The sequence below is a fragment of the Ovis canadensis genome, chromosome 3 (assembly GCF_042477335.2).
Source record: "Ovis canadensis isolate MfBH-ARS-UI-01 breed Bighorn chromosome 3, ARS-UI_OviCan_v2, whole genome shotgun sequence".
Classification (NCBI taxonomy): Eukaryota; Metazoa; Chordata; class Mammalia; order Artiodactyla; family Bovidae; genus Ovis; species Ovis canadensis.
Genome location: NC_091247.1, coordinates 213347251 through 213418741, shown reverse-complemented (window position 1 = coordinate 213418741; position 71491 = coordinate 213347251). Strand labels below are relative to the sequence as shown.

At 43.5% G+C, this 71491-nt stretch overlaps 3 protein-coding genes, 1 long non-coding RNA gene and 1 pseudogene across 4 annotated transcripts in view; 2 read left to right on the top strand and 3 right to left on the bottom strand.

The window, feature by feature from the left end:
- Positions 1 to 9307, bottom strand: part of NECAP1 (NECAP endocytosis associated 1) — a 12247-nt gene extending 2940 nt beyond the window's left edge. Inside the window, exons 1-6 of the mRNA XM_069585802.1 lie at positions 9111 to 9307; positions 3385 to 3485; positions 3131 to 3235; positions 2389 to 2470; positions 1491 to 1599; positions 1218 to 1401 (exon numbers count right to left, since the gene is read on the bottom strand). Coding sequence (XP_069441903.1) covers positions 1218 to 1401; positions 1491 to 1599; positions 2389 to 2470; positions 3131 to 3235; positions 3385 to 3485; positions 9111 to 9205 — 676 coding nt within the window. The 5' untranslated portion in view covers positions 9206 to 9307. The remainder of the gene's footprint in view (positions 1 to 1217; positions 1402 to 1490; positions 1600 to 2388; positions 2471 to 3130; positions 3236 to 3384; positions 3486 to 9110) is intronic.
- Positions 9308 to 28521: 19214 nt separating this feature from the next.
- Positions 28522 to 38036, top strand: C3AR1 (complement C3a receptor 1). Its single transcript, XM_069581338.1, has 2 exons — positions 28522 to 28846; positions 34659 to 38036. Exon 2 carries the CDS (start codon positions 34670 to 34672, stop codon positions 36101 to 36103), a length of 1434 nt encoding a protein of 477 aa, XP_069437439.1. The 5' UTR covers positions 28522 to 28846; positions 34659 to 34669; the 3' UTR covers positions 36104 to 38036.
- Positions 38037 to 38771: 735 nt separating this feature from the next.
- Positions 38772 to 60313, bottom strand: FOXJ2 (forkhead box J2). The gene is made up of 11 exons (XM_069581337.1): positions 59202 to 60313; positions 52037 to 52383; positions 49837 to 49911; positions 48801 to 48869; positions 48489 to 48629; positions 47813 to 48008; positions 46351 to 46719; positions 45699 to 45800; positions 43699 to 43908; positions 42763 to 42864; positions 38772 to 41749 (listed from the first exon to the last, which is right to left on the bottom strand). Exons 2-11 carry the CDS (start codon positions 52367 to 52369, stop codon positions 41661 to 41663), a joined length of 1686 nt encoding a protein of 561 aa, XP_069437438.1. The 5' UTR covers positions 52370 to 52383; positions 59202 to 60313; the 3' UTR covers positions 38772 to 41660.
- Positions 60314 to 62545: 2232 nt separating this feature from the next.
- LOC138435983 (uncharacterized) lies at positions 62546 to 64733 on the bottom strand. The gene is made up of 2 exons (XR_011255309.1): positions 64601 to 64733; positions 62546 to 63936 (listed from the first exon to the last, which is right to left on the bottom strand). It is a non-coding gene; the product is annotated as an uncharacterized lncRNA (long non-coding RNA).
- A 2229-nt stretch (positions 64734 to 66962) lies between these two features.
- LOC138435982 (acylphosphatase-1 pseudogene) lies at positions 66963 to 67358 on the top strand (annotated as a pseudogene).
- The last annotated feature ends 4133 nt before the right edge of the window (positions 67359 to 71491 follow it).

The following is a 71491-nucleotide window of genomic DNA, read 5'->3' as shown; positions in this document are numbered from 1 at the left end:
TTCAATAAACACTCAGTACAGTACTATATGATCCATAGTTAATTTAATCTACAGATGTGGAACCACAGATATGGAGAGTTGACTGTGAAATTATACACAGATTTTCTACTGCATGGGACAGGGATAGGCAAGAGGTCAGTGCACAAAAGCTGTGCATTGTCCAAGGATCAACTGCACACACAAATTAGAATAACTAACCAAGAAGAAATCTAAGGAAGATCGGTAAACAGTCTCACTGTCAATTCTGCAAAATGTTACCACTGAGGTTAACTGGATAAAGAGTACATGGGATTTCTTATTTTTTACAGTTGCATGTGAAACTAGAATTATCTCAAAACAAAAGGTTTAGTTTTAAAAAATAAAAATAAATAAATCTCAGATATTATCCTCAGTGCCTTCTGGCAACACTTAGCAAAAGAAGTAGCCTAGAACCACTTTTACCTCAAAAATTTCAGAAAGAGAAGGTCTGTTCCTATAAGCAATCACTTATAATTGATTAATGATATAATTTTAAACAAATAATATTAAGCTATAACTAATGATATAAGTTATAACTCTCAGATTCTAACACTAGGTTCTCTAATCTGAGGAAAATTCCTTTTCAAATTCCAATATCTCATCTTTTAAACGGAAATGACTTTATTTCTTTTTGTTTCCCACCAGACAGTAAGGAAGAACAAAAATGTACTCATAAATCCAGATGTTGTCTAATTTCCTCTCAACTGCCCTGTGAAGAAATGCAAAGGACTGAGAAATAACATTCACTGAATGATAACTACATGCCAAGTACTGAGCTAGGTGCCATCACATCCTTTTATTCTCAGTCTTGGGCTAAGTTCTACATCGCCATCTTACAGGTAAAGATACTGAGACTCACAGAACCTAAATGTTACCAAACACAGCCAGATAAAAACTAACACAGCTATGACTAAAATCTTGGTCCATCTGACTCTTGGGCCTACTAGCATTTCACCAAGGTCCAATGAAGGAAACAGTCTTTTTAATATCTACCCAATTTTAGCCAAAAAATCAACCAGATACCATGACTCTCAGCTCACTGGAAAAGCTTTAATCCCTTGCTGGAGGCTGCCAGAGTCAACTTGTCAGTGCCAAGTGCCTATAATAGCAAAACCACTGACACTCTCTTTGGCAAACAGGTCATTACCAATAAAACCTCAAGCTATGATTTCTTCGTTGAAAGTATTAGAGAGATTTACCTGCATCACTACCTCCATGACTGGATTTTGGTATGGGTGGTGGAGTGACATGATTGCTGATGGCAACTGAGGAGGATGGAGGGGGAATTGTGACTTTGCCTCCAGGTGGGGGTGGGAGTAAGCTGAGGCCCCCAGTCCCTGCAGTCTTGGGCTTAGAAGCGCCTCCTTTCTTGGTTGTAATGTTCTACAAAAGAAAAAAAGGAGGGTGAGAAAAAGAAAGAGAAGTCATAGGCTTATGGAAATATAAGGAGAGGTGAGGGGAACCATACTCACCCCAATACTCAACTTGATGGTCTGTCCTTCCTTGAAGCCCAGATCCAACTTGGGACGACTATCCATTTCCTGAGATTCTTTGGAAATCTCAGATTCCTGTTTAACCCACCTTCAATAAAAGGGCACATTATTTTAACTGCGATTCCCTGAGAGCAGAGTTTGACACACCAATCTGTGGCTAACTTATGTGCAACATGATTCCAGAAAGCAGAGTAAGGGAACATCAGACGTAGAACGGAAAGGAAGAAAAGCCAAGGAAGAGGGCAACTGGAGTTCAATACCACTGGGGAACTATACACAATGGCAGATTAAACATGTCCCTCCACAAGGGGGCACCTGGCCACCAATCCCCATCCCCGTGATTGAGGGCCACCCCTGACGGGGCAGGCTGGGTTGCCCCCCTCACTGACTGGGTGGCTTTCCACAACTTCAGAAAGTTCTGAGGCAGAAAAACCTGCCCTTTCCTACCAGTGTGCATGGTGCTATTCACCACAGCTAAGCCAAAAGCAAATGGGCTGAAGAAATACCGCAAAAGGCACAAAACCTGTCAGTTACATGGAATGACAGCTCTGGCACGTAACTCCCCACTCTCTCACAGAAAGCCCTGCTGCTTCTGTTATGCCCCTCCTCAGCCCCCTAAGAGCTACGGGCAACTTCCCCAGAGGCATAAACAGCAGCATCTTCCCAAACCAGTGTAAAGTGGATTAAAAACATACTCTAGCTCTAAGTATAGAACAGATACAAAGATAATGGGAGAAAACAGCAAACAGGACGATCACAGTCACAAGACCTAGTCAACCAAGTAAAGAAAGCAGGAGGTAAGAGACCGTGCCCACTCAATGGAGGGGCAGCATTCCCCATACACTCAACCTGGTAACTCAGGACACGCTTCACTCACTTGAAGTGATCTTGCAGAGAGACATTGAAGTCAAAGGCATCACCCCGATCTGAGAAGCCAATGCCAATGAAAGCGCTTCGCCCTGTGAAAAGGATAAGAATCCTCCCAATAGGAAGCATGCCTGGGGCAAATGCTACCCAATGAAAATATAATAGTTACCATAACTAGACAACCTGTGTGAATGTGAAAGATTCTCTCAGGATTGGCAAACTGCATACAGCCCACGGGCCAAATACTGCCAGAGCTTGTTTTTTTAAATAAAATTTCACTAGAACAAAGCCATGCCAGTTTGTCTACACATTATCCACAGCAGCTTTCACACCATGGTGACAGAACTGAGTAGCTGCGAGAGACCATGTGGCCCAAAGATGTTTATTATCTTGTGTCTTTAAAAGAAAGTCTGCCAGCCTCTGACTGGAGAAAAGATGCCTGCCATAAACACAGATGATGTAAACTAGTCCCACAAAAAACCTTGCAACAATGAACAGGCAGTATTTGCCAGTTCTTTGATTAGACATATATTCTGATTTATTTACGTCTACTTTTAATCACCTCTTGAATCTGTGTTTATAACTATTACAAATAACATGTAATCCTTTTCCTCTAGCAACTGGAAACTTTGGACAAAGAGAAGAAAAATTTTAGTAAACTGAAGTAAGATAAATGCACTGGGACACACTTCCGTTGATGTGCATTAACGATTTGCTGAATCTCGATTCATTCAAAATCCCCAACCCCTTACCAGTTCCATCCTGGATCCGGATTACAAAGTAGCGGCTGGAATCAGTCACTGTCTCCACGGCAATACCAGGATATTGTTCTACCGGTGCCTGAGCAAAGAGTTCCCCTGACACGTAAGAAAAAAGACTTCTTTAAGCAAAGGAAGCAAAAAGTCTAAAATTCAATTAGCAAGCATTTCCACTCCAATCTGAAGATATTTATAAAAGAACACCAAACCAATATCCTTAATATGGTAGAGGGTCACCAGTGGATCACCTGAAACTTTATCCTCAAGTTTGATATAAGCAACCTTCCCTTTTGAAGTGATTCGGAGGCGACCAGTCCAATCGGGTTGATCTAATTTCCAGTCAGATGCCCTAGGATAGAAAAATGGAAAGTCTCAGGCCTTGGGTCTATGTCTTTAATTTACCAAAAACCTACACACAATCATTTGCCATATTTCTATTTCCCTGTTCTGAATTACTTACTCTTTCTGCCTATTAAATAGTCAAAAGACTAATTCATGATTCTCTCTACAAAGATGCCTCAGGTTACACACAGTCCAAAGTAAATAGAAGAAATGTTACTACTGAAGTCCAATAAGTATGAATAAAAATATGTAAACTTACCCAAAAAAGCAATTTAAAAATTTATCACAATGACACTATTTTCATACTGAGGATAGTACTTTATATAATAGTATTTTGCTGATCAGGGAACAACAAACCTACTAAATGAAATATACTGGGTAACAGAAGCCTCCCAAATCCCTAAATGTATTATATTTCACTGAATTCAATCAATATTTACAGAGTGTGTATTAAGTCACAGGCACTATTCTAAGTATTTGGGATACAAGAGGGAGCAAAGTTTAAAGCTGTCAGGAAGCTTACAGTCTAACAGGAGATAGATAATAAAAAAGAAACAATAAATATGTAAAATCATTAATAGCTCAGAAGGTGCTAAATGCACCTTCTGAGGGTAAAAAGAAAATGCTAGGGCAGAAAAAGGAGCTCAGGAAGATAGTGGGAGAATGAATAGGTTGCAGCTTCCAAAAGGGTGGTCAGGGCAAGCTTGACTAACAAGGTGAAATGTGAGCAAAATGTGAAGGAAGTGAGTTACCCATGCAGATTATCTGGAGGAAAAGCATTCCAGGTATAGGAAACAGCTGGTGCAAAGATGCTAAGATGGGAGCAGGCCTGCTATACTGCCCTCAAGGAAGGAAGTCGCTGTAATTAGAATACAGAAAGAGATGAGGTGAGAGAACTAACTGAGGGACAGATCACGGAGGGTCTCGCAGGCCACTGTAAGAACTCTAGCTTTTAGTCTGAGTGAAGGAGAAGCCATTAAAGCAGAGATCTGACATGATCTCCCTTTTATTTCAAAAGGATTACTTTGCTGCACAGAGCAGAGATGCAGCAATATGAACGCTAAAGCTGGGGATTAGCTAAGAGACTACTGTAGTAATCTGGGGGAGTCACCATGGTGACTAGGAAGAGAAAGAAGCAGAAGTGACTAGACGATGGATATATTTAAAGCAAAGGCAGCAGGATTTTCTAATGAATGGATGCAAGGTAGAAGAGAAAGAGAGACAACAAAGACGAAGTCAAGGATGACGCCAAGGTTTTTAGCCTAAACAGAGGAGTTGCCAATAATTGAGATGAGAAAGACTACAGGTAGAACATCTCTGAAAAGAAAGATTAGTAGTTCAGCATTGGCTCTGTTAAGTCGGAGATGTCTAACAGATTTTCAAGAGGAGATACAGAGTATACACGTGCATAGATGAAGCTGGACTTCAGGAAGACAGGAGGTTAGAGATACAAATGGGAACATTACAAAACACTGAATACTTATAATCTGTGTTCTAGATGAATGTGAATGAAATCTAAGACATTTAAACATGAACCAATTTTACAAAACACTGCATTTGTGATTCTGTTTTGCAAGCAGTGTGGAAAAGGGAGGGCAAGGTAAAAGTTAATAACTCATCCCTTGGGAACCTAGAGACTAACACCTGCAGTTAAGAAGGTAACAATAAAGTATACCTGGGTAAACATATGTTAAACAAGATGGTAAGCAACCTAGACAGCATATTGAAAAGCAGAGACATTACTTTGCCAACAAAGGTCCATCTAGTCAAGGCTATGGTTTTTCCAGTAGTCATGTATGGATGTGAGAGTTGGACTGTGAAGAAAGCTGAGCGCCAAAGAATTGATGCTTTTGAACTGTGGTGTTGGAGAAGACTCTTGAGAGTCCCTTGGACTGCAAGGAAATCCAACCAGTCCATTCTAAAGGAGATCAGCCCTGGGTGGTCTTTGGAAGGAATGATGCTGAAGAGCTGACTCACTGGAAAAGACTCTGATGCTGGGAAGGACTGGGGGCAGGAGGAAGAGGGGATGACAGAGGATGAGATGGCTGGATGGCATCACTGACTCGATGGACGTGAGTCTGAGTGAACTCCAGGAGATGGTGATGGACAGGGAGGCCTGGCGTGCTGCGATTCATGGGGTCGCAAAGAGTCAGACACGACTGAGTGACTGAACTGAACTGAACTGAAGCAAACGGTAGACAGGAAGACATGAAAATTTAAATTAGGACAAATTCTGAACACGATTTTACAACATACACCTTTGTCATGCCCTTCTCTCTTGATGTCCTGTCTCAAAGACCCCCAAGTACCTGAATCTGATCCAGTTCAGAGCATGCTCTAGAAGTCCTTGTCTATTAAAATTTTTTAGTAAGTCGTTACTTACTCCACTCTTCTATCATGAGGTAGACATAGTGTGAATGGGCTACTGAAAATACTAGGAACAAGTTTACCAGATGCACTTCTTTGGACAGGTTCCTTGGTTTATTTGTATGTCTGGTGGCCAATATTTAACAAATTCTCAGTAAGTGAATGGATATTCACACAACAGCTTCCCTCAGCCCTGAGCCTTAACTCCTCTCCAACTCCCCAGACTTAGCCAGGGGTACTCTTGGTTTTTACTGGTCTTCGAAACAGACTTCACATATTTTCATCTACCTTGGCAATAAATCTTACAGCAGCTATATGGAATAGGCAAGAAAGCCTACTGTGTTGTTGCTGTTCATTCACTCAGTCGTGTCTGACTCTTTCGGGACCCCACAGCCTGTAGCCCAACAGGCTTCTCTGTCCATGGGACTTTCCAAGCAAGAATACTGCAGTGGGTTGCCATTTCCTTCTCCAGGGGATCTTTCCAACCCAGGGATCGAACTCGCATCTCCTGTACTGGCAGGGGGATTCTTTACCACTGAGACACCAGGGAAGCTCACTGAGATGGCTGGAGGTTGAAGCAACTACTCTCTCTCTCTAAAGAAGAAAAGGACAATAACACAGTAACAATCCTTAACCTTACAGTCCAGTATTGTTTTCATTACACTGAAACACAGTGTAGGGTTAGTACTGATTTAGTTGAGGAAAAAGGTGATGATAAATAAAAAAAGGTTTTATAGGTTAAGAACCATTTTCTAATCATTTGTAAGTTTCCCATCAACCCAAATTCTCCTTCTATAAGTCTGGTCAGTGAAAGTCCAAGAAGTGACAGCTTTACAGGTGAATCAACAGTTTATACAGGTGAATCAAAGTCAATTATTCCCTCTCATCTCAAAGAAAGCATTTCTCCTGACTCCTATAAAGTCCAGTTTTTCCCTTACCAGCAGCCTAGAGAATAAATCATGCTCATAATATAAAATGAGTTCTGGTAAACAAAAAAGATTACACAAAGACAGAAAAGCACTATTTTTATCAAGCACCTGTTCCAGGAGTTATTATGCCCATTCTTGTGAAAACTGACAGAATCTCACAAAGTAAATAATATTACACCCATCTTTATAGATGAGAAAACTAAAGTTCAAAGATTTAAGTGACTTGCCAGAGATAACCCAGCAAATAAATGAGACTCAAGATTCAAATTTATTCTGCTCTCTTCACTAACAGTGGTTGATATAAAAAGCCTCTTGTAGGATAAAAATGTCAGTAATAAGCATGGGAAACATAGAATGACAAGGAAAAGGGTAAAAGAGGAAAATTAAGAAATTGCTTTGATGGGTCAGTGCAGTTAACTGACATAAGGATAAAGTAAAAGTGAAGACAGAGAATGCAGATGGGTAAAAGGTGTTTTTAAAAGCGTGAAGCAAAAGAAAAAGGCTTCCCTGGTGGCTCAGTTAGTAAAGAATCTGCCTGCAATGCAGGAGACCTGAGTTCAGTCCAGGGGTAGGGAAGATCCACTGGAGAAGGGAATTGCAACCCACTCCAGTATTCTTGCCTAGAGAATTCCATGAGCCTGGCAGGTTCAGAGAGCTGCAAAAAGTCAGACTGAAAAAGAACTGAAACCCACTTCAATGTGTATCATATCTTTTAGGAAGTCTTAATACCTAAAGTTAGAGATTATCAGCTATTTTACCTTATTTAACAGATTAATCAATGCTAATTTAAGTGTAACCTATTAATTCTTTTCAGTCAACATTTACAGAGTCTCCACTATGTGCAGGAAACTGTGCTAGATCCTAGAAAATGTTTAAAAGATCTAAGTTTAAGAAGACCTCAAGTTGTTCATGGTCTAGTCTGGTGAACTGGGAGAACAACCAACCAATTAGAACGTAGAAGGCAGGCAAGTGATAGAGTCAAGAACAAGCACTATGGAGGGACGCAGAGCACACCTAATCCAGAACAAAAAGGTCAAGGAAGGCTGGCCAAAGGAAAAGAGGTCTCAGCTGACTCACAGGTATTAGTCCCCGTGACTATCATCAAAAAGCATGTAGAGTCTTATTCAGTCAGCTGGGGTCTGATTGAAAGCCTGAAATTAGGATTACCTTTTAGGTAATCACAGGATCTAGTGCACAGGTCAGCAAGCACAGAGATACTGATTCAGGATGAACAAACCTCTGATAAGGAAGTACAACATAAGACACAGGGAGAGGGTAATTTTTAAGCCGAGGTAACAAATGACAAGAGGAAAATCATGCTGGTGATGTGAGTCAGAGAGAGAAATCAAAATACTGTATTTATCGACTGCTTTACTGTTTACTGAATTCTTTTTAGGAAATTCATTTTTAATTATTTTTACATTTATTATGATTTCATTTAACTCTCCAAAAACTTCTAAAGGTACATAGCTAGAGTAGGTTTTATTATCACCCCCTCCCCCATCCTTTTTTTTTTTTTCTATTTTACAGATGAGAAAACTTAGGCTTGGAGAGGCTAAAAGATTTGTATCAAATCACATAGCTGTTAAATTGCCAGGGCTCACACTCATATTTTTTAACAGGTAACCCAGTGAGTTGCAAGTTAATTCTTTGGACTGCATGTCCATAACTTTAGACAGCATCCTCAAGCCCTCATAGTCATTGGGTTACAAAATGGTTAGTTAGCCCTCCAGATAAAACGCTGTGTGAACTCTGAAAGTAAAAACTATATGAGAAGTTAAGAGGGAAGGAAGGCTTGAAAATACTATAATATCACCTATACTATAGTATATGGTGGATGGTGGTATTTGGTGGCAAGACTGAACGGCACAAAAGATAAACTGTCTCATCCAGAGAGGGGCCTAAGACACAATAATCACCAACAAATGCGCACCAGGTATTGGAAATAGGGGGTGCGGGGGGTGGGAAGTAGGGATGGGACGATAAGGGTGACAACTTGAAGGACGCAGGCATGAGCGAAGGAAAGGTGACTGGCCAAGCCGCAGACACGACAGGAGGAGAATAATGGGGAGCAGATGGGTAACCCAGAGGGGTCCGGGGGGAGAGCGGTGGGAGGGTAGAGGATGGTAATTTTTTTTTTAAGAGCCGGAAACAAGGATGTCGGCAGTCCAGAGTGGGGAAACAGCAGGGGGAAAGGTGACAAAAACCCAGGTGGTCAGGCTAGCAAGGTAACAATCCAGAGGCGGCAATGGCACGGACGGGCGGCCTGCTACCTGGGAAACAAAGTGTCAAGCCCGACCGGGTGAGCGCGTGCCGCAGTGACTCGAAGTTAGTACCTGTAACCGCGGTTGGAGGCCCGAGGAGGAATCCGGTAGACGCTGACGTCAGGCTTCACACACAGTACAGACTCGTACTCCAACTCGGACGCCATCTTGGCTCTACTCGCAGGGCCGCGGGGGGCGGGGCGGCAGCGCGGGGGCGGGACGTAGAGCCGGGGACTTAACTTCTAAAACAACTTCCGTTTACGCACTTCCGCTGACGCCACTTCCTCGAGAGTTCGGCAGGCGTCCTGAGATTAACCGCCGTTGGCGCTGGTTGCGGAAGCCATGTTGAAACCTGGAAACGGTGAGGTTGCGGGAATCACCATTTTGGGTAATGGCAAGGATGCCTTCCAAGTGCGTGATTCACGTTAAGGATATCTCCATCCCCGAAAGGCGAGAAGGGAAAGCGCCATCTTGCTCTCGGCCCGTGCCAGCAGTGCTCTGGGAGAACGAGGACCATCTCGAAGCCTGGCGAATTTTTTTTCTTCCAAGAGTCACTTCTTAACCGTAGTTTCCAAGAGAAAAGAGGTATCCGCGGGTCCGTAATCCCAAATTGGATACCTGTGAAAAAGTTGGCTTAAAGCTCAACATTCAGAAAACTAATATCATGGCATCTGGTCTCATCACTTCATGGGAAATAGATGGGGAAACAGTGGAAACAGTGTCAGACTTCATTTTGGGGGGGGGCTCCAAAATCACTGCAGATGACGACTGTAGCCATGAAATTAAAAGTCGCTTACTCCTTGGAAGGAAAGTTATGACCAACTAGATAGCATATTCAAAAATAGAGACATTACTTTGCCAACAAAGGTCCATCTAGTCAAGGCTACGGAGAAGGCAATGGCACCCTACTCCAGTACTCGCCTGGAAAATCCTATGGACGGAGGAGCCTGGTAGGCTGCAGTCCATGGGATCACGAAGAGTCGGATAGGACTGAGCGACTGCACTTTCGTGCATTGGAGAAGCAAATGGCAACCCACTCCAGTGTTCTTGCCTGGAGAATCCCAGGGACCGGGGAGCCTGGTGGGCTGCCGTCTGTGGGGTCGCACAGAGTCGGACACGACTGAAGCGGCTTAGCAGCAGCAGCAGCAGCAGCAGCAGCAGCAGCAGCAGCAGTCAAGGCTATGGTTTTTCCAGTAGTCATGCATGGATGTGAGGACTGTGAAAGCTGAGCACCAAAGAACTGATGCTTTTGAACTGTGGTGTTGGAGAAGACTCTTGAGAGTCCCTTGGACTGCAAGGAGATCCAACCAGTCCATTCTAAAGATCAGTCCTGGGTGTTCTTTGGAAGGAATGATGCTACAGCTAAAACTCCAATACTTTGGGCACCTCATGCAAAGAGTTGACTCACTGGAAAAGACTCTGATGCTGGGAGGGATTTGAGGCAGGAGGAGAAGGGGACGACAGAGGATGAAATGGCTGAGCCCACTCGCTCGATGGGCATGAGTTTGAGTGAAGTCCACGAGTTAGTGATGCACAGGGGTGCCTGGCGTGCTGCAGTTCATGGGGTCGCAAAGAGTCGGACACGACTGAGCGACTGAACTGAACTGAACTGAACTTAAAGACAGTGTATAATCCAGGCCTAGACATGGTAGATTTTAATCTTCCAGAGTCCAAACTTTAAAAATGCCAGGCCTGATCCATTGCCTTATAATAATTCCTTTTTATCTCAGAGTTTCGAGAATGGCACCTGTTGAAATAGTCTGCTACACTTTCAGCGTGTACTTTTGATTATCTTGTTTGGAAATTTTGCCCATGTTAAACCGTAAATGGGCTTCCTTGGTGGCTCAGATGGTAAAGAATCTGCCTTTAATGCAGAAGACCTGAGCCCTATCCCTGGGTCTGGAAGATCCCTTGGAGAAGGAAATGGCAACCCATTTCTGTATTCTTGCCTGGAAAATCCCATGAACAGAGTTGCCTGGCAGGATACAGTACATGGGGTCACAAAGTCAGACACAACAGAGTGACTAACACACTAAGCTATAAATGGGATCAATTCAATTCCTGACCAGTTGGGACGAGCATTATGAATTATTTAATAGCCAATGTTTGCTCTCAGTTTTATTATAGTGGTAAATTCTACTGTAGTGTCTCCATAAACACCTGCTTTGTACACTCCAAATTTAAACTTGCCACAACAGTCACCTAATTGATTTAATTAGCACAGAGGGCAAGTGGAAAACCAATATACCAACTCAAGTCTGTCTGACTACAACAGTGGTCTAGTCACCACTTCATCATGTTGACTGGTTGAAAACCTGTCTAATTTGTCTGCTCTGCATAACAAAGTGATATCTTAAAACTCAAAAATGACTCATAATAGTTAGCCATTATAAGGATGTGGGGGATCAACTACTCAGTGTTTGCTGAAAGGTAGTGGTACAGCATTTCTGAAGGTAAATTTTGAATTAATACCCTGTATGTAACATTCAATGTAGCAAATCCACTAATAGCTATTTTAGGGCAATAATTTTATGTGTGCAAAATAATATATACAAAGATTGTTTATTACAGCATTGTTTGTAAGAGTGAAAAATGGAAACTAGGTAAATGAATATCAACAGAAAATGGTTAATGGCATATCTATTACTATAGAATGCTTTGGGATTTTGTGTGTGTGTGTGTGTGTGTGTGTGTGTGTATGTATGCTGTGCTCAGTCATGTCTGACTCTTTGCTACCCCGTGAGCTGTAGCCAGTCAGCCTCATTGGTCCATGGATTTTCCAGGCAGGGAAATTGGAGTGGGGTGCCTCCTATTCCAGGGAATCTTCCCGACTCAGGGATCAAACTCAAGTCTTCTGGATTACAGGCAGATTCTTTACCATCTAAGCCACCAAGGAAGTCCTTGTGAGTGTATAATACAGGCTTCCCTCATAGCTCAGTTGGTAAAGAATCTGTTCAGAATGGACTGGTTGGATCTCCTTGCAGTCCAAGGGACTCTCAAGAGTCTTCTCCAACACCACAGTTCAAAAGCATCAATTCTTCGGCGCTCAGCCTTCTTCACAGTCCAACTCTCACATCCATACATGACCACAGGAAAAACCACGCAGGCCATGCAGAAGCCTGGCATGCTGCAATTCATGGGGTCGCAAAGAGTCGGACACAACTGAGCGACTGAACTGAACTGAACTTCTACTTAAGTACAGTCATTTAGCTTATTTAACTTGGCCATTTCTCCCAAATCCCTCAATTTCAGGGTCCTATGTATACTTTGCAAAAAATTCAAAGACTATGAAAGAGGCTTTTGGGGGGAAGGGAATGATGGAGATACACTGTATCTTGATTGTGGTGTTAGTTGCACAAAATGTATATGTTAGTCAAGACTAAAGAAAATGTGCACTTAAAATGTGTGCATTATGTTATATGTAAACTATAACTAAAACGTATTTTAAAAACTTTAAAGTCCGTCTCCGTGCTTCTCAAGATCCACCCTTCTGTCATTCTCCATTGAGCTGACTACTATAAACAATTTTTTGTATGTTCTTTCTGGTATTTTCTGTGCATTATGCATCTATAAGTATATGTGAGTCTATGAATTTTCACAAATGGAATCATACATACTATCCACATTTTGATTTTTATCTGACAATACATCAAGATACCGTTTTTTATCAGTACATATAGGTAGACCTCAAACTTTTTAACATTTCATACACTCCATTGAAAGACTACCTATAGAGTCTTTTCAAACTACCTGTGAATTTGATTAATGAGATTTACTTTCAAAGAATCAGCCTATTATTAGAAGGTAGAAGTACATGCCTGCATGCATGCTAAGTCACTTCAGTCATGTCTGACTCTTTGCAACCCTATGGATTGTAGCCTGCCAGGCTTCTCTGTCTATGGGATTCTCCAGGCAAGAATACTGAACTGGGTTACCATGCCCTCCTCCAGGGGATCTTCCCGACACAAGGGTCGAACCATAGTCTCTTGTGTCTCCTGCACTGGTAGGCGGGTTCTTTACTACTAGAGCCACCTGGGAAGCCCAATACTCTTTGCTACCCCAGGGACTGTAGCCTGCCAGGCTCCTCTAACCATGAAATTCTCCAGGTAAGAACACTTGAGCGGGTAGCCATTCCCTTCTCCAGGGGATCTTCCCAACCCAGTGATTGAACCCAGGCCTCCTGCATTGCAGGTGATTCTTTACTCTCTGAGCCACCAGGGAAGCCCCAGTAAAAGTGTAGGAACTTTAAATTAGGAGAGACCTTTAGACATACTGCCCTCAGTCGGGAAGATCCCCTAGAGGAGGGACTGGCTACCCACTCCAGTATTCTTGCCAGGAGAATTCCATGGACAGAGGTTACAGTCCATTGGGACACAAAGAGTCAGACACAACTGACTAACACTTTTAGACATATTTGATAGTCTTTTCCAAATGATTTTTTTAAAATATGAGACCCCAATGCACCCATACAAACTCAAATATATATGCCTGAAACAAAGGTTTCCCAAAATGCTACTCTTACTAAACTTTTGCCAACAAAGGTCCGTCTAGTCAAAGCTATGGTTTTTCCAGTAGTCATGTATGGATGTGAGAGTTGGACTGTAAAGAAAACTGAGCACCAAAGAACTGATGCTTTTGAACTGTAGTGTTGGAGACGACTCTTGAGAGTCCCTTGGACAGCAAGGAGATCCAACCAATCCATCCTAAAGAAAATCAGTCCTGAATAGTCATTGGAAGGACTGATGCTGAAGCTGAAACTCCAATACTTTGGCCACCTGATGCAAAGAACTGACTCATTTGAAAAGACCCTGATGCTGGCAGAGATTGAAACTGAGAGGAAAAGGAGGCAACAGAGGCTGAGATGATTGGATGGCATCACCGACTCGATGGACATGAGTTTGAGTAAACTCCGGGAGTTGGTGATGGAGAGGGAGGCCTGGCATGCTGCAGTCCATGGAGTTGCAAAGAGTCGGACACAACTGAGTGACTGAACGGAACTGAACTAAACCTAATGGCAGTTTATAGTTTCTATTGTATTTTATTCTATTTTCTGTTGTTCTCAACCCACAAAACTGATTTCAATACCCATTACTACATTTGAACTTAGAGTTAAAAGGTAAAAAGGGGTCTAACATTGCTCACTATTCAACAGGTTGAAAAAAAACCTACTAAAGAAAGACCAAGAGTATATCTAATGATTGGATCATTTATTTAGGCCCTTATGTGCATTGAACTCTGCTTTTTGAAAGACATCTTATAAACTCTCCACTGGCTGTAAAATAAAGTCTAATGTCCTTAGTCAGATGCTTCTTCACCGTCTTGCCCCAGGTTTTCCTTCCAGACTCATGTAGAGCCACTTCTTCTCACCCTTGCTTCCTCATTCGAACCCCCAATGTCCTCTCTAACTTACCTGCTCACAGTGCTATAATTTCCTAAATGCATTACCTTTATTCGTGCTGAGCATATTTGCAAAGACTGAAATGCCTTTCCCATTCATTCTTTGGTAAAATGGCTTCAGATTCAAATTAAATGTCAATTTGGGAAGCTCTCTTCAAATTCCTTAAATAGAACTAGTAACACTCTCCTCTGTGCTCTCACAACTTTTTTTAAGGCTTCGGTTTTAGTTCTTAGCCCGTTGCATTCAACTGTTTATAAGTACGTTTATTTTCCAAAAGAAAGAAGCATATTTGTATTTCCCCAGAATCTGTCATAGTTTCCAGAATATAATAAAAGCTCCATTCATTTTTTTTGTTTGTTAAAAGAATGATCATTTCTATCCATCTTTACAGGAGTGATTTGTCCTTTCTCAATCAAGAAAAGTTCAAATGTCTTGGCTGGAATTCACCTCTGCCCACCACTAGAGGGTAGTAGCTACACAATTCAAAAATTCTAGACTGTCTATAATAACTGTCCTAGAAATCAAGCCAATTTTCTCACTATTTGTGACTTTCTAAGTATATGTGATTTAACCAAGCTCAACAAAAGCACTTTTGTTGGAAATTATGGAGGCCTTATCCATCTCAAATCTTGATTCATTTTGGATGTGTTAAACATGAAAATAGACGTCGTGGTTTTCTTGCCTTATACCAGTAACATATTTCTCAGCTCTTTCTTCTTTGCCCTTACACAAAAAGTCGTTTATCATAGGCTTTTAAATTCTGGTTTACTTTTGCTCAGTCCACTATTATTTATCATGAAATCATACTTGTTAAAGTACAATTTTCCTAAATCCTGGAGTTGCTACAAATGCTGTTATAAAATTGTAATAAAACTTGAATCATAGTTTATGGACCTTGCTTGCTTATAAGGGATCTTAGGGACCTTGTGGAGAAGGCTCCAGTGTTCTTGCCTGGAGAATCCCAGGGACGGCAGAGCCTGGTGGGCTGCCATCTATGGGGTCGCACAGAGTCAGACACGACTGAAGCGACTTAGCAGCAGCAACATCAGGGACCTTGTAGTTGAAATCTGACATTTAAAATTTTGTTATTTTTGTATTGGGATATAGCCCATTAAAAATGTGATAGTTTCAGGTGAACAATGAAGAGGCTCAGTCAAACATATACATGTATCCATTCTCCCCCAAACTCCCCTCCCATCAAAACTACTCCATAACACTGAGCAGAGTTTCCTGTGCTATCAAGTAGGTCCTTGTTGGTGTTAGTTATCCACTGTAAATATAGCAGTGTTTACATGTCGATCCCAAATTCCCTGACTATCCTTTCTCCCCATCCGTCCTCCCTTCTCACCCAGCAACCGTTAAGTTCCTTCTCAAAGTCTGTGAGTCCCTTTCTGCTTTGTAAATTACTTGATTTGTATCATTTTGTAAATTACTTCACTTGTTTCCTTTCTTTTTAGATTTCAGGTATAAAAGATGTCATAGGTTATTTCTCCTTCTCTGTCTCCTCAGTATGACAGTCTCTAGGTCCATCCATGTGCTGCAAGTGACATTATTTTATTCTTTTTAATGAGAAATCCCACATTTTACATATGAGAGACTTGAATACTAGACTTATTAAAGGATTTGTCTAAAGACAGAGGTGGTGATGCAGTGAGGACTGGAACCTCATGTCTCATGATTTGGAAACTTATTTTTAACCACTTCACATTATACAAGAAGCACACAACATACTGGTTCAAAAATAGTACGTGTGTAATTTTGTGCACTGCACACATTTGTTTTTTGTTATAAGCCATAAAGATAGCTTCCCAAGTACACAAAAATACATGAGATATTTATTACAGTACTTTTGCAGTTACAAAATAGAAATAATGGAAATGTCCATCAGTCTGGAGTTGGTCAATTCCGTAAGTAAATTATGGTACATCTATCAATGAAGCACTATTTGTGTCCATCAAAAATTGCAATTAATCTGTATGTTCTTAGCTGAAAAGGTAAACTGCTAAGGGAAAACTGCAAGAAACAGAAGAAAAAGTATAATATTAGTCATTTGTATAAAACTGTGTTAAAAGTAGTTAGGTTTGATAGGCATAAGATAATTATGGAATTATAGCTGAGACACTTAACAAGTGGGAAATGAAAAAAGGGGGAAAAGGGAAATTCTTTCCCATTCTGTACCCTTCTTATAATGGTTATAATAACTTATCAAAGTAAATCAGGAACAGTTCACACAAAATTTTAAAACATAAAAGTATAACCACATATTGCTTACAGAATCATATGTACAGAGAAAAAGTATAAAAGCACACACAGAAAGAAAAATCATTACATCTGGGGAAAAAGGAAGATAAAAGATTTGGGATAGGAGTATATACATCTTTTAAAAATAAGTAAATATATCAAAATATTTAAGATCTTAATAAAGCTTATTAGTTGCAACTTGATAAAGCTGATGTTAATGATATTTTGTGTATACTCATTTGTCTGTTTTAAGTATTTCACTATAATAAAATGAAGAGTCCAAAAGGTAAAAATTAAATAATGAAGAGTTGCAGAATTACATGTATACTTTTACATGTATACATGTGCAATGTTCAAAAACACACATATACTTACACATACATAGAATAATATTGAAAAGGATATAAAACCCACATTTAATATCCTAGGTACTAAGACAGCATCTTTTGTTCTAGCACTTGGTCACTGATCCCAGTTTCTGACACAAGGGAAACTCTTGTGGTGACTCTAGGTGGGTTCTTGAACAGCTCCTGGATCAGGGCTCTGGAAAGACCAAACCATGATTCTGCCAGTGCTCAGTCTTTCCATAATGTCCAGCTCTTTGTGACCCCATGGACTGTAGCCCACCAGGCTCCTCTACCCACGGGATTCTCCAGGCAAGAATACTGGACTGAGTTGCCATGTCCTCCTCCAGGGGATCTTCCCGACCCAGGAATCAAACACAAGTTTCCTGTGCCTCCTGCATTACAGGTGGATTCTTTGCTGCTGAGTCACCAGGAAAGCCCAAACCATGATGAGAAGCTTGGAATTTTCAGCCCCACCCTGCACACTCTTGAAAAGGGAAAATGGCTAGAAATAGTTGATAATTGAACATGCCTGTGTGATGAGGCCTCCAAAAAATAGCAATAACATGGGGTTGAGAGGATTTTCAGGTTAGTGAACACATCCATGTACTGAAAGGGTAACACACCCCAAGTCTACTGGAGACAGAAGCTCCTGCACTCAGGACCCTCCGAGACCTCACCTTATGGATCCCTTCATCTAGCTGTTCATCTGTGTCCTTTATCATGTCCTTTAACAAACTGCTAAACATAAATATTTTTCCCCAGGGGCTTCCCAGGTGGCACTACTACTAAAGAACCTGCCTGCCCACTCAGGAGATGTAAGACATGCAGGTTCAATCCCTGGGTCGGGAAGATCCCCTGGAGAAGGAAATGGCAACCCACTGCAGTATTCTTACCTGGAGAGTCCCATGGACAGAGGAGCCTGGAGGGCTGCAGTCCATCCATTAAACAAATTACTGCCAAATAACTGTTTCCTTGAGTCTGTCAGCCACTCTAACAGATAATCGAACACAAAGGGAAGAAAATCATGAGAACCCCTAATTTGTAGCCAAGACAGCCAGAATCTGTGGGTAACATGGGGAACCTACAACTTGTGATTGGCATCCGAAGTTGGGAGCAGTCTTATGGAATTACATGCATGCTCAGTCACGTATGACCCTTTGTGACCCCATGGACTGTAGCCCACCAGGCTCTTCTGTCCATGGGATTCCCAGGCAAGAACACCAGAGTGGGTTGTCATTTCCTCCTCCAGGGGAATCTTCCCAACTCAGCGATGGACCCCAGGTGTCTTGTGTCTTCTGCATTGGCAGGTGGATTCTTTACCACTATGCCACCTGGGAAGTTCAGCCCTTAACCTATTAGAATGTGATGCTATCTATCTCCAGGTAGGTAGGGTCAGAATTGAGTTAAATTGGACAGCCAGCTGGTATTGCAGAATTATTTGATGTGGGGAAAGAACACACACACATTTGGGGACTTCCTTAGTGGTCCAGGGGTTAAAACTCCATGCTTCCACTGCAGGGGTACAGCTGGTTTGATCCCTCATCAGGTAAGTTTTTCACAGTGCAGCAAAAAAAAAAAGGGGGGGGGGAACCACCTTTGGTGACCAGAAGTGTCAAAAGTGAAATGTCCTGTGTGAAAGTAAAAGAGACATATGGGAGTTAGAGACCTGGTGTTTTCCCTGCACAGAGGGAAAAACTGGGTGGTTTTTTCAAACCAGTATCATTTTGTATCACCACCTTGCCCACATTCTAGTGGAAATAAACTGGGGAAGAAAAGGCAAAAGGAGAAAGGAAACAGAGGACATTTTCTAAATAATGCACAAGTAAGATAGATAACCTAAAACATCCATCAAAATTTACTCAAAAATTTATCTACACTTCAAACATTTATGAGAGCCATTACCCCTCAATAATCCTGAAGCCTGTCCCACCCCCACCAATTTTCTTACGGCCTCTCATTAGACTAGATGAACATGAACTAAAGCCTTATTTCTTGTCCATTTTGGGTTTCATGAAACTAAAGTCACAAAGGACGTTCAAGAAACACTCAGTTTACTTCCCTTTCAATCTCTCTTCCTTGGGTGGCTACCAACATCTAAAACAAAGCAAACTCTCATTTCCACCAACCTGATCTGTTTATTGGCTTTTGAGCAGCAAGTAACTGGACCCCACACCTTTCAGTAATAAAACTAGCAATCATGGCCAGAGCCCACAGCCACTAGCAGCTGCCAGGGTCCCCTGCCATCTTCGTTGCAGAAGCCCACCAGAGTTGTCTGTGGCTGCAGAAGTCAGAAACTAAATGATTCTTCTTTCAGTCTCTCTTTTATATTTTAATATTTTTAATGTTTATTCTATGTTATAGGTTTTGTTCTTTTATTTTACTTTTTTTCTTGGTTTTGTTCTTTTATTTTAAAAACATATTTGCACACTTTGAGCACAAATTAAATGTGCATAGATGGAGGAATGGATAAAGAAAATGTGGTACATATATACAACACACTGTATTAGTCAGCCATAAAAAAAGATAAAGTCATTGGCAGCAACATGGATGGACCTAGAGATTTTCATGCTGAGTGAAAAGTAAGTCAGACAGAGAAAGATAAATATGCTATCGCTTATATATGGAATCTAAAAATAATGGTACAGACAACTTATTTGCAAAGCCGAAAGAGACAGAGAGGTAGAGAACAAGCTTATGGGTACTAAGGGGGAAAGGGGCATGGGATAAATTGGAAGATTGGATAAAATAAATAACAAAAAAAACAATAAAAATAAATAAATAAATAAATAACTAATAAGCTACTGTATAGCACAGAGAACTCTACTAAATACTCTGTAATGACCTTTATGGGAATAGTATCTAAAAGAGAGTGAATATATGTATATGTGTAACTGATTCTCTTTGCTGTACTGCAGAAACTAACTTGACATTGTAAACCAACTACACTAAAATAAAAATTAATTTTTAAAAAATGCAATCATTCCCTTTTGTCTTCACTTCGCAAGAGCATATGAACATACCCCTCTGGCAGAGCCTATTCAGACCCTACCAAAGTGAAGGTCTAGGAAATGCAATACCCAAGCTTCTCATAGAGAAATAACAAGAAAGGATAGAAATAGGCTTGAGTATCAATAAATAAAAATCTGACACAATCCCTGTTTTACAGGCAAGGAAGTGAAAACACAGAGACTAAATAACTCCTGTGTGTTCATGCTAAGTTGCTTCAGTCGTGTCTGACTCTGTGCGACCCCGTGGACTGTAGCCTGCCAGGCTCCTCTGTCTATGGAATTCCCCAGGCAAGAATACTGGAGTGGGTTGCCATGCCCTCTTCCAGGGGATCTTCCTGACCCAGGGATCGAACTCACGTCTCTTTTGTCTCCTGCATTGACAGGTGGGTTCTTTATCACTGGGGCCACCTGGAAAGCCAGAATAACTCCTGAATAATCACACAATTAATAGGTGGCAGAACTAGGATTCAAACTCGGGCTCTGTACGTAGCTTCCCACATACACTTTTTACTCAAAGCAACCCGCTTGATTTGTATCAACCACTCGTATTGGTCTTACCTCCACCTTAATGTGTGTTTTGCCCCTGCTTGAAATGGCAGAATTATGGGTTGTTAGATGTAAAAGAAATGTTAGAGATCATTCAGTCCAATCCTTTAATTTTATATCTAAGAAAAAAAATTATAGGTCAAGAATCCAGCCCAAGGTCAAGTAGTTAAGGCTAAAACTAGAACTCACTCTGCTGATTATGCATTTACTATCCTCTTTTCTAGTTACATTTGGCTAGTGGGTCTTCCCACTGCGTATTTGTCCTTAGTCAACTGTACCACCTAAGGCAACTGGATGCAAAAATGCATTCTGTCCACTCACAGTCTGGGCCTTCCCACTCTAGTCTTGGTACATTACTTCAAGAATGTCGTTACCATCTGGTAAGGTGTCAGTTAAATGTGAGGAAATAGGAATACACATCAGACTAGGCTTTGGTTTGCCACAAGTAGCAGCTGCCTATATCAATTACAGTTATTAATTTTGCTTTTCATTTTCCCAGTTCCTCTTAGCTCCCCTCTGTTGAAATGTGGAGATTTTGGCTGTCAGAGGCAACCGCACTATTGCCTCAGGGATCTGTGGAGGAGGGGAATTGTTCAGTGTAGCATTTTCACTTTCAGAACGAAGTAACCTAGTCACTCATATGAGAGTGTGCTAGTCGCTCAGTTGTGTCTGACTCTTTGCCACACCATGGACAGTAGTCTGCCAGGCTCCTCCGTCCATAGGATTCTCCAGGCAAGAATACTGGAGTGGGTTGCCATGCCCTTCTCCAGGGCATCTTCCTGATTTAGGATCAAACCAAGTCTCCCCACATTGCAGGCAGATTCTTCACCATAAAAGTGTTTTAGTCTAACTTTAAGAAAAATCCAAACTCCAACAGTTTTTGATACCATCTTGGATTTTGAAATAACTTCAATCTGTCACTGGCATTCAGAATGCCTTTGGCATGTCAGTCTGTGATGGCAGTAAAGACCTGTTAAAACACTTGAGCTGAACTTTATTAACCAAAATGGATACCACCAGCTCTATCATGATTTCCCAAGCCAGGAATCAAACCCAAGTCTCCTGCGTCACAGACAGATTCTTTACCAACTGAGCTACGAGGGAAGCCCCTATCTTCTAAATAAAGCTTGCTTTATTTTTTTTTTTCAAAAAATGAAAAATAAATTAAACTAGAATTCAGATTCCTAATCTAGAGCATTTTTCACCTCAAGAGTTTTCTTCCATGAAAAAATTTCCAGCTAATTCTAAACTCAACCAGTCGTCATCAGTTTCATCCTTTGCTAACTAGCCGTAGCATTTGTCTACATTTTCATAGTATTTGGCATTTGGTTATTTTTAATTTAGAGTATAATTATATATGGTCTAATGGGCTTCCCACATGGCCTTAGTGGTAAAGAAATTGCTTGCCAATGCAGGAGATATATGAGACTTGGGTTCAATATCTGGGTCAGGAAGATCCCCTGGAGGAGGGCAAGGCAACCAACTTCAGTATTCTTGCCTGGAGAATCCCGTGGACAGAAGAGCCTGATGGGCTACAGTCCATGGGGTTGCAAAGAATCAAACATGACTGAATCAACTTAGCATGCACGCCTACACATATATGGTCTAATAATGAATCTAATCATTTTTCATTAAAGAGAGAAAATTTGTCATATATTTATTTTTAATTCTCTCAGACAGAGCAAGACAGAGAGTCTACAATTCTAAAACTTTTATTTTGACCAAGTGAATACAGATTTCTGTTATTGAAAATGTAGAATTAATCAGTGACTCATAAAAGGTTTTAATATGACTGTGTTGCAACATATATTCAAAATTTCAGTCTTTCCAAAACATCCGATCTCTGCTTAGAAGTTTATAATTAGATACTAAAAAGGAACAAAACAGAGGAGAATCACATACATTGTCTCCAGTTTTTCCATAGTACACCATGCAAGTGAAAGTTGATGAGTCATGTCTGACTCTCTGCAACCCCATGGACTATCCAGTCCACGTAATTCTCCAGGCCAGAATACTGAAGTGGGTAGCCTTTCCCTTCTCCAGGGGATCTTCCCACCCCAGGTCAAACCAAGGTTTCCTGCATTACAGATGGACTCTTAACCAACTGGGCTATAAGGGAAGCCCATATTACACCAGTTCAGTTCAGTTCAGTTCATTTCAGTCGCTCAGTCGTGTCTGACTCTTTGCCACCCCATGAATCATGGCACCTCAGGCCCGCCTGTCTATCACCATCTCCTGGAGTTGTCTCAAACTCACATCCATCGAGTTGGAGATGCCATCCAGCCATTTCATCCTCTGTTGTCCCCTTTTCCTCCTGCCCCCAGTTCCTCTCAGCATCAGAGTCTTTTCCAATGAGTCAACTCTTCGCATGAGGTGGCCAAAGTACTGGTTTCAGCTTTAGCATCATTACTTCCAAAGAACACCCAGGGCTGATCTCCTTTAGAATGGACTGGTTGAGTCTCCAAGGGACTCTCAAGAGTCTTCTCCAACACCACAGTTCAAAAGCATCAGTTCTTCGGTGCTCAGCTTTCTTCACAGTCCAACTCTCACATCCATACATGACCACAGGAAAAACCATAGCCTTGACTAGACGGACCTTTGTTGGCAAAGTAATGTCTCTGCTTTTGAATATGCTATCTAGGTTGGTCATAACTTTTCTTCTAATTTAATTTAATTTCATTTCTTCTTCTTTTAATTTCATGGCTGCAGTCACCATCTGCAATAATTTTGGAGCCCAAAAAGATAAAGTCTGACACTGTTTCCACTGTTTCCCCATCTATTTCCCAAGAAGTGATGGGACTGGATGCCATGATCTTCGTTTTCTGAATGTTGAGCTTCAAGCCAACTTTTTCACTCTCCTCTTTCACTTTCATCAAGAGACTTTTTAGTTCCTCTTCACTTTCTGCCATAAGGGTGGTGTCATCTGAGGTTATTGATATTTCTCCCGGCAATCTTGATTCCCACTTGTGCTTCTTCCAGCCCAGTGTTTCTCATGATGTACTCTGCATAGACGTTAAATACGCAGGGTGACAATATACAGCCCTGATGTACTCCTTTTCCTATTTGGAACCAGTCTTTTGAGGCAGGTCAGGTGGTCTGGTATTCCCATCTCTTTCAGAATTTTCCACAGTTTCTTGTGATCCACACAGTCAAAGGCTTTGGCATAGTCAATAAAGCAGAAATAAATGTTTTTCTGGAATTCTCTTGCTTTTTCAATAATCCAGCAGATGTTGGCAATTCAATCTCTGGTTCCTCTGCCTTTTCTAAAACCAGCTTGAACATCTGGAAGTTCACAGTTCACATATTGCTGAAGCCTGGCTTGGAGAATTTTGAGCATTACTTTACTAGCATGTGAGATGAGTGCAATTGTGCGGTAGTTTGAGCATTCTTTGGCATTGTCTTTCTTTGGGATTGGAATGAAAACTGACCTTTTCCAGTCCTGTGGCCACTGCTGAGTTTTCCAAATTTGCTGGCATATTGAGTGCAGCACTTTCACAGCATATTACACCATAAAATAACTAATACTTTATAAGAAGGGACAGAAACACTCCAGAAATAAAAGCCCTATTCACAAGGTCCTTTCAGTAATTTCCTTCTTGATCTGCAATCTAAGTAATACAGCTGGAAGTTCTCCAACTGGCTTTTGTTTTTAATTTTTATCTATTTGGCTGCTCTGAGTCTTAGTTGTGACACGTGGTACCATCAATCTTCCTTACAATATGCAAACTCTTAGTTGTGGCATATGGGATCTACTTCCCTGACCCAGGTCCCCTGCATTGGGAAAGAGAAGTCTTAGCCACTGGACCACCAGGGAAGTCCCTCCAACTGGTTTTAATTGCTGTATAATCTTTTGAGAAAAAGGAATCAGTAAAACTGGATCCACACCAGAACAAACTTTAAAGACCCGAATTAATTTTTGGATTATATATTCAAAAGCCAGCATCCTTTTCAACTAAACATTAATTTTTCATTTATTCCTTTATTGGTTCTCCAGACACAGGTTCTTCCAAGCATGGCAGCAGGCACTGGAGATAGGAGCAAACTCTTGGTCTACCGGGGTACAGAAATAAATTCTTTTACAGCACTATTATGTACATATGTATGCATGTACTCAGTCACTCAGTTGAGTCCAACTCTTTGCAATCTCATGTACTGTAACACTCCAGGGGATTTTCCAGGCAAGAATACTGGAGTGGGTTGCCATTTTCTACTCCAAGGGATACTCCCAACCCAGGGATAAATTATTATGTAGCACTATTAGTATCTGTCAAATTTCTCCCCGTTGTTAAAGCTCAGCTCTTCAGTGCATTATCTTCCTGTTTGCTTCAGTGAGAATTAGTTGTTCCCTCTTCCTGTTTCCAGGGTTACTCTGCTAACAGCCCTTACTGTATTATTATACACAGCTGTTTGTTTTTTCAATCTCCCACAGTGTAAACTACATGGATGTTTTATAGTAAGAGCAGAATACTTGTTATGGTACTGAACTTATTGAAAAGGCCCTACTTTTGCAAGGGGAATAGTTACCCCCTCCACTGTTGGTGGACATATAATCTGGTAGAGTCTCCTTAGTGGGAAATGACATAGCTTTCAAAACTGTGCATCAGTTCAGTTCAGTTCAGTCGCTCAGTCGTGTCTGACTCTTTGCAGTCCCGTGAACCACAGCATGCCAGGCCTCCCTGTCCATCACCAGCTCCCAGAGTCCACCCAAACCCATGTCCATTGAGTTGGTGATGCCATCCAACCATCTTATCCTCTGTCATCCCCTTCTCCTCTTGTCCTCAATCTTTCCCAGTATCAGGGTCTTTTCAAATGAGTCAGCTCTTCGCATCAGGTGGCCAAAGTATTGGAGTTTCAGCTTCAATATCAGGCCTTCCAGTGAACGCCCAGGACTGATTTCCCTTTGGATGGACTGGTTAGATCTCCTTGCAGTTCAAGGGACTCTCAAGAGTCTTCTCCAACACCACAGTTCAAAAGCATCAATTCTTTGGCGCTCAGCTTTCTTTATAGTCCAACTCTCACATCCATATATGACCACTGGAAAAATCATAGCTTTGACTAGACCGACCTTGGTTGACAAAGTAATGTCTCTGTTTTTTAATATGCTGCACATACATAAATTTAGCAAATACAATTCTAGGAAACTATTCTATGGAAATATTCCAAGATATGTAAAATATAAGACTACTCATTGAGGCATTGTTTATAACTGCTTAAAATTGGATAAAAATAGAATATCCACAAAGGGGAATAATTGACTAAGTGGTATAATACAAAATAACTTTAAAAGTATGATGTGAACTAATAGGTCCTGATATTAAAAGATAAGTGACTTCCCAGGTGACTCAGTGGTAAAGAATCCACCTGCCAGTGCAGGAGACACAAGAGACGTGGGTTTGATCCCTGAGTCAGGAAAATCCCCTGGACGAGAAAATGGCAACCCACTAGAATACTAGTTCTAGTATTCTTGCCTGGAGAATTCCATTGACACAGGAGTCTGGTGGGCTACAGTCTATGGAGTCGAGAAGAATCAGACACACATGACGGAGCGACTGAACACGTTCACACACTGCTCTTCTAATTAAATAATAACAATAGAAAAAAATAAATACATAAGTAAAACTCAACTCTTGGCATTTTTCTTGGGTCTTTCTGCCTCAAAAATATTCCATGGAGATTTGGCTGCAAACAAGGGGGGATGTAGATGTTACTGTTTGTACAATAAGTTGATTCATATAAACTGAAAACTTTATTTCACATGTTTATATGTAAAAGGATAGTGTGAGTGGAAATTGCATTCAAGGTCTACTTTAAGGAGAAATCACTGACCAAGGTCCCTCTTCTGCACTTCTTCCTGATGAAACTAATTAATCCAGGGAATTAGTTAATCCAAGTAATTAATTAACTAATTTAATTTAATTAACTAGATTGCTGTCTGTTTTCCAATGTTTGAGTCTCTCACCCACACACCAGACTCTGACTATGCTGCATTTATTTATTTATTTATTTTTACAGTAACAATCAAGAATGCAAGGAGATCAAACCAATCAATCCTAAAAGAAATCAACCATGAATATTCACTGGAAGGACTGATGCTGAAGCTGAAGCTCCAATACTTTGGCCACCTGATGCAAACAGCCGAGTCACTGGAAAAGACCCTGATGGGAAAGTTTGAAGGCAGGAAGGCAGGAAGAGAAGGAGGCAACAGAGGGTGAGATGGTTGGATGGCATCACTGACTCAATGGACTTGATTTGAGCAAACCCCGGGAGACAGGGAAGCCTGGCATGCTGCATTCTGTGGCGTCTCAGAATCAGACACAATTTAGCGACTGAACAACAATCAAGAACGACAATTTTATAAATCACAGCAATATAGCTTATACACATAAAAACTTGAAGTTGATATGTGGAGGAAGAATATAATTCTAATTACCTCAAATTTTCAAAGCAAGATGACTCAGTTCAGTTCAGTTCAGTTGCTCAGTCGTGTCTGACTCTTTGTGACCCCATGGACCACAGCATACCAGGACTCCCTGTCCATCACCAGCTCCCAGAGTTTACCCAAACTCACGTCCATTGAGTCGGTGATGCCATCCAACCATCTCATTCTCTGTCATCCACTTCTCCTCCTGCCCTCTATCTTTCCCAGCTTCAGGGTCTTTTCAAATGAATAAGCTCTTCACATCAGGTGGCCAAAATATTGGAGTTTCAGCTTTAACATCAGTCCTTCCAATGAACACCCAGAACTGATCTCCTTTAGGATGGACTAGTTGGATCTCCTTGCAGTCCAAGGGACTCTCAAGAGTCTTCTCCAACACCACAGTTCAAAAGCATCAATTCTTCAGTGCTCATCTTTCTTTATGGACAGAGAAGCATGGTGGGCTGCAGTCCATGGGGTCATTAAGAGTCAGGCACAACTGAATGACTTCACTTTCACTTTTCATTTTCATGCATTGAAGAAGGAAACGGCAACCCACTCCAATGTTCTTGCCTGGAGAATTCCAGGGGCGGGAGAGCCTGGTGGGCTGCCGTCTGTGGGGTCGCACAGAGTCGGACATGACTGAAGTGACTTAGCAGCAGCAGCACATCCATACATGACCATTGGAGAAACCATAGCCTTGACTAGACGGAGCTTTGTTGGCCAAGTAATGTCTCTGCTTTTTAATATGCTGTCTAGGTTGATCATAACTTTTCTTCCAAGGAGTAAGCACAATTTAATTTCATGGCTGTAGTCACCATCTGCAGTGATTTTGGAGCCCAAAAAGATAAAGTCGGCCACTGTTTCCACTGTTTCCACTGTTTCCCCATCTATTTGCCATGAAGTGATGGGGCTAGATGCCACTATGTGCCATTTAAACATTCCAAACAGCTTGTCACTAGGAATTCCCTGGTGGCTCAGTAGTTAAGACTTGGAGCTTCCACTACAGGGGTCACAGGTTCAGTTCCTGGTTGGGGTGCTAAGAGCTCACATGCCACAGTGCAGTCAAATAAATAAGGAAAACAGTTTGTCACCTCTTTTGAGAGAAGTCCCATAAATCTTGAAGGACCTTCCCAGATCTTAATTCTACTTTCCTAGATTGCCCCAGGCTAAATACACCACTGTTATTTTCTACTATTCAGTATTTTACTTCTGCTGCTACTTCTATCATTATGGTCTGGATTGTTATTACAGCATTTGTTGTTGTTGTTGTATAGGTGCATATTCACACCAGATTGTGACTCTCTAGAAATAAGAATATAGTTTTTTGCATGATACAAAAAACTCTGATTCTTGCATGATACATTCCTTGACACATACTAAGCGTATAAGAGATGTTGGTTGAGATTTATTACATGGGGTTGTGAGGGTCATTCCCCCTAGTTACTCCTCACCCACATTCATATACCACTGGAGCATTTTCTAAAACAAAACAAAAAAGCAAAACCCTATCAAGTGGGAAGTTCATGTACAAAAGTGCTTTCTTCAACCATACTCTGTACTGCTGAAAACTTCTGAGAACCATGCTCTTCCGCTTCTATTTTTTAACGTTTCCTATCTGAGACATTCAGAAGTGACTCACTTTGAAACTCTTCCTGTGGAGTCAGATAGTAGTGGAAAGTGTTGGGTTTGGTTTATCATCAGAAACGAAGAGAGAGAGGAAAGAGGAGGCGCTCATCAAAGTTCCTAACTGTACTTCAGGACCTGACTGTGGTCAAGGGCGGGGACCAGACAGGACAAGTGGGGACCTCCAGACCTGTGCAGAAGCCTTCAGCTATTGTCTCGGGTTTTTGGTAAGGAAACCTAGATGCACCTGATGACTTATGCCCAGCTTGTTCTCTTCATTGTAGATAATGGTTTGAAGGTCATTATTTTCTATTTCCCCTTCTTTCCCCAACTGTTATTTCTTTTGCTTTATTCCCATGTCCACCTTTTTCATTTTCTAACTATTCCATGTTCTATTTATCTTCGCTGTTTACATTTCATTCTGAAACTAATATTGAATTTTTACATCATTTTCCCCTCACTTAAATTGGCTGTTTCTCCTTCTGATCTTTGATTCCAGCTTTTCCCAATAGTTCCATTTTCCAAATCAGTGATTATCTATTTTTCTTAATATATATATTTTTTCTATTTCATTTCGCTCTTTTTCTCTTTTATTTTTTTCCTCATTCTTTATTGCTACTGATTCTGTCATCCTGTTATTAGTATTTGATTCTGGTATCTACTTTTCTTTCCCTATTATAGCTGAATTTTAGTTTCAGGATATTACTTATCTTTTTAATTCTGATTGGTCAATTCAGTATTGAAAATTTAAAAATATATATAGAGTTACTTTTCAACCAAAACCAATTCAGTATTAAAAACTTTAAAAAAATAGATACAGAGGTAATTTTCAACCAAACACTTGGAGAAATATAAAAAGTTACCTTGAACTGAAAGATTTTTAAGATTCTGATTCAGATACACTTTCATTTCAAAATGTGATATTTAAAGTATAGCTCATGCCAGATGATTCAGTTTCTTTACATTGGAATTTTTCTCTTTTCAATCTTTATTATTTCCTTATTATTCTTTATTACTGTGCTGCTCTTGATGCCTTTCTCTGTTAGCAATACCAAAGGCTTTTCTGTTATGTGATTATTTGTAGTCAAAAGAGTTTTGGCCTGATAATAATTGGACCTAGGATTTGAGATCACTCTTAGTTGTGACTATGTAAAAGCCCCCTAATTTGTTGAGTTTCAGTGTCGAAAACTACAAAATAAACATAGAAACAGGAAGAAATAATTGCTAACTTTCTTTTCAGCCCTTGAATTCTGTGACTCTCTCCATCTCTCTGTATTTTATGAATCGACGCGTGAATATGTGTGTAGGACAGGTGATCAAGGTAGCTGCCGTGCACAACAGCAAAGGAAGAGAGCCTGACAGGACTCGAGTATTAGAATAAGCAAGGCTACAGAATGGACAATGAGAAGCACTTCTTCTTTTTTGTTATTTTGTTTTCTTGTTATTTTAACTTCTGCTAATCCCGATGCTAGCATTTAGTCAACTCAGCAGAACAAGTCATATGGTATTCTGGGTTTCTACCAAAGGAAACATAAAATGCTGTTATAGCCAATAAGAATTGGGAACTAGAAAACAAAAGAAGGAAGTTAGAAGAGATAGCATCCTTACTGAATTAACCGAATAAGAATTTAAAGTTTTAATTTAATAGAAAAAGAAAAGAAACCCCAAGTATGAGCATCCATCCATTCAAGTAACCTTTAATCCTTACGTCTTACAAAGCATTGTGCTAAATTCTGTGGAGCAAGCATTTAGAAATAAGATATTTGTTTACCATTATGAAACTTAAGACTAGAATAATAGACAAGACAGCCATGAAAATAATTGCAATGCAGAACAAAATGCACCATTGCACGGAGAATACAAAAAATGGTTCAAACCCCACTATACACACACAAAATTTAGGAGGCTGAAGAAGTAAATTATGATTGGGATTATAAGAGAGGCTTCAAGGAAAATATATTTGAACTTGATCTTGAAGAATGACTAGGATTTCAGCATAACTAGGATTTCAACAGATAGTGATTAAGAATGGAGGAAAGAGGAGGTTAAGGCAGAGAACATCATTCCAGACCAAAGTAAACAGCAGTCGCCAAGGAGTAGAAAATGGCATTGACTTGGAATAGTGAATTGTTCAGGAAAGCTACAAAGTAAGGTATGTTTATGGGAATGTTAAAAATTACAGTTATTTCCCTGGCAGTCCAGTGGTTAAGAACCTGCCTTCCAATGCAGGGTAGGTGGGTTTAATCCCTGGTCTCGAAACTAAGATCCCACATGCCACAGGGCAGCTAAGCCCATGAGCCACAACCAGCGAGCCCACATGACTCAGCGAAGACCCAGCACAGCCAAAAAAAAGAAAGAAAGAAAGAAAAGAAAATTAGGTAAGTGTTATATCATAGAGGCCAACAGAAATAGAGTGACAAGAAGCCAGTGTAAAATAATAGGGATATTGTGGAGGATAAAGATAAAGGAAAAGATGCTTGTATTTGTTCTCTAGAGGCAGTTTTAGCAGAGTGATGGGATAGAAGACTAATTACAAAGGGTTAAGAAGTAGCTGGTGAGAACAACAGACCCCCCAAACAAGCCAGTATTCTTGAAAAAGAAAAGCTGCTAATTTAAAAGACTTAAGAAATATCCTGATGCAAAGTGGGATCCTTAACTGGATACAACTGTTGACAAATCAGCTATAAGGGATATTTTGAGGATGAGGGGGGAGGATAAAGTCTGAATATTCATCAAGGTAAGTCTTACTGTAAATATGGAGACTGCTAAATGATAAAAGTGATCAAAGAAAGCAGTTTATATAAAACAATATGCATTTACACCCAAGTTCATAGCAACAACATCCACAATAGCTAAAATGTGGAAGTAACTCCAATGTCCATCGACAGATGAGTGGATAAATAAAATGTGGTACACACATACAGTGGAATATTATTGTCTTAAAAAAGAAGAGAATTCTGACACACACTACAACATGTATGAACCTTGAGGACATTTTGCCAAGTGAAATAAGCCAGTCACAGACAAATGCTGTAGGATTCCATCTATACAGGGGATCTAGAGTTATCAGTCCTGAAAGATGATGCTGTGAAAGTGCTGCACTCAATATGCCAGCAAATTTGGAAAACTCAGCAGTGGCCGCAGGACTGGAAAAGGTCAGTTTTCATTCCAATTTCAAACAAGGGCAATGCCAAAGAATGTTCAGGCTACAGCACAATTGTATTCATTCTACACGCTTGCAAAGTAATGCTCAAAATCCTTCAAGCTAGGCTTCAACAGTATGTGAACTGAGAACTTCCAGGTGTTCAAGCTGGATTTAGAAAAGGCAGAGGAACCAGAGATCAAATTGCCAACATCTGTTAGATCATATAAAATGCAAGAGAATTCCAGAAAAACATCTACTTCTGCTTTATTGACTATGCCAAAGCCTTTGACTGTGGATCACAAGAAACTGTGGAAAATTCTTCAAGAGATGGGACTACCAGACCACATTACCTGCCTCCTGTATGCAGGTCAAGAAGCAGCAGTTAGAACTGGACATGGAACAACAGACTGGTTCCAAATTGGCAACGGAGTACCTCAAAGCTGTGTATTGCCACACTGCTTATTTAACTTATATGCAGAGTACATCATGAGAAATGCTGGGCTGGGTGAAGCACAAGCTGGAATCAGAAATGCTGGGAGAAATATCAATAACTCCAGATATGAGGATGATATCACCTTTATGGCAGAAAACAAAGAGGAACTAACGCACCTCTTAATGAAAATGAAAGAGGAAAGTGAAAAAGCTGGCCTAAAACTCAGCTTTCAAAAAAATGAAGATTATGACATCCGATTCCATCACATCTTGCAAATAGATGGGAAAATAATGGAAGCAGTGACAGACTTTATTTTCTTGGGTTTCAAAATCACTTCAGACAGTGACTGCAGCCATGAAATTAAAGGATGCTTGCTATGACCAACCTAGACAGCATATTAAAAAGCAGAGACATTACTTTGCTGACAAAGGTCCATGTAGTCAAAACTATGGTTTTTCTCGTAGTCATTGTATGGATGTGAGAGTTTTGAACCATAGAGAAAACTGAGCACCAAAGAATTGATGCTTTTGAACTGTGGTGTTGGAGAAGACTCTTGAGAATCCCTTGGACTGCAAGGAGATCAAACCAGTCAATCCAAAATGAAATCAATCCTGAATATTCATTGGAAGGACTGATGCTGAAGCTGAAGCTCCAATACTTTGGCCACCTGATGCAAAGAGCTGATTCACTGGAAAAGACCCTGATGCTGGGAAAAATTGAAGGCAGGAGGAGAAGGAGACGACAGGGGATTAGAAGGTTGGATGGCATTACCAACTCAATGGACATGAGTTTGAGCAGGCTCTGGGAGATGGTGATGGACAGGGAGGCCTGGCGTGCTGCAGTCCATGGGGTTGCAAAGAGCTGCACAGGACTGAGCGACTGAACAACTAAGAGTGGTCAAACGCACAGAAACCAAAAGGAGGCTGGTGATTGCCATGGACTTCGGGGAAAGGGAAGTGAGGAGCTGTTTCTTAAAAGATAGAGATTTTCAGCTTTACAAGATGAAAAATTTCTAGAAATTGACTGTACAATAATGTAAAAAAAAACACTACTGAGTTATATCCTTAAAAATGGTTAAGATGGTAAATTTTGTTACATGTGGTGGTGGTGGTTTAGTGGCTCGGTCATGTCTGACTCACTGCAAGCCAACTGTAACCCTCCAGGCTCCTCTGTCCATGGGATTCTCCAGGCAAGAATACTGGAGTGGGTTGCCATTCCCTTCTCCAGGGGAACCTTCCTGACCCAGTGATCGAATTCACATCCCCTGCATTGCAGACTGATTCTTTACCAACTGAGCCATTGTATTTCAACACAATTAAAACAATTTAAATACCAGTATGCACAGTGTAATCGAATTTCATTAAATTTTTCTTAATAAAAAATATATATACATATAGTACACATATATGAATGTGAATAAAGATCCAGAAAAATGTCAATTAAGATACTAAAAGTGTGGGAACTCCCTGGTGGTCCAGTGGATAAGACTTTGCCCTCCCAATGCAGGGGGCAGGGGTTCAACTCCTGGTCAGGGAACTAGATCCCACAGGCTGCAACTAAAGATCCCACATGCAACTAAGACCTGACATAGCCAAATAAATAAAAATATTTTTTAAAGATATTTGAGAGTAATCAGTGACTAGTGGTATATAATATTTTTATTTTCTTATTTTTGCTTGTTTATGTTTTCTAATTTTTTTCATGAATGATTTCTGTTTGTGTAATAATCAAGCTATTTTACCCAAGCTATATTCATTAAAAACAAATAAGAAAGCAATGATGGGTGGTAAGGAAATCAAGGGCTTCCCAGGCGGCGCTAGTGGTAAAGAACCCACCTGCCTATGCAGGAGACTTAAGGACAAGGGTTTGATTCTTGGGTCGGGAAGATTCCCGGGAGGAAGGCATGACAATCTGGAGGACATGACAACCCAATCCAATATTCTTCAGTGGAGAATCCCATGGACAGATGAAGCCTGGAGGGCTAACAGTCCATAGGGTCGCAAAGAGTCAGGCACAACTGAAGCGTCTTAGTACAGCACATAGTTGATTTACCATGTTGTGTTAATTTCTGCTGTAAAGCAAAGTGACTCAGTTATACACTTGCATTTTATTTTTCATATTCTGTTCCATTATGGTTTATCACAGGATATTGGATACAGTTCCATGTGCTATACAGTAGGACCTTGTTGTTTAACTATCCTATATATACTGGTTTGCATCTGCTAATCCCAAACTCCCAATACTCCCCTTTCCCTTGGCAACCACAGTCTGTTCTCTACGTCAGTACAGTAGATTTTACATTGTCTTTCAGAGTATGTTTTTGAGTAATTCAAAAGTTAAGTGAAGTTAAGGAATATAAAATAAACCAGTGTTAGGGTCTTTGTGGCTCTCCATCTTCAAGTTAGAATTCTACGAATATGCTTTTTTTTTAGTTTTAATATTTTTGTTTATATTTTTACAGAAGTTTGAGCAATGGAGTCTTTCTCTGCTGAGACCAATTCAACTGACCTACACTCACAGGCCTGGGATGAACCCCACGCAATTCTCTCCATGGTCATCCTCAGCGTCACTTTCCTACTGGGGTTGCCAGGCAATGGGCTGGTACTGTGGGTGGCTGGCCTAAAGATGCAACGGACAGTGAACACAGTTTGGTTTCTCCATCTCACCCTGGCTGACTTCATCTGCTGCCTCTCCCTGCCCTTCTCCCTGGTCCACTTGGTTCTCCAAGGATGCTGGCCCTATGGCTGGTTCCTATGCAAGCTCATCCCCTCCATCATCGTCCTTAACATGTTTGCCAGTGTCTTCTTGCTGACCGCCATTAGCCTGGACCGCTGTCTGTTGGTACTCAGGCCAATCTGGTGCCAGAATCATCGCAACGTGGGAACAGCCTGCACTATCTGTGGTTGTATCTGGGTGGTGGCTTTGGTAATGTGCATACCTGCGTTTGTATATCGGGAAACGTTCACTATAGACAACCAGAGTATGTGTGGCTACAATTTTGGTCACCATGGCTCATTAGATTATTCAGACTTCACCCTTGATCTACTGGAAAATGGGTCTTTTGACAGCTCCATTGCTGATCCGCTTGGAGAAATGGATGACAGGTTAGATTTCTTCTCTTTGCAAACCAAGGATCAGCCTTGGGCAGCCACCAGTGGCCTCCACTCCAAAGAATTTCAAAGAACTTCTAGAGACTCACTCCCTACGGATCCAGCTAGATTATCTGTTCAACAACCACATTATGATTTATTTCAGTCTGCTGATGGAGTCTCAGCTACACTCTCCAGTGACTTTCCCACTGAAGATCACCAAACTCACCCCTTGGAGAACTCGTATTCTTTTTTCCCTGCTGATTTAGAGTTTTTTTCTAATGCATCTGAGCTATCACAAGGTTTCCAGGATGATTATTTCAGCCAATTTGCATATGATCATCAAGTGCCAACACCCCAGGTAGCCATAACCATCAGTAGGCTAGTGGTGGGTTTCCTGTTGCCCTTTATCATCATGGTGGCCTGTTACAGCCTCATTATCTTAAAATTGCGTCGGAGCCGCTTCACCAAGTCTCGGAGCAAACTCTTAAGAGTGGCTATGGTGGTGGTGGTTGTCTTCCTTGTCTGCTGGGCTCCGTACCACATTGTTGGAGTCCTCTTATTGTTTACTGACCCAGACACTCCCTTTGGGGAATCTCTGTTGTCCTGGGACCATGTGTCTCTTGCTCTAGCATCTGCCAATAGTTGCTTCAATCCATTCCTCTATGCTCTCCTGGGAAAGGACTTTAGGAAAAAAGCAAGACAGTCCATGCAGGGAATTCTGGAGGCAGCTTTCAGTGAGGACGTGACACACTCTACCAGCTGCCCCCAAAACAAAACCTCTTTCGAAAGAAACAGTATCAGTACAGTTGTATGAAAACATGGAGCCGTTGACCTAAGCAGAGGTTCTTAGGCAAATGCAACATGTTTCTTAAAAGTCGGGAGAGATGGGGAGCAGGGGGGTTCTTGCAGAGACTGTCAAAGAATCCATCTGGAGGTTCTCAAAGCGTGGTCCCAGACTAGGGGCATGAGCATCACTTTGAAAGTTGTCAGAAGTACGAACTCTCCAGCCCCTCCCCCTGCAGGCTGGCTGAATCCGAATCTCTGGGGGTGGGGTTCCAAGAGTGTTTGCACAAGCTCTCTTGTTTCTGATGAATGCTAAACTTGGGAATCACTGTAAAGATAGTCTATTTCGATCCCAAACAAAAGCACCTGTGAGATAAATGAGAACGCAGTCTGCTTAAAAATGATGTTTAAAAAAATAATAATGTTTCCATTGTCAAATATTTCCTAAATTTCCTTCAGATTCAATTTAAAACCATTTTTTCTAGTGCTCCCTGAGTGAAAGATGATCTTTTATTCAATGGCTTTGCTGGGGTGATGGCAGTGGTGAGGGTTTTAAATGAAAAAAAAAAAAGTGCAAAAAGAAAAAGTCTGTAAAAACAAGGAACAGCTCTAAAAGGACTGTTTCTGAATAAAGCTGGTGCAACATGTGAAAAACAAACAAACAAGGCGTTATGAGACTGAGTTGGGAGCAGAGTACAATGCCAGTTGCCTGCTACTTGGAATATTTCTGGATACAGGACACAGGAATTGAGTTGCCTTCATTACAGCTGCATAAGCATCTATTGCGTACAGACTACTTAGGGCACCTAAGAACTTTCTCATGAAATGGTATATAAGTCACAGTTTGGGCAGATGGCTCCTCTGTTTGTTTGCTCTAACTGCTTATTGATAGAAGCATCTATCTTTCATTCTTTTTCTTAAGCTCCTTAATTCCCTTACTTCTCTCCTGCCTCGAAATCTTCTTCCAGGCTTTTGCCTCTAATAACCAATACTTTCATAACACACAAATGACTCGCTTGCTCTCACTACTTCCCAAGAAACTTATTTCAAACAAAAGGAGAATGAGTAGAAGATGAGGCAACTATTCTTGAATTCACTGCAGAATAGCTGAGTACCCTCTGGGCTTGTTACCCATCCAACTCCTAAAAACACGACTGTAGGTGTGTATTTTCCACACCAAAATCATCAGATGTATCTGGGGTTTTTTTTAATTAATCTTTACCAATGTAATACATGCACACAGTTTTTTAAAGAGAAACCAATGCTCATAATGAAATCTAAGAGGTTTCCTGCCCTACTCTGGCCAGCTTCTCCTTCCTCCCACTCCCAATTCCCAGAGATAACCCTTGAAACCACAATCTGAGATTTTCCTTCTGAAACTTGCCATATTTCTAAGTCATGACCTTATGATGGTAGTTTTTGTACATGATAAATGACTTTTTGTTTTGGAAGAGGAAGAATTTTTTCTAAACACCTTCATATTTTGTGTTTATGTAGCATCCCAATATCCATTAACCATCATCCTTTAATTTGTTCACAAGCACACATTTTCTCCTACTTTGTTGATCCATTCTCAACCACCCTTCTTTCATTTTTAAAAAAGCATTCTCCAACCCTATCACCTTCTCATTTTTTTCTGTATATGAAGTTTTATGCATGGATATTAAGTCTACATTTTTACGCTTGTTGGTACTACAACTTAGCCTCATCTGAGCCCAGTGATTTAACCTGAAACATAGAAAATGAGATGTTTTAGACTTGCAAAGCACTGTTCTTTGTTAAGTGGTAGAGGGGACGGTCTGGACTACAAATGAGTTATAAAGTGCTATGTGGAAAATTTTCAAATCATTAGGAATGCTCTCACTTGTGCAATAATGATATCCAAGACGATGTGATTTGTCATGCTACTTTCCAGTTTAATCTGCTCATATATTTGATGCGAATAAATGCTTTCTTTCTCCATGGTTCCTTGCAAGGTTCAGAGATTCATGGATCCTTTTAATTGTTTGACACTCAGGATATATCATAATCTCTAAACATACAGCAAATAAACCTCATAGTGGGTAGCTGTAGGCTTGCTATAATGACAATTAGCTAGTTTCCTGGAAACCCCAACATTCTCATGGGACCCTGGATAGAAGCCTCAAACTCTTAGGGCTAGTGAAGAGGATACCAGGTTGAATGATCTTGGCATAATTATCCCAAGTTGGCATACCTATTCAATAGTTCACATTTCTGGACTCCTTTTGAGAGTTCTGTTTCCCTTGGAAATGTATTCTGAAGAAATCCCTAGAATTGGAATCCCCTCATTTTCGATGTAAAACTCTGGTGAGTACCTGTAAGCTTTGCCCGAAGTCCCAGAAGGAGAGCCAAGTCCTTCTCAAATTGTAGTTATTTTTAGTCTTTAAAATACCCCAGAATGCAAGCAAGGTAGTTTAGTCCACACATCAAGCTGCAAGGCGGGACGGACTGCCTCTCCCGACAATATTTCGCAATAATTAACAGCATTAAAAAAAAATGGCTAGAGCCATGCTTTTAATCTTCCTTTCTTATCAATATTACCAAAAACATCAGGGTCAGATCCCATGGGGAAACGAGGGGGAGGGGCAGTAGAAAACAAATGATTTCACATTTCCCTTTTCCCTACTCTGGCAAAAAAGAAATTCGAGACCAGCACCAGGAAGATAAAACCATAAACATTTTTTTTGTTTTGTTTTTTTTATTAAGAAAGCATGCAAAAAACAACAACAACTTGTGAGCCCATATACCCCCCCTTCCCAGCCTGCGCCAATGCAAAGCATTATGGGTGGTATGAAGGACTCACCAAACCAGAAACATGGGGGTTGAAGAGAGAAAGGCCGGGATGGGTGGATGGATACCAAAGAATTGCTCCTTCGTCCCTTTCCCCCACGCTCTCCTCTATTTCCTCTTTTGGCGGTGAGCTCCTGCAGTTTTGCACACGTCACCCAGGACGACAACAATGACTAAACTTTCAAGGCTGGCAATGCTGGACTGACAAGAAAAAGGAGCATCCTTTCCCTTTCAGGAAGGGGAGGGGAAACTGAGGCCCAAAGAGAGTTGGGTTTGTCCTGTGCCATTTAGCAAGGCTGGTTTTAGCGGAGAGGGGGGCTAAAGGCCCCGAAGGCCTGACGGCCCATCTCCAGCCCAAGCCCCAAACTTCAGTGACTGGCTGCCTGCCAGAGTTCTCGTTTTCAGAAGACACAGATGAAGTACACACCGGAAACATTTCCATGTCTGATTTAGTCTACCCTGGCAAATCTTGTGCAGATCTGGGTAGAAGAGGGGTTGAGAAACATGATGATTTGTAAGAGAGGAGATCTTAGGAAGAACAGATGGGACGCTGTGTGTAGGAGGCACCCTGACTGGAAGGATAAGGAAGACACGCCTCAGATGGGGACACTGGGCTAAGGCGTGTCACCACCCTGGAAGAGGAATTCTCCTTTCCCCAGTGGGAAATCTTACGCCATACTTCAACCCCACAAACTGCCCTCCAACACGACAGGGGGTTCAAGCCACTCATACCCCCATGTCTTACTAAGAACTTCAAAGAAATAAAGTGCTGTTTAGTTAACTGCCCTTTCTTGCCCCCCTGACTTCAGCCTCACTGGACTTCTTCAACAAACTCTCAATATAGAACCCTTTGCGAAGAAAGGAAGGGGAGGATGAAAGGGAAAGCAGGAGAGCAAAAAGCATGGGTAAATAAAAGGACAGGGAAAACACCAGAAATCACAGAGACAGTGGCCTTGTCCATTTCGCACATTTTGTCCTACAGCTTTGAGAAAGTGACCATTCAGTAAAATAAAAACGGAAATGAAACTGTTCCTTCTCAGAACTAGAATTCAACAATTAATATCCAATATACGCTAAGTACTTTGCAGCCATAAACCATGGCCACTCCTTGATAAAGGAGGTAAGTTTCCCCTGTACCTTTTTCGGGGGCGAGGGGGTTGGGGGGGGGGGTCCTTCCTTGGCCCTCATGGAGCTCTTTGTTTGCGGTTATTTATTACCTTCTCCCAAGTTCCTTCATCCCTCAAAAAACCTGACTGCAGAAGCTTCAGCCCAGTGATCTGGATTCCAAGAGAAGCATTTGCCTACGTAGTTAAATAACTGAAATATTCCCTATGCATGTCTACACCAGTTCCCCTTTCCTCTCTCACCCTCCTGCCACCCGTACTGTAGGTTTGGTTCTACTTTGATCCGTGGGAAACAGATTGCAGTCTTGCCTGAGGACATGGTGAGACTAAAACGAATTATGGGTTACTCTTCTTTCTTGAGAATCCCAGAAAACGGGTGAAGAAAATTTGATGGGTGGAACAGTTAGGCAGACAACTGAAGGAGGATGAAATAATATTTGCCAAATGAGATAAGGGGATGAAAGGATAACTAGTAAAGGCAAATAAAAGCCAGTTAATTTCCAGAGAACATGATGTTTAAAAAGCCAGAATGGTTCAACAGAAACCCTCTCCAAAAAGCTGACCCTATGCTGAAGGGTTGTCCTCATTTCCACCAGAGAAGCAGCACATCTGTGCTAAGTTGCTTCAGTTGTGTCCAACTCTGCAACTCTATGGACTGTAGCCCACCAGGCTCTTCTGTCCATGCGATTCTCCAGGCAACAATACTGGAGTGGGTTGCCGTGCCCTCCTCCAGGGGATCTTCCCAGGCCAGAGATGGAACTCACATCTCCTGCCTTGGCGGGCGGGTTCTTTACCACCGTGTGCCACCTGGGAAGCCCTGAAGAGCAGCAGAGTTCTGGCTAGGACTGACTCTATATCCTATAGAGAACAGGCCAGTAATAAGTCAATGGCAGTTTATTTGACAAGAATGGCAGAGACCCAATTTCTGACTGTTTTGTATTTCATCACCCCTCAAGAGCATTCCACTCTACTCAACCCAGACCTTTTATTCCACTAGGATTTTATCTCCACCACCATCACTCTTACCCTTGATGGGGAATGAGGACCAGCAGAAGTAGGATTGGAGATATAAAGGGACAAGGAAGAGCTCAGAGGACAAAATTAGCACCATTGAGTAAAACCTGCAAATTCATGGCTGCCAAGCAGCATTTTAAATCCCTTCTACTTGATAATGTGGCCTCTTCAGCCCTGGATTGAACTGATACCCACAGAAAACAATGTAGGGCTGAAAGGTGGGATTAGCACTGAACTGCCCAAAGAGAAAGGTAAATCAAAATTTGAGACCTTTCGCTGTGGCTCTCATGGCTTCACCTTCCAGCCAGATGACTTTAAATTAGCAAGAGGTGGACATGGACCATGGTGTGGTGACAGGAGACTGGAGACAGCATATAACCAATAATAATAATAATAAAATAATAAGAATAATAATAAAAGAATTAGGAAAAGAAACAAGAAGGAAGAGGAAGAATGAGGCAGGAAAGAGGGGGTTATCTTCGGCAGCATCTTGCGGTGGCTTCTCTGGCAGAGAAAGAAAAAAAAAAAGGATATATATCTATATACAGGAAAGGGCAGAAGGGTGGGTGGGGGCTGGGCTTCCCCCACTGCCCTGTGTCACCACCCAGCCCTGGGCTGATGGCCGGGCTCTCAAATGCACTAGGTAATCAAGTCCCAATCGAAGTCATCTGGGATCTCCTCACTGGCCCCAGGAGGTGGGACCGGTGGCCGAGGGACCATGTGGTGTGCTGTGGAAAGAGAAAAGGAGATTAAGAGGAGAGGGCATGGGAGGCCAACCTGTCCATCTCGATGGATGGTGGTCAACCCCAAGCATCACCAGGGGGAAGGTCTGGGGAAACTACCGTCCTTATCAGCCCAGAGTTATTTTTGCTGCCAGCCACCACTTCAGTGAGGTCCCAGGAAAGAAACTAGAGTAAACTACGCCATGTGACAATGTAACAGCAGTAAAATGTAACAGCCATTAAAAATTATACTTATGGGGAATGCCCTGGTGGTCCAGGGGTTAGGACTCCTTGTTTTCACTTCCTAGGCCCTGGGGTTTGATCCCTGGTCAGGGAACTAAGATCCCACAAGCCATGTAGAGTAGCCAAAAAAAAAATTATATTTTCGAAGACTATATAATAACATCAAAAAACATACAGAATATATTACTATTTGAAATAGCAATACAGAGATTTGTATATAAGAAGGAATACATGGACAAAGACACCCTAAATTGAAAACACTGTGGTTAGGCAAGATGATAACAGTGGTTTTTCTAAAATGCATTTAAATGTGAAGGATCTGTTCATTTTGCACTATTCATGATAATTTAGGGTATCCACACCTACTCCCACCAACAGAGATAGTTCAATCCCAGACTCCTGATACTAGAGGTCCAGTGACATGGGCACCAAGCAGGTACATGTATATAACATGTTCATTTCATTTGTCTGAGTGCATCTTCCATCCAGATTCCAAAGTGAGGCATACGTGTTCTACTTGTCTACCTTTTGTTTATAATCATGCTTCTACTTTTTGTCATCACGGTAGGCATGGGCTAATTTTAAAGCACGTTGATCTTCTCTTGTCTCCCATGACATATACACCTCCCTAGCAGGCGGCCCACCCTCAGTCTCAGGAACCAGGAGGGCTCACCGGCTCTGGCAGGCGCAGGCAAAAGGGCTGATAATGCAGGCTCGGAGCCACAGGAAAGCCAAACAAACTCGTTGGTGCTTAAAACAAGCCTCCTGGCTCTTACCTGGGCGACTGTATCCTGCTGAGTCCTGGGTGGGAAGTGGGTACATTGGTGATGGGCCAGGGTAGAGATGGGGGGCTTGAGGGTGCACGTAAGAGTTCACTGCTGTGAAAGCAAGACAAGAGTTAAGTGAGTGGGACCCCTGTACTCAAGGAAGCAGACTCTGATAGAGAGGTGACGTACTCCCCATCACCTTCAGCTTTTCTCCCTTCCCCGCTCTGTTCTGTAGCTCTTGTGGGCATCAGTGCTTTCTACAGAAGCTCTCAGTCCTAGTCATTTAGGGTACAAAGGCAAAGGCACCCGATACTAGCCCCTGCAATATCACTGCTATCATCAGGGTGATAAACACAGAACCTTAATCACTGACTCTCCCTCCCTTCACTGGTTTGCCGATCATGACCCTATGTGATATGATCCAGGGAGGGGTTTCCTGAGACACCAATTTAGAACAGGGACTTTCTCTTCTCTTTTCTTAAGTAACCCTGACCTCCCAGATCAAGATCTAAAAGGAAGACTTCCCTTGGAGTCCAGTGGCTAAGAATCCACGTGTCAATGCAGGGGACACAGGTTCGATCCCTGCTCCGGGAAGATCCCACAAGCCAAGGGGCAGCTAGGCCCATGTGCCACAGCTACTAAAGCCCGTGAGCCCTAGAGCCTGTACTCCACATCAGGAGAAGCCACCACAGTGAGAAGCCCACACACCTCGACTTGAAAGTAGCGCCCACTCACTGCAACTAGAGAAAAGTCTGTGCACAGCAACCAAGACTCAGAGCAACCAAAAGGAAAAAAAAAAAACCTAAAAGGAAATACAGTCTATTTCTTTGGCATTTGGATCAGTGCCCATAAGCTGATGTTTCTCAGTTCTCTTCCACCCTTCTCATCCCCGTTCCTTCGCATCATCCAGTCTCCACCTCCTTGGCAACTGGCTTCGTGTGGTACCTTGGTTCATGGCCGGCTCCTGCTTGCCACTGGTGAGGGCACAGGAGTCCGCGATGCGGGCGGGGGCGGGTGGCCGGTGGGAGCCCCCCTGGGGGGGCACGTGACCAGTCTGAGTGAGGAAGTGGTTGAGGGAGTCACACAGATTGGCGATGTGATGCTGGTCCAGGCTCCAGTTCTTCTGCTCTGCCTGCCGCAGGCTCTCCATCAACTCTGCCAGTAAAGAAGCAAGAAATGCTAAGTCCTGTTATTTTTGCAATGAATGGTGAGATTTCAAATTTTAATTTTTGCTTTCTGAATTTATCTGTTGCTTGACAGGCATTATAAAAAATAAACTGTCTAGTCCATTAAAAAAAAAAAAGAAATGCTAACCTTGCCGGAGCCCCAACACCCCTAGTGGTTCTATAACTAAGTCACTGCTCCAGTCACACTGTCAATCAACACCACTGATTATATGCGCTACTGAGGAAATGGCAACCCACTCTAGTATTCTTACCTGGAAAACCCCAAGGATAGGAGTCTGGTGAGATCTACAGTCCATGTGGTTGCAAAGAGTCAGACATGACTTGGCAACTAAACAACAACCCCCAATAATTGACATCTACATTTTCAAACTCTCATTCTATTTCTTCCTTATCAAACTCATATAATTTCCATATTACTGGTGAATAAAACTTTCCAAGTAACTGAGTGAATTAGCCATGGTCATATTGTCAGTCATGAATTTTCCTGGGAAGAATACTGGAGTGGTTTGCCATTTCCTCCTCCAGGGGTCTTCACAACCCAGGGACCGAACCCCATGTCTCCTGCATTAGCAGGTGGATTCTTTACCAGGTGCTACCTGGGAAGCCCCCATACTGTCAATAAATGGTAGCAAAACTATAAAATGGTGATCCAGGGCTTCTGAATAAAGAGTCCTCCTTCTCCCAGAGATAAAACTGAGTAGAATAAACCACTGTCATTTTGAATAAAGGCAAAAATTAATCAAGATAAAAATCTGGCTTAAAATTTAACATTCAAAAAACAAAGATCATGGCATCTGGTCCCATCACTTCATGGCAAATAGATGGGGAAACAGTGACAGACTTTATTTTCTTGGGCTCTAAAATCACCACAGATGATGACTACAGCCATGAAATTAAAAGACACTTGGTCCTTGGAAGAAAAGCTATGACCAACCTAGACAGCATATTAAAAAGCTGAGACATTACTTTGCTGACAAAGGTCTGTCTAGTCAAAGCTATGGTTTTTCCAGTAGTCTTGTATGGATGTGAGAATTGGTCCATAAAGAAAGCTGAGTACTGAAGAATTGATGCTTTTGAACTGTGGTGCTGGAGAAGACTCTTGAGAGTCCCTTGGACTGCAAGGAGATCAGACCAGTCAGTCCTAAAGAAAATCAGTCCTGAATATTCATTGGAAGGACTGATGCTGAAGTTGAAACTCCAATACTTCGGCGACCTGATGCGAAGCACTGACTCACTGGAAAAGACCCTGATGCTGGGAAAGATTGAAGGCAGGAGGATGAGACGGTTGGAGGCATCACTGACTCGACAGACTTAAGTTTGAGACATGGAAGCTGCCGTGCTGCAGTCCATAGGGTTGCAAAGAGTGGAACACAACTGAGTGACTGAACTAAAGATTAACTTGAAGAAGGTATCAATATTATCCACCTTGTGTAACATGAAATCCTCCATCCTCAAGCTTTACTTGGAGAAGGAAATGGCAACCCACTCTAGTATTCTTGCCTGGAAAATTACATGAACAGAAGAGCCTGGCGGGCTATAGTCCAAGTGGTCACAAAGAGTCGGACATGACCGAGCACACAAGCTTCACTTAATCATCCCCTCTGGTTCCAGTTTCCATTGGGTTTCTCCACTTATACTGCATCCCTCAACCCGTCTCTGCGCCCCCACCCTTCCCCCTCCCACGCTGCCCAGGCACCACCGGTTCTTCTGTTTTGTTTTGCTTTTTCTTATTTCAGGCACCATCACTCAGTCACCAACCTGAGAACTGTGACTGCTCAATGCTGGACCAGTTGAGCCGGTTCACCATCTTAAAGCTTTCCTTTAAGGAATCGATATTGGAGCACCAGTCTGGAGGAAAGGCTGTGAAGAGGAAGGGGATGGGGAAATAAGACAGAGTGAGGGGCGAGACAGCCACCAACTGACAGCAGACTGAGTTATGAATTCAAGATTCTTGCATCTACAAGATGCAAGTTACATTACCAAGATAACTTTGGACTCTCCCTCCCTGGAGATTTAGGACAAACCGAGCTATTGATGCTTTAATTACAAACAGCTCAGCTCAAAGACAAGAGAATAAGTAAAACAATCCCAATTTGTCTAAAAATTCTCTTAATATAGAGCTCCAATTTGCAACTTCTGTTGCCCACAGGAGCTCTGGTGGGAGAGTAAGGCTAAAAGAGCCACTATTGGGACTTTCCTGGTGGTCCAGTGGTTAAGACTGGCCTTCCAATGCAGGGCGGGGCAGGTTCGATCCCTCCTGGGAGAACGAAGATCCCAAATACCAGTAGGTGCGGAAACAAATAAAAGACCCGCTGTTAATTTCCTAACCAATCCCATCTCCTTCCAGAGTCAGAACAGGAAGGTCAGAACTGGCAGTCCTTCGGGGGGTCCGCGCACCTCGCTTACTCACCAAAGCCAGTGCTGTTGATGGGTGCCTGGCCTTGCGCCTGTTGCTGCGGCGGCGGCTGCTGGGCAGGGTGGGAATGGGGGTGGTGCTGATGGGCGTGGTAGCCTCCGTGCTGCAGCGGGGGCGGGTGCATGGCCATCACCTGGGGCGGCCCGTAGCCCTCGGACCCCGCTGGCTTCCCCCCAGGTGGGGTACAGCCGTCGGGGCTGGGGGTGTGCAGTGGCGGCGCACCCCCGACAGCAGAGGTGCCCTGGGCGGGTGCCTGCGGCTGTGACTGCGGGGGTGGCGGCTGCGGCTGCTGTTGCTGCTGCTGCTGCTGATACACGTAGTAGTTGTTGGAGGGCGGCAGGTCCCCCAGGAGAGACGAGAAGCCTGCGGCGGGGTGGGGGTGGGGGAGGCAAAGTGGGTCAGGATTTCCACGGGGTTGAGACCCGAGACCTCAGACCCAGAAAAGGCAGCCGACGAAGGGTAAGGGCAGTCTGGACAGCAGGGTCCCCTCCAGCCCTGGTCCCCTCCAGCCCCTGGGCAGGTATAACCGACAGACAGAGGGAGGGTCTCGACAGCAGGACAACTGCTGAAATTTTAGCCAAATGTCAACATGCACCTTTTTATGCTATTTTTCAAGGATACTGATTTAGGAATCATAGTTTCCAAAGACCTCAGACATCAGACAGAGTTCCAAACATGTGCTGTGCTTAGTCGGTAGTGTCTGACACTTTGCGACCCCCCTGGACTGTAGCCCACCAGGCTCCTCTGTCCATGAGGATTCTCCAGGCAAGAATACTGGAGTGGGTTGCCATTTCCTTTTCCAGGGGAATCTTCCCAACCCAGGAATCGAACCCAAGTCTCCTGTTCAGCAGGCAGTTTCTTTACCACTGAAACATCTGGAAAGCCCCCAAATTAACATAAATATATTAAAAATTTTAAGAATGAAGTTGTTCTCACAATCAAACGCAGAGATCCTTAGAAAAAAGAAACTGCTGTCCCCTAGAGGCCATCCTCATAATGACTTGGAGCAGCCATTAAATCCCAGCCCTTAGTTCTACAAGGGGGATTCCTCCAGCTCACTTACTGCAGTTAAGGAGCCAGCCCACTGCCTCTTGAGACAGCTGTCCTTCAGCACTAAGTCAGAAGAGATCCGACTCCAGACAGTTTTGGCTCATGACACACTTTCTTCCCTGACCAGTGATCACCCTCTCCTCGTGTTACACGTAGGAAAGAGGGAGAGAAGAGAATGTCACCATCTGTTCAAAAATATAAGGACGGGGACTTCCCTGGTGGTCCATGGGCTAAGACTCCCCGCTCCCAGTGCAGGGGACCTGGGTTCAATGCCTGGTCAGGGAACTAGACCCCACATGCCACAACAAGAGCTCACATGCCACAACTAGGACCTGGTATAGCCAAATAAATATTAAAAAAAGGAAAATACAAGACATCCCAGCTCCCCTCCCCAGCCCAGACTCACCGTGCTGGGACGAGGAGGACTTCTCCAGCATGGACTTGTAGAGGTTGCGGAAGGACCAGCTTAGATCCTGAAAATTGATCTCTGAGTAGGAGAATTTGAAGTCATGGTTGGTGTTGTACAGGGGAGGGGGCCCCTCAGTGCTCTCTCGACCTGGACCCGCCGCTGCCACCGCTCCACCGTCCACAGACCCTGTGCCCTGCAGGAAGAGGCAAGAAAGACTTGGTCCATGTCCTTTGTGAGGGACCCATACAACACTTTAGTGGATGCCAAGCTCTCCTGCCTATCCTTTTCATCCTCTCCCATCCTTTCAATGAACGAGCATCATTTTTCTCCTTTTCTCATTCCTATCTTGATATAGTCTCTTGCCCTTTCCCTGTGTTGCATCCATGCCCGTCTTTCTTTTCTCAGAACCTTTTTTGGCTCCCTTTCTTGTCTTCTCACCATTTTTATTTTTCTGATCTTTCTTAAAATGTTTCTCTCTGCCTTTTGCTCTCTTCCTCTCTCTGCTTCCCTGTTTCCTTCTTTTGCTTTCTCCTTCTTTCCCAATTTATCTTCCTGCTACAGCACAGACACTCAATACATAATTTTCAACTGACAGACATATCAATCTATTCAATCACCCACCCATCCACCCATCCATCCATCCCTTATGCCTCCTGCCACCTCCACCTCCTACCTGGCTATAGCTGGCAATCGATGTGGGGCTCTGAAGTGGTATCTGAGGATTCCCCTCAGGAGGCAGTGAGGCTTCTCCACTCCCTGGAACCCCTCCCCGTGGACTCTTGCTGGCCTCCTGTTCTGGTGAATCCTGAGACAGCTGAGGGTTGAGAAAAAAGAGCAGTCTATAAGCAGATGCTAAACCTCCCCACATGACCCATGGTTCCATCCTCGCTGGTGTCTGACCTTTGCTCCTCGTTTAGGAAATGACTGGGAGACATGGGAGGAGCAGCAGGCTCAAAAATGGCATCTCATTGAGGTAGAGACTTACATCATCCTCTGGAGGGTGGCGTCTCTTCCGGGAGATGTCAGGGCAAGTATCAATCGTCCAATAAGAGCCCTAGAAGAGCCCACCGCCAGAGAGGAAAAAAAATCATTAAATATGGAAATACCGCCCACTGGAAAAGTAGACATTTGAAAGGATTTTCATATAAAATAGGGCTTCCCTGGCTTCATATAAAATAGGCGCTACCATAAAATGGTAACGAATCCTCCTGCAATGCAGAAGGCATAGGTTTGATCCCCAAGTCGGCAAGATCCCCCGGAGAAGGGAATGGCTACCCATTCCAGTATTCTTGCCTGGAGAACTCCATAGACAGAGAAACTTGGTGGGCTTGCAAAGTCCACGGGGTCACAAAGAGTCAGACACGACTGAGGGACTGTCATTTCTTCATATAAAATAAGAGCTATATTAAGAAAAATGACTGGCAACTCACATAGAATCCTGAGAGTAACAGCTATATTTGAGTACTAAATCCGTCCTAACAGCTCACAGAGTATGTCAGAGGTACCCTCTGTGGTCCAAACACAGGTCTCGATCATACTGAAGATGCAGAATACAGCATCCACCTCAAAGAGCTGCAAATGCCCCAACCAACCTACCCCTTCCCTGTGATCTAAGGCAAAACTCTCTGAGACTTTAGCACCCATGGCTGTGCAACAAAGAGGATGATCTACCACTTCTCCCCTTCACAGACAAAAACCATGAGATTTTTCTATAGAAAAATGCCTCCAAAGCTTATTTTACATCTAGAAAGAGCCCGATACACCAAAAGAGGGCATCGAAGTCAATTTTTTCATAAATATTTCTATTAGGAAAAAATTTCACAGCTTTCCTTAGTCATTCATTCTTGTGAGGACCCATAAGTTTGATAACCAAGCTCTTCCTCTGAGAGAAAAATAAAGCTGCTTCTCTAATTAATACAATTTTCTCTTCTGGGTAATTAAAACAGCCACGGGACTCTGAGCTGTCAGCTACTCTCCTTTCCTTCCTGGTCCTCCCCTCTCCAATTACAGCTGAATCTCACCTTTCCAGGGTCATCCCGTGGTCTGGGCACCTTCCGGAAACACTTGTTGAGAGAAAGATTGTGCCGAATTGAATTCTGAGGAAGCAGAGAAGCAAGTTAGATTTGAGTATCATGCAAAGCAGGAAATTTTGCAATAGTTCACAAAAGGACACAAAGGGAAATAACACACGCTTAAGTGCAAGTGTCAGGGTAAACTGAGCACCTCAGAACCATACTGATGGAGGAAATCGCCTATCAGATGGCAAGAGCAATGAGATAAGAAAAAGCAATTAAATTGATGAAAGATAACTGCTGTAAATTTGACTACCTGGTGCTTCTAGAGAGCTGATTTATATATAGTTTTCTCAATCTCTCCACCCAAATCACACCCAACTGGCAACAGGTATATAAATGCCTCAAAATCACATTTGCACAAACCTAAGTGCCCATCCACAGTTGAATGGATAAAGAAGATGTGGCATATAAATACATGGCATATACATATATACACATATACACACAGTGGAACATTGCTCGGCCATTAAAAAGAGTGAAAATTTTGCCATTTGCAGCAATATGGACCGATTTGGAGGGCATTATAGTGAAATAAGTCAGACAGAGAAAGACAAACTGTATGATATCATTTACCCATGCTATCCAAAAAATAGAACAAACTAGTAAATACAACAAAAAAAAGAAGCAGACTCACAAATATAGAGAACAAACCAGTGGTTACCAGTGAGGAGAGGGAAGGAAGTAGAGGCAATACACAGGTAGGGGATTAAGAGGTACAAACTATTATATATAAAATCGGCTGCAAGGATATACTGCATTGATACAATATGGAGAATAAATACAGATTTTATATTAACTATAAATGAAAGTATAACCTTTAAAACTGTGAATCACTATACTGTACACCTGAACTTAATAATATTGTATAGCAACTATATGTCAATTAAAAAAGAATCACATGTGCTCAGCTCCTTAATTCATTCTATCAATAGTAAAAGAAGGTTTTAAAACTAATGATGTGGGAATTCCCTGGAGGTCCAGTGGTTAGGACTCTGAGCTTTCACTGCCAAGGGCACAGGTTCGATCCCTAGTCGAGGAACTGAGATCACATAAGCTACAGTGGCACAGTCATGAAAAAAAAATACAAAACTGATGATGTAATGATGTAAATGATAACAAAATATAAATTATAAGTGAAACCAGGTACAATTCACCTTTTTGTCTTCTCAAGAGCCCAGGGAATGGTCACATTTGGAGGAAAGAAATATTGTTACATACATGCCTTGGGTGAAGTTGGTGGGGGCTGTGGCAGCTAGCAGGAACATATTTATAAAGGAAAAACTGAATGTTTTCAACAGTTTCCAGCTCACCATCTGGCTTGTATGTGAGCTGATGATTTACAGAGTGACACAGCTACATTAAATCCCCGTTTCTACTCAACAACTGGCAAGTGAGTGATTGCTCCCAAGGACTGAGAACATCAGCCTTCCTTCCATGCGTGGAAGAAGAGGCCCCTTTTTCCTTCATCTCCAGCCAAACCACTTATCCTCTCCTTCCTTGCTTGGTGGATGAGCTGCTGGGGAAGGACCTAATTACATTATTTTTTCCCTTGGTACATAGTTTTTAAAAAGATAATGACTGTGTGCAATGGAGCTCTGCAAACCAGATGAGGTTCAAGCTCTAGGTAGGATGGAGAGATGCCATGCCTTGCATGTGGCTTCAACAGAGCAGAATGGCAATAAATATCTGTGAAATAAACCAAGGGACAAGAGGGTAGGATGAGGGACTTCCCTGGTGGCCCAGTGGCTAAGACTCTGTGCTCCCAATGCAGTGGGCCTGGGTTCAATCCCTGGTCAGGGAACTAGATGTTGCATACCATCACTAAGTGTTCACATGGCGCAACTAAGACCTGGCACAGCCAAATAAATAATTTTTTTTTCAAAGACAGTATGGTGAGCATCAGCATCCTGCCATACCGTAACTATACTCAGAGGTTTGGTATCACTGGAATTTCCCAGATACACCTTATGAAAGTTGTTCAACTCTGGAAAAAAAAAAGAGTAAGGGATGGGAGATTTGAGATTTTTAAGTTCACACATCTCTGAGACAGCTCAGAGTGAAGTGGACCAGGTTACAGGAAGACACAAAAGTAGAGGAAAGTGTTGTCGAGGCTAAGAACCATCTCAGGGCATAGAAGCTGTCCCACCTTCCAACCAATGCCTGCATTCTTGTAGTAGGGGAAGTTGTCACAGATCCAGCGGTAAATCTCACTGAGGGTCATCTTCTTGGCTGGAGAGGAGTTGATGGCATAGGTGATGAGGGTGGCGTAGCTGTACCGGGGTTTACCGTCCTGGTGAACGGCAGCCTCGTCTTTGCTCAGGGTGGCGTTCGGATCTGTGGGGGAGCCTGGTGGACATTTGCGGCTCCCACCAGGAGGCCCAGCCTGAGAAGCGCTTCCCAGCTTCTCGATGGTGGCTCGGAGAGTCAGCTGGGGGAGCCAGTCTATGGAGGTGAGGCTGCTCTCTAGGTCAGAAGCCATGGTATTTTGGGATTCTGCAGAGAAGAGGTAAATAAAATAGACAAATGTTACCTGTGGCAAGTAATACCAAATCTTAGGGCTTTCAGGGAAGGAGAGTTTCTTCTCACTCTAATTCCTATAGAAGACTGCACTCACAAGATAACCAGGTTCGCAGAACCCTCATACGTCACCAATCACCTGCCAGATGACAGACTGGCACTTATCCTGCAACTTCGCATGGAACATGGCCGAAGCCTCCTGCTTCACGCAGGACGAAAAGGGAGATCAAACCACCCAGCAAGTCGAGCTGTTCCTCAATTCTCCTTACTTAAAGCCCTGCAACATAATATTTTAAAGCTTCGTGGAGGGCTTTGCTGGTGGTTCAGTGGTTAAGAATCCGCTTTACAATGCACGGGAGACTGGTTCAATCCCTGATCTGGGAAGATCCCACAGGCAGCAGAGCAACTAAGCCCATGCAGCACAACTATTAAGCCTGCACTCTGGAACCTGCAGTCACAACAACTGCGCACACACGCTGCGATTACTGAAGCTAGAGCCAGTCAAGTCCTCGGCAGCTCCTGCACGGAAACTAGAGAAAGCCTGAGTGCAGAAACGAAGATCCAGCACAATCAAAAAATAAAATAAATAAATCTTTAAAAAAAACAAAAAACAAAAACACTTGTGTCGAATTGATTTCTTAAAAAACCACTTAGCAGGTAAAACCCGCCAAAGTCTATTCTCCAATTATGTGTCACCTGTTATATTTACATTCAACATCCACAGAGACAGCACGAGCGAACGTGTAAAGAAAAACAATCAGAGTAAACACAAGTATACCCTAAAGAAGCACACATCCACACTTTCAAAGGCATAGTTCCATCCCCAGTGCTCGCCCTTGGATCCCACATCCATGTGCATATGAAGAGTATTAGGTACAGAAGTATGACAGCCAGCCAAACAGGGATGGCAGACAGACAGCGGCCCATGACCAGAAACCACAAGGAGATACACGGCATACGTTACCCACGGGGCACCGACTCACAACACAGAGGGCACGGGCCGGAGGGCCAGAGCACGGCTGCCCTCGCACCTTTAAAGCACCGCCCCCTCGGAGTTCCCGCCCACAGACAGCGACACCAGGAAGAAGTCACTGGCGAGGCCCTCCCACCGCTCGGCCTGCACCGAGCCAGGGAGACACCCAGCTGTGCGCACACCGGTAACAATCAGATAGGCAGCTAAAAATAGCCACTCTGGGGCTCAGGGCTGGCTCCCCTTCTGCCGCCTCCTCCTCCTCTCTCTTGCCTTCCCGGCCAGGCACGCACGCTCGCGGCACCTCCATGCAAACTCCTGGCGCTGCCAACCCGCCCACGCCGGCTGTCTGCACGCCCTGCCGCCACCCACGCGGCCTGGGCGCTCTCTCAAGCGGAGGGGTGCAGCCGGAGTGACGTCTGGGTGGGGGAAGGTGAAGGACAGTGGGTGAGATTTGCATTGCAGGGGCTGGAAAGAGTGGCATGATCCACGTGGTAGCCATTGGCACTTCCCTAGGGTGGAAGCCAGCACCACCCCACCTCACTCCACCACCACCCCCACTCTGCCCCACCCCCCTTCCCCTACCCCCTCACCTCCCCACCCCATCCCCTTACCCCTCCCAAGCCCGCCCAGACATACAAACATACATCAATCGTGCCTGCATGCTCAATCGCTAAGTCGTGTCTGACTCTTTGTGACCCCATGGACTGTATAGCCCACCAGGGTCCTCTGTCCATGGGATTCTCCTGGCAAGAATACTGGAGAGGGTTGCCATTTCCTCCACCAGGGAAACTCCCGACGCAGGAATCCAACCGCCTCTCCTGCACTGGCAGGCAGATTCTTTACCACTGAGCCACCAGGGAAGCCCTCCTGGGAAGCGCCCTGCCGGCCCCGCCCCGCCACCACCATGATTGCTGCCGAACCACCTTGTGACTGTACTGTTGGCCAGGTTCCAGCTAGGGTTTCTTCCTCCGACCCCTGCTGAAGGGGTAATCACTCTTGAGGAGCCAAGGCTAACAAGTCTCAGAATCCTGGACAGAAAACATATTGGGTGTGTAACGGCTAAATCCACACTCACATAATGTGCACCAGCGTTACAGACAACTACACGCAAATCCACACACTGTAGTTAGAAGCTCAGTCGCAGGCGTGGGCCCAGTCTCCTGCCTCCGGCTATCGGCTCACTCTCCTAGTTCATAACTCCCCTGGCCTGGAGACTTTCTCCCAAGGGTCAGCATGCTCACTCATCCCCTAATCTCTCAGTTCCCCACCCACACAATCTCTGCATGCGTGTGCACGTCCTGGAGCTCCTCACCAGCAACACATCAACTCCGCCCACTCTGTACTCAAGGAAACACCTTAGTGCCTCGGGGGCCTGGGCAGCGTGAGACCCAACAGCAACCCAGGTTTATAAATAGCTTCGCGAAGGCGATTCCCCTTTATCCTTAGCTCCTCTCCTCACCATCCTCCTTTCCCATCCCACCACCACCATTTTGCTCTAAAACCGTGGAAACTTGGAGACTAACAGGGACACTGAATCATTCCAGGAAGCCTCAGAGCTCCCAATTTACTAAGGCAGAGCAGAGCAGCTACTGGGGTAAAGAAGGGTGCATTCCACAGCCATCTGGTTCTGGAGCTACGTTAGCCCAGCTGAACGGGAACATGGCAATGAGTAGGTTCACAATGACCAGGGTTCTCCTGGGTTTCTAAGGAAATTTTACCCTATTATCTCCTGCTAAAGATCCTGGGAAGTTTCACCTTAAGAACACAGCAGGGGCTTCCCTGGAAGCACAGTGAACAAGAGTCTACCTGCCACCACTGGGGACACAGGTTCGATCCCTGATCTGGGAAGAGATTCCACATGCCATGGAGCAGCTGGGTCCATGAACCACAACTACTGAGCCCTCATTCTAGAGCCTGTGAGCCGCAACTACTGCAGCCAGTGCTCCGCAACAGGAGGGCCACTACAGTGAGAGGCCGGTGGCATGCCTCTGTAGCCAAGAGCAGCCTCCACTCAGTGCAACTAGAGAAAAAGCCCGCGCAAAGCACTGAAGACCCTGCCCAGCCAGAAATAAAAATAATAGAAGGAAAGAACACAGAAGCTTTCAGGGGACATTTCATTTGCAACCCTCCCAACACTGGCTAGGGAGGGACAGGAGTATACAATCAAAGCAGTTTACAGAACCCACTTGGCAGGTGCCAATCACTGTGAATTCCGTAAAGGGAAGTGCCCTCAGCCTTTTGCTGGTTCTGTGCCCTTCCCTAGCCTTTCCCCAGCACCAGGTTAGGACACTGAGGTTAAATTTAACCTTTCTCCAGCACCCTCCCAGCCAGCCCTCGAGCTACCGCCCCAGGACTCAAAATATCTTCCAATCTTACCAGCTACAAGCCACTTACAGCAAAAGATCCTCCTGATTTCTCAGCACCATTCTCCCTAAACCTATCCCACTTCCTTACCCCCAGCACTTCCCTATTTTTGAAGGGCAGCCCAGCGTGTAGAACCTCAGAGAATGAGGTTCCCTGGTTCTATTATGAACCTTGACACCTACGCGCTGAGTCTCCCTAACCACCCCTTGCTCCCTGAAGCCTTCCTGCCTCAGTTTCCGTCTTCAATAAAAGGGACGCCATCATAAACACTGTCAAAGCTTCATTCCTAGAGGGACATGAATGAAGCTTAAAGAGCTGGTGGCTGCCGTACATTCCACATTCCCCCAAAATAATGGCACCAGGCTAGTGTTTGGGGCTATTATTAGAAAGGTACCCAAAAGGTACTTCCATTTCTCAGTCCAACCAACCCAGTTACCCAGACCTCTCTCTCCAGGTGGGCCTTGTGCCACAGGGCTGGGGCAGAACCTGAGTCAGGCTGCATTCTTCTCTGCAAGCTGGAAGACTGAAAGGAAATACCCATAGAAACTGGGAAAGGCAGCCAAAGGGCAGGCTCCATCACATCCATGGAACGTCTAACGAAGACTACACTACTGGGAGAGAGAGAAAAACAGAAAGCCATTCTGGTGGAGGGGAAGACTGATCCCAGGTGAGACGTGTAAGACCCCAGATAACAGGCACAGTTTTCTTCCCATTTTCTCTGAAAGGCCAGTCATTGTTCTCTGTACAGTGCCAAGGTCAGACATTAAGGAATGATAACTTCCTGCTCTGTACCTAATGCGGAAACTAACAGAGCAGTGGCTAAGTTTGCCACCTTGCTGATTACCAGCCCGACTGTCTGGGTTTCAGTCCTGGCACCACAGCTTACCTACTGGCTGTGCAACCTCAGGCAAGTTGCTTAACCTCTCTGTGTTGCAGTTTCTTCATTGGAAAATGCAGATGATAACTTGTATATACATAGGGTTGTTGGGAGGATTACCTTGAGTTAAAATTTTTAAAGCACTTAGTGAGTGTTATATAAGTGTAGCAATGACTATTTCTGAATAAGAAAAAAGAGAGAGAGAATAATAGACATTGAAAATTAGAAAAATGGACAGACCATACAGGTAGGCCTGGAAGAAGTAGAAAACCTACAATGAGTTCACAACAGTTTTCAGGATGTCAGAATCTCAAACTTTCTTTTGCGGAGAGTGTCACCCTCCTAAGGACTGACCAGTGCCAGGACTAGTAAACTCCCAAGGATGAAGAAATGGGGGAATATCATCTCCTATTTTCCACGGGGCACTAGGTCGAGTCATAAGATGTGATCTGGAAAATAGCACCAAGTCATAGTTAATCCAACCCAATAGCTGTCTATTGGAACCCTAACTGATTCCACGGAGGCAAGGAGACTCAGGGAGACTCAGTCCCAGCACGGCCGCTTAGGCTATGTGGCAGTGGGTCACCTGGACATGCTCTGGTCCCGTTGGCTCTGGGCCATTCAACAAGTAGCCTTCTGGCATTTGGTAAAGTGCTTTGTGGGAAATAGGCTGTTCTCCAGAGCCGGTTCTTTTCAAACAAAAATGGGGGAGGGAGTTCTAGAGTAAACAGCCGAGGATCCTCATGCTTATTAGACCAGAGATGTCAGAGCTGACGCTCTCTATCAGTCCTAGCAGAAGTGGTCCCAGCCAGAGATCGGGCTGCAGCCACTCAAGAGGGCTCCCACTGGCTGGGGCAGGCCAACCCCGTCCTCCCAGCTGGGCATCCTTACCAGCATTCTCCCCACTTCCCTGCACAGGCGCACCTGTTTTAAGCGGCCTACCAGAAACACACAATTCTCGGTAACTGGAGCCTATTCTGAAAAGCACATAGACTTGGCCTTGCAGCCCTCATGGGGCGCATGATGGGGACAGAGCCACGTCCATGTGAAGTAAGAAACAGACGCACGTTGTTTTACAGCACAGCCCCACAAACCCAGATTACAGCCCTAACTCATGGACCACGACCAACAGGTAGCTTCCAGGACACAGCAGATGTACTTAGAGATCCAGGCAGTTCACCCAATGGCCAGACAAAGGAGGAAACATAAAAGCCCAAATAAAAGATGAAGCATCCTGGGACTTCCCTGGTGGTCCCATGGCTAAGACTTTGTGCTCTCTATACAGGGGGCCTGGGTTGAATCCCTGGTCTGGAAACTAGATCCCACATGCTGCAACTAAGCCCCAGAGCAGCCAAATAAATAAATAAAAATGAAAGAGAGAGGAAAAAAAGAAAGATGAAGCCTCTCACTTGGATTCGCTGTGGGGTCTAATGCTCCTTACCGAAGACAAGTATTTCCTAGTGGTGAGGCAGAAACACAAGCACCTAGCTGGGGACCCCAGGTTGACAGGCAGAGCGCTACTAAACCCACAGCCCAGACTCCACCAGAAGGATGTCCTGGCACCTTTTTCTTGCCTTTTCTGAAGATCCTGGGCTTTGATGGTTCTTGCTATTTTCCTATGAAAGATAACATACATTCAAGGTTCCAGAGACCCAGAACTTGCACACGAAACAGGAAGAGATAGGATGAGGCTATCAGGTGATTTTCTGAAAAGAAATTCCTTGGGGGTCAAATCTCCCTGGCAATCAGCTTATTTCCATGGAAGACTGGAAGTAGGCTGAGCATCACCCCTCTCCTCCTCCTCTCCAGGGTCTGCCTTTTCCTGGGGAACTGTCAGCAAAGGACAGGAGCAGTGTCGGGCACTGGGACAGTGGGACCCAGCCAGCATTAGGGACAAACTTCAACCCAGGAGCTGGCATTCCCTGCAGACTTTTTTCTTGCCTTGGGACATGGGATCTCCATTTTCCCTGTGGATGTTATGCTTCCAGCCAGGAATGGAGATGTCATAAGGGGAGGCTGGGAAGCAGAGTGAGTGGAGACAGACCGCTTTTCTTATAAAGGGAGCAGTAATCACCGTGGGCTGGAGAACAGCTCTGGTGGACGTTAAATGACCTAGGGTTACAGGTAAGAAAATGTAATACCAATGGAAGCCCCAGACAAGGCCAGGCCACAAGATGCCACCAAGACTTCAGTGAGAGCCCATTCTCGGTGTGACAAGGCCCAAGGATGGAGGGTGGTGTGGCAGTCCGGTTGGGGTGTGTCTCATCATGACACCGTATGGATGGAGTGCTGGAGATGCAGAGGTTTTCTGATGTCCCTTGCCCTTGGCATGAAAACAAACATTTCCCTAGGGACCTCCAATGAACCCCATCCCATCAGTCCCCCCAACACTAAGAAACCCATTTCTCATAGCCTCTGCAGCAAGATGAGGGTTTGAATCCAGTAGCTTCAGAACACATTTCCCAGAAGTCTCTGAGTTGTTGCTTTACCATCCCAGTAATGAAACCCAAGAGGCACCATCTCAGGCCCCCTACACCCACTAGTGCCTAAAGAAGACAAAAGATGAAAGAAAGCACTAACCTGTCTCCACGTCAGCTGCAGCAGAGGGCGGGGACCACCTGGTACTGGAGTCTGGGGTTGGAGGGACCCCTCTCTTCAAAGGCAGATGCAGAGCCTCATCCTCAGTGGCTCTTCCCGTTCTTGGCTGAGCCTCCCAAGCTGGGGAGGGGAACTGGGTCCCCCGAGGATGAGGAGTGGAGGGAGGGCGAGGGGGAGGAGAAGGAGGTCCCACCTGGGGAAGGTGGCACACCCCCCACACTCGGCCGGCGACCCTGGGGAGGAGGGGAGGAGCCTCGTCCAACGCGGAGTTGTCTCCTCCCCCTTGGGGGAGTCCCCCTCCCCCCCAAACTGAATCTGTCGGGAGTAGAGGGCTCTTTCTGTCGGCTGGAGATCGGATCGGATCGGAGGCTTTGCCCTGTTCCACCGTCCGGGTACAGGGAAGTTGGGGGGACTTCTTCCCCTCTCCTGGAAGCCTGGAAGCCGAGTCGTCTTCTCTCCCTGGGGTGTCCTCTGCTTCTGAACGTGAGCAGTCCTCGCCCCCGTGAGCACGGGCTGGGCGGCAGGGTGCCTACTCCAGAGGCATACCCCCTTCTCTCCGCCCCCCCCAAAGTCCAGAACTGCGGAGTGTGTGTTGGCAGGAGTGGAGGCACGCGGGGCTGCTCACTCGCTTCCTCGGTAAGGATCACCCCTCTACTTTGGGGGCTCCATTCCCGGGACGGTGCGGGGATCCTCCTCGCCTCTAGGAAGGAAAGACTCGCCCCCTAGCGGGGTCTCCTCGGTCCCTCGCCAGGGCGCGAAGGGTCTTCTCCCGTCCCCCTCCCGCCTCCGCTCCCGGGGCGCCACCGAGGGTGGGGTTTGCTTGCTCCCCGCTCTCCCGGAGCTGGCCTGGGCAGCCGGGGCCGGGAGGCCGCGGCTCTGGACGCGCGTCCCTGCGGCGGCCGCGCCTCCTCTCGTCCCGTTCGCGTCCGCTCTGCTCCCGCCGGCGCGTGGAACTCCCCGCGCCGCCGCCGCTCGGGCTCCGGCCAGTCCGGACTCCCCCGGGGAGCCAGGCGGCGGACGGAAGGTGTCAGGGCTCGGCCGGGGCTCGGGCTCGGCGCGGCTCCGCTGCAGGCCCCGGCTCCTCCCCGGCCTCCGCGCCGCGCTCGGCGCCCCTCCCCCGCCCCCGCCCGCCGGGCCGCCGCCGCCGCCGCCTCCCCGCGCGGGTTAAGGAGGAGCGGGCGGCGCAGAGCCTTGGGTGCGCTGCGCCCGGTGAGCCGCACCGCCGCCCCCCGAGCTCCCGGGGAGAACCGACGCGCGCCGCCCGCGGCCCTGGGGACGCGCGCCCCTCCGGCCGCCACTGGATCCTGTGCAGCTCGCCATCCGCCCGAGACGACACCCACTGCTGTCTGTCGGGAGAGTCCCTCGTTTGCGCCGCAGGAACTGTCAATTTCAGTTCCACGCTAATTCTGCCATACTGATTTTTCTTTTTTTTTTTTAGTTCATTGTTTTCCATACATAGATGAACATAGGTTTTCCCAGGAATGCCTTTGATAGGTTTCCTTTTTTCCCTGAATAGCTTTTAAAGGGGTATGGGATTGGGCCGAAGTTAGTATATTACACTGATACCATCCCAGAGTTCAGTAAATGCTTGTTGAACGACTGAATGTAGAAGGCGATCAATGACCGTACAACCGAGGAAACTCTGGACCAAACATCGGAAAATCTAGGAGAATCTAAACTTGTGCAAGGCCAAGTTCTATGGCATCCTGGGCGGCGAAGAGGAGGTCCTTATACTCGCCTTACCCACCCAATAAGGCTCCTGCAAGAATCTAATGATCTCATTTACGTGGAAATGCTTTTTAAACCACTGTACATAAATGTGTAAAGAATATTGTTCAGTTCACTTGGCAATTCTATAACATACCTTATCCGGGTCACAGTATAGAATGTTCATATCCTCTGCCCTTAACAGAATAATCCCCACCCAAAGACAGAAAACACCACCAGATGACTACCTCCATTTTTCCTCTTGAACTCATGTTATTCTTCTGCAAATTCTTCTGATGTGTTTCATCATCTGGCCTCTTGAACTTTTCTCAAACTACTCTACTTTCTGTTAAATAAGAAGAAAACAATATTATCCGTGAAATATTTTAATTGCTCAAAAAATAAAAAGGCAGAATACTCAGGATTACAGCTTGATCACTACATTTCGTATTTAGATATTAAAGTTTTTTTTCCTCTTCTGGTTAAATATATAATACTGTATTTTATATTATATTTACAATGTGCCAGGCATTGATTGAGCTATGCATGTATTATCACATTTAATTCTTCCCAATCCCATAAGGCACTATTATTAAGCCTATTTTACAGATGAGAAAGCTGAAGTAGAGCCATAGATTGTGTCTGAGTTCAAATTATTAGTAAAATGCAAAATCAGGACTTAAATTAACAAATTCAAAATCCAAATGATTCTTCTATCCCATTTTACTGAGCTGTCAGAATTAAAAGTCATTCCTTTCATTGTAATTAAAGGTAGTCAATTCCAGCTGAGCCTTCTCTTCCTTTCCTCTCTTCCAACATCCAGAATTAAAATTGTATTTTTCTCTCCTCTTTGAAACATTGATTCATTCTCCCACACACAGATAATTTGGCATCAGATGTTTCTTACTTGTGTTACAGGTTTTGTTATGTTTCTTTTTTCAATCCTTTTTGACTTTTTTTTAGGTATATGAAATTTGAGGATCAGGGGCAGAGCGGTCAAAGTACTAAAAGTGAGAGTTAGGGAAGGCTTAGAATCTCTCTTCCTAGAAACTGAGAAAAGTAAAAAGGTCAAGAAATTATTTGATGTATACAAGATATTTGCTGCAGCATTATATACAGCTGTAGGAAATTAGCTACACATCTATAATAAGGCAACTGTTAAATATCTTATGGTACTGCTATATAATAGAATACTACACTTAGCTTTTAAATGAGTAAATATATTTAACTCTGGAATGTAGAATTAGTGAGTAATTGTTTTAATTCTTATATCTTTAGCTATTTTGCAATAGTCATGTTATTATTTTAAAGAACTAATTTTTTTCATACATCTAAATATTTTCCAGTGAGAATATCATGTTAAAAAAAGTTTGTATGACTATGTAGGTGATTTTTGTAATATATATGTATGTATATATTTGTGTATGTACACATACACACACACATAGATGGATATACACCCAAAATGTAAGCTTAAAGATTATTATAATTTCTCATTTTCCACTATAATTACTGTTTGTATGGGTTTTATGTGTTTTTTTTTTTTTAATAAAAAAAGAACCTGAAAAGCTAGTTTTGTTTTGTTTTTCCCCCGGAGACAGGAAGAAGCACTTGCATTCATTCTCCATTTACTTTCTATTAAGGAAGGTGATATGGAACAGAATCAAAATGTAAAGGATCCACCCTTCTCAATAATAGAACCTAGTATCTAATTATTCATGTGTGCTATTCTACCTTGAGCAAAATGCTTCTTCTAATATTGGTGACCAATATACCACAATACATATTTTGGAAGCATTTATGAAACACTTGTATATTACATGAAACATGGTATAGTGGCTAAAATTCATGTATTCAAATCCCAGCTTTGACACTCAATAACTGAGAACTTAAGTCATTTAACTGCTCTGGTAGTCAGTTTCCTCATCAGTGAAATGGGGATAATAATATCACCTACTTCATAGTGCTGGGGAGGGACTGTGATTCACAGAAGGCACTTAGATACCAGCATGGAGGAAGAGGAACCTAGAAGTTGAAAGAGGCTTAAAAGACACAGCAACCAAATGCAATGTATACAGATCAAGAGACACGACACACCTGTCAAATACAATATATGGACATTTCAGGGGATCCTGATTTGAACAAAGGAACTGGGAAAGACACCAATTTCTCAATCAAAATTTCAATCCTGACTTTGGTGATATAAAATAATTATTATATTTTAGATATGTTAAAGAATTATGCTATTATTATTTTTAAAGATCTTTCTCTTTTTAAGATTCATACTAAAGAATTTAGTCATGGAATGCCTGAAATTTGCTTCAAAATAATCAAGTGATAAACGAAAGAGGTATAAATAAGAAACTAGCCCTATGTTGCTTATGACAACATGGGCTTTTTTTCATGCATCTGTTTTTAATACTATTCTACTTCTGCATGTGTTTGAAATTTTACAAGATCAAGAGTTTTTTAATACTGTTTTAAAAGCTATCGAACGACTGTCAAAATTTACTTGTGCTTAGTAGCTCAGTCGTGTCCAGCTCTTTGCGATCCCATGGACTGCACCCCGCCAGGCTCCTCTGTCAATGGGATTCTCTGGGCAAGAATACTAGAATAGGTTGCCATGACCTCCTCCAGGGGATCTTCCCAACCCAGGCCTCCCGCATTGCAGGGGGATTCTTTTACCGATTGAGCCACTAGGGAAGTCCTTGTAAATATTTACTGTATGCTTTATATTTGTAATTTTATCTGATGTTTGTTTAAACCTTTCAGATCACAATGTGTTTTTATTTACATGAAGTCTTTTAGTACTCACACTGAACGTATATGGTAGCTATTATTATTCCCACTTTACAAATGATAAGACTGAATTAGAGGCAAGACTGGCAGGAGGCCCAATATACCACCTCCGCTCTTTCAGCTTCCAGGGGACCCTCCGTAAGAGTAGTAGGCGGTAACCCACAGTCACTAAGGAACCGGCTCTTGCTTCCTTTAGAGATTGCCGTCAGATCTAGTGGGGAGACAAAAAGCAAACACACAAATGATTCACTTAGAAATATTTATCAGACAAAATTGGAGCCCACATTTGCACATCTAGCCGCTACTTTAAAAGGAACTCTCAGGGAGAAAAGAATAGAATACAGAAGATAAGATTACTCGTAAAAGTTCTCTCCATGGTTTGGATTTCTTTTACATAACATTATTGTTGTAAGTTTCATTCGTTTATATTCTCTACCTAACCTGTTTATTCTTTCTGAAAATAAAATCAGGCTTAAGGTGAGGGGACCAGAGATGAGAAACTGCATGGGAAGCGAAGTTGGGAGGCAGGAGGACGTCACATCCCAGCCGCTTGGAGGCCCAAGCACCTCACAGCTCGGCGCCACCTTAAGAAGCGTTAGCATCTCCGCCAACCCTGCTTGCCGTCGGCTCCTCCCACTCCCGTGTCAGCTCCGACCCGGGAACGTGGGGAAGGGAGGAGAGACGCACTGAATGGAAAGATTGGCGCGGGAGTCTGCGGGGTCTCTCCTTCCTCCTGCTCTGCGGCGCGGGGAGGAGCAAGGGCAGCTCGGCCCTTTGGGGTTTGGTCCTTTTCCTGAAGACTCGGGATGGGAACGTGTTCTACTGACACGAGGGGTGGGGGGCTCATCTTGGGGTGCGGCCGAGGGGAGACAGACCTGGGGCGTCTGAGACATACAGTAGGCAAAACTGGTCACAAATTCTAAGTTTAGGAGGTCCGTACGCGTCTCCTTCAAACCATTTCCAAAAGTGGGGGCAAGTTTTCCATTCTCCGCCCAATTCCCCGTCTTCATTTTAATTGATTGGGTTTAAGGTAGGCCGGGCCCAAGGCTGCTTGCTGGTTGGCTGCACAAGTAATCTATCAGGATGACGCAAGCGCGGGGCGGCTGTTTGGGAAGGAAGTGAAGTTTATTTTGGTACCTCCCATCCCAACTACTGATTGGTTGAGATTCGTAGTGATGTAAAACAAGGCATGAAAATGTCCACTAAAGGGAAGGGCCAATTGGCCACACTCTCGGGACGCTGTCTAGGCTGGGACTGGGAAGAGCTAGACGGAGTCGGCTGTTGTGGTGAAGGACCAAATGGATTGAAACCCGGAAATGAGTTTAGTAGGGAGCTGAAGGGAAAGGGAAATTTGCGAAACCTTCCTTGCCCTCAAATAAGGTCATTTCCTGCGTGGGATCGATAGTTTCCTGTTTACTCAGCGAAGTCGGCGGGTACCGTGGTTTTCTGGAATACACGTAATAGTTAAATTCGTATGAGCCTCTGGTCCCAGACTTCCCATTTACTTATATTACCCAAAAGAATGAATGAGACGGAGGAAAGGAAACACGTGGAGTTTAACCATGCCTTTGAGGAAGGATGGGGAAACCGAGGTTCTTGTTTAGAAAGCTAAGGACTGACTGGATGACAGGATCCAAGCAGGTGGGTTCCTAAAGAAACCATTCACAAAATAATGGGAGAGGCTGGGTAGAGGTGAAGGAAACTATAAAAGTTTGTCTGAAGAAAGGACATTGATCAAATTACAGAAACCTACTTGGATCAGTACAGTCGCTCAGTTGTGTCCGACTCGTTGCGTCCCCATGGACTGCAGCACGCCAGGCTTCCCTGGCTATCACCAACCCCCGGAGCCTGCTCAAACTCCCGTCCATCGAGTTGGTGATGCCACCCAACCATCTCATCCTCTGTCGTCCCCTTCTCCTAGGATATGGAATGTATTTTATGCATCGTTGCATATCCGGTGCCTAGCAGTATCTCATACATAGCAGGTTGTGAACCCAAACAAAATAAGACGTTTACAAAGTATGTGGCACACATTCTAAATATTGCAGACATTGAAATATGTTTTTAAAGGTATCTATGCCAGTCAGTCCAGAATATTCATTGGAAGGGCTGAAGCTGAAACTCCAATACTATGACTACCTGATGCAAAGAACTGACTCATTGAAAAAGACCCTGATGCTGGGAAAGATTGAAGGCAGGAGGAGAAGGGGACCACAGAGGATAAGATGGTTGGATGGCATCACGGACTTGATGGACTTGAGTGTGAGCAAGTTCTGGGAGCTGGTGATGGACAGGGAAGCCTGGTGTGGTGCAGTCCATGGGATTGCAAAGAGTCAAACACGACTGAGTGACTGAGCTGCAGTGATGACAGTTTTATGATCCTGGAAAAATGTTTCACACTTACCACCTGGATTGTTCCAGCCATAAATTGAAAGATAAGTCTACTCCCTGAATCTACCTGGGAGAAGCTACCTACCTGTGAAAAGCTACCAGTGAAAATGCTGCCATTTTCTCCTTAACACCCTGAGGTGTTTAAAATTCGGAAGCAGATTTCCCCTTAAGGTAACTTCCTAAAAATATTGAAAAGATACATGGTGTTAGTGAAAAGATATCTCTACATCCAGTGAATGAAAAATAAGATGTTTAACCTACAATCAGCAATTCCAGGGTAGGAAGAACTATTTGAATTGAGAGATGTCATCTATACTGTAAATTATGCAATTCCTTTGCTTCCCAGCATTAATAGACCATTTTTATTTTTTTCCCTAGTCCAGACTTTTTCTTAGAGCTAAATTTCAGCAATGCTTTAAATATTGTGCTTTGGAAATTGAGGGACCAGTGTGAGGACTTCCCATTAGTATAGCTATCCCCACTGCAGAGCCTGCAAGGGCTCTGGGTCAAGATTCAGTAACAGGTACATTCTGTTTGTCCAAGGTGATCCCATCTTTTTATGATTCTCCAGGATATCCTAGGCCAGATAGTTTACAAGGGAGTCTATCATATTGGCCTTTCAGTATCACTATGGCCATAGTTTAAAAATAGGAGAAGGAACAAGAGGCAGCTGTATTTGCAATAGTAAGAGTACCATGGGAAAATTATAGGCTATACACAATTCTAGCATAATAAAGTATTGTTATATGTTGCTTATAGCAAGGTGGCAGTAGGGGTGGGACAAGGAAGGAAGGGTCTTTTAAAAAGTTTTTGGAGAATTGTTTGTCTAAGCTTTCTGGGCACAGAGATTGCGCACCTGGGAGAACCGTTGGCACAGTGGTTGCAGAGGCAGTCCTGGCTGCATGAGAGGAGGACGATGAGGAGGGCTGAGCATCAGCATGGCAGAAGAGGACACACTGGTATCAGTGGATTAGGAAACACTGGGGAAGGCGCAAGGAGTGTTCTTCTGCAAATATAGGCAGGCAGAGGGTAAAAAGCTGGGATTGAGAGGCCAGGTCCAGAACACTGACCAAGGCACAGGGCAAGGGCGATTGAAAGGTCCCGTCCCCAAAGTGCGTCGTTTGCAAGAATGGCTTGAGACAAGAGGAAATCCCAAAACAAACGTCCACCAACAGAGCAAACTTCTACAGTGAGAAAGTCATCTCAAAGTTGGATTACTCAGATTCCCAACTTGTAAAATAATGGCCAGAGTTTAAATTTTCCGAGATAAACTCAGTGACTTTGTTTTTTTTATTGTTAATAGAAATGGAACTACTCTGTGTTCAATATTAGAATTTATCAGTAAGTTACTTTAGTATCAGATATTTGATCATGACTGTATATTATAGGTATGATGGAATGATTACTCTGTAAACAATTCCAATCAATGAAAACACCTTAAACCTTCAAAAAAAATTGTGTTTATGAGAGAAAAGCGTTTTGTTCCTAGAAATATTAAAAGAATATGGAAACATATTAGTTTTAGGTTAATAATTCATACACGTAAAGCACTGTCACTTTCCCAATGATGATACCCAATGAGTCAAACTAGAAATTGTGTCTCAGGGGACCTCGAATCCAAGGAATAAACTGCTATTGTTCCTCATCACAGACCCAAGCCCTCCAGCGAGTAAAGATAAACCATTGGCATCTTGATTGAGAACCTGAGACACTGGGTCAGATAGCCTCTCGGGTGTCAGGGAAAACCTCAACCTCTAGGAGACTAGCTGCTCCCACCTCCACCCACCTTGTGAAATACTGTGATCATGAGTTACTTTCTTTTTTAAAAAATTTATTCATTTATTTATGTTTGACTGTGTTGGCTCTTCATTTCTACGAGGGCTTTTCTCAAGTTGCAGTGAGCAGGGTCTACTCTCTAATTGTGGTGCGGAGGCTTCTCGATTTGATGGCTTCTTTTGTTTCCAAGCCTGGGCTCTAGGACACCTGGGCTTCAGTAGTTGCAACACGTGGGCTCAGTCGTTGGGGCACACTGGCTTAGTTGCTCCTCCGCATGTGAGGTCTTCCTGACTCGGACTGAACCCATGTCTCCAGCATTGGCAGGCGGATTCTTTACCACAGAGCCACCAGGGAAGCCCATCGTGGGTTTCTTTTTATCTGGAGGCTCAAGAAACAGCTACAGGGCCTCAAAAGACCAAGAATGAAGACACTAGGTTATACTGCATTTGGTATTATAGAAAGAAGAGGGAAAGGGAAGGCAGAGAATGAGGAGGGGCAAGTAGGGGAAGTACAGAAGAAACAGTGGACTTACTGCTCAGTCAAGTGTTGTATCTGTCAGGGTTATTTGCAGTAAACAGAAACCACTTTTATTTTAAGCAGAAAATACCTTAATACAGGGACATGCATGCTTACAAAATCGTTTGAAGAACTGAAGGAGCAGAGTCTCTGCTGTTTCCCAGAAATGGCTCCTAGAATGGGATTACTAAACACACTCAAGGAAGGGGAGCTTCAGAAAGCTGAGCAATCAGGCTTCCTGAGTGGCTCAGTGGTAAACAATCTGCCTGCCAATGCAGGAGACGTGGGTTCGATCCCTGATCCAGGAGGATCCTGCATGCCCCAGAGCAACTAAGCCTGTGGACCACAACTACTGAGGCTGTACTCTAGAACCCGGGAGCTGCAACTACTGAGCCCACCTGCAGCAATTACTGAAGCCCACTCACTCTGGAGCCCGTGCTTCAGAACAAGAGAAGCCGCAACTAGAGAGTAGCCCCCACTCATCGCAACTAGAGAAAAGTCATGCAGCAACAAAGACCCAGCACAGCCTTTTAAAAAAGAAAAGAAAAAGAAAGGTGAGGAATCACAACTTATTGCTGGGACTTTCCTGGTGGTCCAGTGGCTAAGACTCTGTACTCACATTTCAGGGGGCCCAGGTCCAATCTCTGGTCAGAAAACTAGATCCCACATGTGACATCAAAGACCTAGCACAGGCAAATAACTAAGTGAAAGTGAAAGTGTTAGTCACTCAGTCCTGTCTGACTCTTTGTATAAATAAATATTTTTTAAAAAGCAAAGCTTTATTGCTGAAACTGTTGAATTCAAGAACACAATGCTCTGGCTGTGATCCAGAAGGCCATGTTGCTAACACTGCCTCAAAGCCTTCAGTGGCCAAGAGCTACTGCATGGATGCGGAACACTACTGCCAAAAGCCTAGCACCTCACAATCATGCTGGCCAGCAGCAAGCGCCAAAGCAGCCAGGAAGTGGCTCCTACCTCACTTCTACTTTTCAAGTCTCTTGGATGTGCAGACTACAGATAGATCATAATTTAGAAACAGAATCCTAGTGGCAAAAAAAATCTGGGATGTATAGTTGTGGGTTTTCTAGCCTCTGCAGTACAGGAAGTTGTATGCAAAGGAGACAGAATATGGGTCAGTCATATCCATCACAAATGTATGTGTATCTACATGTAAAATCTGAGCCAGAAACAGCATGAGTGAAGCAGAAGTTTAAGATTTTTTCATTTTACAAACCAATAAGGGGATGCAGAGGACTTTTGTTGAAGAAAGACGTTACCAACTGCGATCTACTATGACCATCATTTTATAAGAGAAGTAACTTTTTTACACCAAAAAAGTGGGAAGGTTACATTCACAGAATTTAAGAACTAGATAAACGTAACTTCAAGAAAAACAGTAGGTTGTCTTTCTCAGTGAACACCTTGTCCGAGTGTGGCAGTCTATGAAAGCACTGAAGTAGTGTAAGGTCAGGCTTACAAGATGGCTCGGTGGTAAAGAATCTGTCTGCTGATGCAGGCGACACAGACTGCATCTATGAAATTAAAAGACACTTGCTCCTTGGAAGAAAAGCTATGACAGACCTAGATACTGACAGGCAGAGACATCGCTTTGCCAACAAGGGTCCGTCTAGTCAAAGCTATGGTTTTTTCCAGTAGTCATGTATGGATGTGAGAGTTGGACTATAAAGAAAGCTGAGCACTGAAGAGCTGATGCTTGTGAACTGTGGTGCTGGAGAAGACTGGAGAGTCCCTTGAACAGCAAAGAGGTCAAACTAGTCAATCCTAAAAACTCAACCCTGAATATTCACTGGAAGAACTGATACTGAAACTGAAGCTCCAATACTTGGGCCAGCTGATGCAAAGAGCCGACCCACTGGAAAAGACCCTGATGCTGGGAAAGACTGAAGACAGGTGGAGAAGCAGGCAACAGAGGATGAGATGGTTGGATGGCATCGCTAACTCAATGGACGTGAGTTTGAGCAAACTCTCAAAAATAGTGAAGGACAGGGAAGACTGCCGTGCTGTGGTTCATGGAGTCACAAAGATTCAGACACAATTTAGTGACTAAATAACAACAACAGGTGTCAGGTCACTGCCCCTTGCCAGGAAGAAAAAAAAAAAAAGCAGCTTCTTATCCAGTCCTGCTTAAAACGAGCTGAATGAACCTTACTTCTGGGCCTTCATTTCTTGCTAACTAACATTAGTATTGTATATAAATACTAACATTTAAGAAAGGAGGGGAAGGAAAGGTATGGAAGAAACAGTTTCTAAAAAGAACATATACAGTAGCACCTCTTATTTATAGTTTCACTTGCTGAGATTTCACTTACCCATGGTCAATCTCTGCCTGAAAGTATATTAAATGGAAAATTCCAGAAGTAATCAGTCCACAAGTTTTAAATTGCACACCATTCTAAGTAGCATCATGAAATCTCAAGCCACCCCACCTGGACAGAAAACATCCCATTGTTCAGTGTATATAGGAATCCATGCTGAATTCTCTGCCCACCCGTTAGTCTCTTAGCAGCTGCTGTTTTATCAGCTATATTGTCACAGTAGTACATTCACATAACTTTCATTATGGTATATTGTCACACTGTTCTATTTTATTAATAGTTACTATAGTTAATCTCTTACTGTGTCTAATTTATAAGTTAAACTTTATCATAGGTGTATATATATCATATGTGTAATTTATATGTAATTACATATATGTATCATATGTGTAATTTATAAATTAAACTGTCATGTGTATATATGTATAGGAAATATAGGATTTGGTACAATCTGTGGTTTAAGGCATTCACTGAGGGTCTTGGAAAGTATCCCCTATGAATAAGAGGGAACTACTATAATAAGAAAATGCCAATTTAAAAATAAGACATATTAGGTTAGTGAAGCTCTTAGATCCCTTAATGGTTCTGAAGGTCTATTATTTCACTTTTTATCTGGACTCCTAATAAACTTCTACCTGAACTTCAACTTGTAGACTCTACAACTGTCCCATTCAGTGATTCAGATTTAATAAGGAAAAACAGATTTTTTCATGTCACTCAATTTGTTTGAAAACATTCTGTGGATAC

Coding starts and splice junctions, on each gene's coding strand:
- FOXJ2 (XM_069581337.1), bottom strand. CDS start 52,369: ATGGCTTCTGACCTAGAGAGCAGCCTCACCTCCATAGACTGGCTCCCC. Junction 48,870..49,836: donor CACGGGATGACCCTGGAAAG/GTGAGATTCAGC, acceptor GGGCTCTTCTAG/GGCTCTTATTGGACGATTGA. Junction 46,720..47,812: donor GTCCTCCTCGTCCCAGCACG/GTGAGTCTGGGC, acceptor ACCCCGCCGCAG/GCTTCTCGTCTCTCCTGGGG.
- C3AR1 (XM_069581338.1), top strand. CDS start 34,670: ATGGAGTCTTTCTCTGCTGAGACCAATTCAACTGACCTACACTCACAG.